Source organism: Lolium rigidum, chromosome 3 (assembly GCF_022539505.1).
Source record: "Lolium rigidum isolate FL_2022 chromosome 3, APGP_CSIRO_Lrig_0.1, whole genome shotgun sequence".
Taxonomy (NCBI): Eukaryota; Viridiplantae; Streptophyta; class Magnoliopsida; order Poales; family Poaceae; genus Lolium; species Lolium rigidum.
In genome coordinates, this window is record NC_061510.1 from 53,439,005 (window position 1) to 53,511,093 (window position 72,089).

The window sequence follows — 72,089 nt, forward strand, 5'->3', positions numbered from 1 at the left end:
TGAGTTGTTGTCCTTCCTGGATGCCTATTCCGGTTTCCATCAGATACCCTTGAAAAAGGAAGATCAAATAAAAACTGCGTTCATTACCCCGCATGGGGCTTATTGCTATGTCACTATGCCTTTTGGTTTGCGCAACGCTGGTGCGACATACCAGCGATGTATGCAAAAATGCTTGTTTGATCAAATTGGAAAAAATGTGCAAGTCTATGTGGATGACGTCGTGATAAAAACTAAGGTAAAGAACACCTTAGTCGATGACATCCGGCAAACATTCGATAACTTAAGACGGTTCCGGATGAAGCTTAATCCGGCAAAATGTACCTTTGGTGTCCCAGACCGGCAAGTTGCTCGGTTTCCGGTATCAAGCCGGGGCATAGAAGTTAATCCGGTAAAAATCCGGGCAATAGAGAGAATGGGTATCCCCCAAGAGTTAAAAGATGTGCAAAAGTTTACCGGAAGCTTGGCATCGCTAAGCCGGTTTGTAAGCAGAGTTGGGAGAAAAAGCCCCGCCACTTTATGCTCGATGAAAAAATCGACACGTTCGTCCGGACCCCCGGCGTACGCAGCGTTTAAAGAGCTAAAAACAATGTTAGCCACAAGCACCTATACCGGCTTCACCTCTAGAGAGAGAGCCCATGCTGTTATACATAGCAGCAACAAACCGGGTTGTGAGTGTAGTAGTTGTAGTTGAAAGAGACGAGGAAGGAAAAACCGTCCAGAGGCCGGTATACTACCTGAGCGAGGTGCTCTCCCTCTCAAAACAGAACTACCCTCACTTCCAGAAAATGACTTATGGTGTGTACATGGCCGCCACCAAACTCAAGCATTACTTTGAGGAACATCCTATGAAGGTGGTGAGTGAGGCACCCATCTCCGACATCATGAGCAACAAAGACGCCAGTGGCAGGATTGCCAAATGGGCAATACAGATATCACCGTATGTTCCGGTGTACGAAAGAAGAGACGCCATCAAATCGCAAGCTTTAGCTGATTTTTTGGTTGATTGGGCGGAGATGCAGTACAAGCCCCCGGATCAGAGACTGGAATACTGGAAGATGCACTTTGATGGATCCAAACTCAAGGAGGGCCTAGGTGCCGGTGTGGTGCTAACCTCACCAAGGGGAGATCATCTCCGGTATGTTCTGCAAGTGCATTTCAGGGCATCAAACAATGTCGCCGAATATGAGGCCTTGATCCATGGGCTTAAGGTCGCAAAAGAAATCGGTGCACACCGGATCATTTGCTATGGAGATTCGGACCTTGTGGTGCAAGCAGGTGTTCGGGATTGGGATGCAAAAGATGCCAACATGGCCTCGTACCGGTTTCACGTGCAAAAGATTGCCGGATTCTTCGAGGGTTGTGAGTTTCACCATGTACCGCGTGCGTAAAATGAAGTCGCGGATGCCTTGTCCAAGATAGGCTCATCTCGACAAGAAATTCCTCCCGGAATAGCTCTGGCACACCCGAGAGTACCATCAATCAAGCCAAGTCCAGAGTCGGAATCAATTTTTGTACCGGAGTCACACATTGTGCCAATGGACATTGACGAAGGAAACCCGGGGACTATTCCGGTAAACTCGGGGACTGTTCCGGTAAGATCGAACGCTGCCGCGTCCGTACCGGAAGAAACAATGCTGGTAGATAGCATGGACATAGATGTACCGGTATTCCTAGTTCGGGAGACTCCGTCCTGGGTTAAACCTATTAAGGAATTCCTGGTCAACGGCACCTTGCCGGCTGACGAAAACGAATCAAGGAGAATCCAAAGAAGGTCCAAGGCCTATACGTTCATTAATGGTGAAGTGTACAAGAGAAGCGTTACCGGTGTCCTTCAAAGATGTGTGGAACCGGAGGAAGGGAAAGAAATGCTTGAGGAAATCCACCAAGGAGAGTGTGGGCATCATGCCTCATCAAGGGCGCTAGTAGCAAAAGTATTCCGGCATGGGTTTTACTGGCCCACTGCTTTGGAAAACGCTGAGGACTTGGTAAGAAAATGCAACGGGTGCCAGAGGTACGCCAAGCAAAATCATACCCCAGCGTCCGGCTTAAAGACAATACCGCTAACATGGCCATTTGCTGTTTGGTGCCTTGACATGGTTGGCCCATTCAAAACTGCAAGGAGCAGCATGACTCACATCTTGGTCATGGTGGATAAGTTCACCAAGTGGCTAGAGGTAAAGCCTATCGCAAAGTGTGATGGGCATACGGCTGTGAAATTCTTAAAAGATGTCATCTTGCGGTATGGATACCCGCACAACATTATTACTGACAATGGAACCAACTTTGCTCAAGGTGAGTTCAAAAGGTTCTGTGAGGATAAGAACATCCGGTTGGATTTGTGCTCGGTGGCACACCCACAAGGCAACGGCCAAGTGGAAAGAATGAATGCTTTGGTACTTTCCGGTATCAAACCTAGACTCATTGACGCAGTGGAAAAATCACCGGGTTGTTGGCTTGATGAGATACCATCAGTGCTATGGAGTATAAGAACAACTCCAAACCGGTCTACCGGATACACTCCGTTCTTCATGGTTTATGGAGCGGAAGCGGTCATACCAACCGACATCATCCATGATTCACCAAGGGTACAGCTCTATAGTGAGCAAGAGGTCAAAGAGGCCGAGAGAAAATGATGTGGACTTGCTAGAAGAAGCAAGAGAGCTGGCTTTGGCAAGAACAGCCATTTACCGACAGAAACCTCAGACGCTATCATGACCGGAAAGTTAATCCAAGAGTTTTCCGGGAAGGAGATCTTGTGCTTCGCCTAGTGCAGCGCACTGAAGGCCGGCATAAACTCTTGCCACCCTGGGAAGGTCCCTTCATTGTAAGCAAGGTGCTTCACAATGACGCATACTATCTAATTGATGCACAGGAGTGGAAAGAAGGAAAGGCGGACAAGTCCGGAGAAGAGAGCAAGCGTCCATGGAACATAGCTCTGTTGCGTCCTTTCTACTCTTAAGTGGTGGTGTAAGAAGTTCCTTTTTTGTACCTTATATGCTATGAATAAAAGATGCCGGAACACTGAATGAATCTCGGGGACTATCCCAATAAGATTGCATGCAACTTGTCTATTTTTTCAGTTCACCGGTTGCTTATTGAACGTTTTTTCTTCCCGGTTTAGTAGTGTGCTAAATCCTACCGGAGTCTTCGACTCTGCTGCTGTCCGAAAACCGGCTTCATGGCAAGCAAGATAAACCGGTAGGAGATAAGCACATGAACTGCGGAGAGAGAGAGCAGGAAAGAACAATCCGGAAAATTTAACTAACCCCGGTTATACCGGTTTTGTGCAAAATTTCAAGGTTATTTCTAAGTTCAAGAAGATGTTTGTTTGGTAAAGGAACCTTGTGCTCATACGCCAAAGAACGCCCAGAGAAGGCAGGCAGAGCCAAGGCAAAAGAACCAAATATGCATCAAATTGGATGCGGAAACAATTGGGAAATCTTTGCAGTGCAGGATAAAAGCAGAACCAAAAGCGAATGTGCTAAAGCAAACTTAAGATAATTAACTACCGGTATAACTTACCGGCAGAAAATGTTGTACCACAACCAAAAGCAAGTTTAAAGTTTTACATCATAGACCCCGGCATTCCGGGGCAGAATTTAACAGACATTGTTTTTAAGGCAAGCAGGGCCAACAGTTAAGTCACAGGCAAACATGTGATGAGGGTAATCAGGCAGCGGGGGCTTCAGGAGGAGCATCGCCGGCATCAGCGTCGTCCAAGAGCTCCTCTTCGGCTTCATCCTCCTCCTCGTCGAGATAGTCCTTGACGCCAGGAGGGGGAGGGATGAAGGTGCGCATATCGGCATACTCCGCAATGCGGTACGCGCGATCCTGCCGCTTGGCGGAGAGGATCGGGTCCAGATCGGTTTCCGCATCTTCACGCACGCCGGTGAGAGCGTCCAGATCGAGCTCTGGGTACCAGGAGCAGGCAACGCGGAGGGCGGAGTCCGCGCCAGCACGAGCAGCGGAGCACTGCCACTCGCGGATCCTCCTGCCACCACCCTTAAGACGATCGCTGATGAGGGAGAAGGTGTCCGGCACCTCTTCGCCAGGCCATAAGGTCCTGAAGAGCTGGGTAGCCACATCAGGGATGTCCGATAAGTTGCGGTCTATGGCGCGCATGTGGGACACCCGCGCGTTAAGCGCGACCAGCATGGTCGTTGGGCGTCCATGGCACGGTAAGATCCGCTCGGCCTTGGTCCTTGCGGCGCACGTCCACCTTCTTGACAGCCGTACCCTCGGGAGTCCGGAAAGAGGCCTGTGTAAAGAAAGAAAAAGGTCAAGGAAAAGAGACCGGAAAGGAAAAAAGTCCGGAAGGAAAGATAACGGGAAGAAAATGAGATCGGAGGAAAAAAGGCTTATATACAGTAGTCAAAGTGTAAAATAAAAGAACTTACGATGGGCGAGGGCGTCGGTCTGCAGGATTAGCTGATCGCATTCCTTATGCTCCTCCTCCAGCCGCGCGGCCTTCTCCTCGGCAGCCTTCCGGGACTTGGCAGCCTCCTCCAGCTCAGCCAGCAGCACCACGTTGGCGTTGCTGGCGTCCTCCAGTGCCTCCTCCATCTTGGCCGCGGCGTCAGCTGCAGCGACTTCCAAGGCCTTGGCATGATCAAGCCCCAGTTGGATGAGCTGGGCCTTGAGCTCCCGGTGGCTGGTCTTGAGGGCGTCCAGCTCCTCCTTGTGCTGCCGGATAAGCTGGTCCTTCTCCCCTGTAACCGGAAAAGAAAGTGTTAACAAGGTTATACTAGTAAAAATGGGAAGAGAAATCCAGTTTAAAGGAAAAAGGAGAGAAGCTCTACGATGGGCGGTGGCCAGCTGCTCCTTCAGAGCATCAATGGAAGCTTCCGGGATCGCCGTCAGCGTAAATTAAGAATGTTAGAAAGGAAAAAGGTTTCCGGTAAAGACGATGCCGGCAAAACAAAAATTTACCTTGGCACTTGTCATGTGCCTCAGCGAGCTCCCGATGCTCCCATAGAAGCTCCTCGAAGAGAGCCTTCCGAGCGTCAGCCGTGAGCTGTTCAAGAAAAAGAGGTTAGTAAAATTTTGCGCTAAGAACAAAGTTCTTAACCCGAAACTCGGGGACTGGCAGTGCCGGTTTCGCGCTAAATTTTTAAGATAAGTTTTGCGCTAAGAACAAAGTTCTTAACCCGAAACTCGGGGACTGGCAGTGCCGGTTTTGCGCTAAATTTTTAAGATAAGTTTTGCGCTAAGAACAAGGTTCTTAACCCGAAACTCGGGGACTGGCAGTGCCGGTTTCGCGCTAAATTTTTAAGATAAGTTTTGCGCTAAGAACAAGGTTCTTAACCCGAAACTCGGGGGCTGGCAGTGCCGGTTTCACGCTAAGTTTTTAAGCTAAGTTTTGCGCTAAGAACAAGGTTCTTAACCCGAAACTCGGGGACTGGCAGTGCCGGTTTCGCGCTAAATTTTTAAGATAAGTTTTGCGCTAAGAACAGGGTTCTTAACCCGAAACTCGGGGACTGGCAATGCCGGTTTTGCGCTAAATTTTTAAGATAAGTTTTGCGCTAAGAACAAGGTTCTTAACCTGAAACTCGGGGACTGGCAGTGCCGGTTTCACGCTAAGTTTTTAAGCTAAGTTTTGCGCTAAGAACAAGGTTCTTAACCCGAAACTCGGGATCGGCGATGCCGGTTTCGCGCTAAATTTTTAAGATAAGTTTTGTGCTAAGAACGAGGTTCTTAACCCGAAACTCGGGGATCAGCGAGCTAGGTTTTGCGCTAAGTTTTTAAGATGAGTTTTGCGCTAAGAACAAAGTTCTTAACCCGAAACTCGGGGACTGGCAGTGCCGGTTTCGCGCTAAATTTTCAAGCTAGATGGTGTGCTAAGAAGAAGTGCCGGTTTCACGCTAAAATTTCAGGTTAAGTTTTGCACTAAGAGCTGCGCTCTCACCACAAAACTCGGGGACTGGGAAGATAGACAGAAAGAAACAGGCATGAAATCAAAGAAAAGATAAACAAAGCCGGAAACGAAGAAACCGTTAAAGGTTGAAACAAGTTAGAGAAACATACCATCAAGTTGGTCGTGGCATCGTACCACGCACTATCAAGCTCTTTCACGGCGTTGCGGAGCCGCATGAAGTGCTCCTCAGACGACCGGTCCCCAGCCGGATCAGGAGCCGGCAGCCGGTCCTTGCCCAAGCCGCGGGTCGCCGGGGTTATGTCCGCGGCGTTCCACTTTTCGGCGTAGGGCAGAAGGTGCCCCAGGTCTCGGCCTTGGCGCTTGAACTCTGTGATGCGACCAAGGAGCCCGGTGGCCTTCGTGGCGGCATCTTTGGCAGCCTTGCCGACGTGCAGCACCAAGGGCTGCTGGCCGCCGGAAGAGGCCGTCGCCTTCCCCTTGATCAGCTTGGAGGTCTTGGGCGGCGCCGTGGTAGAAGCGGTCCCGAGGGGCTTAGCGCGAGGAGCACCTAGCGGCGGCATCAGGAGGGTGCGGGGAGACTGGGGAGCGCTGGGCGCGTCATCCGGTTTGGAGCCTTCCGGCGCGGAAGATTCCGGCACGGAAGTTGTTGTCTTCTCAAGAACGGGAGGAGCTGGAGGCTCCGCCCGTCCGGTAGCTTCTTCTTCTCCGGCGCCGATGTTGCTGGCGCCGGTGTCCTGGTGTTCTGGAGGGAAGGAAGGATCCTCCTCCGTGCGGTGATCTGATGATGAAGGGGCCACACGCCCCGAACTTGTTGTGCCCCCGAAAGGGAGGCGAGAGATGCTGAGCGGCACCAGGTGGTGCCGGGCTTGAGCGAGGAGGAGGAGTTGAAGTCCTTGCGGAATCTTCAGAGCCCGATGGCCTTGGGCCAAGCTTGAGCGCAGGACTAAGAAAAAGAAAGAAAGACAGTTGGAAAAATGCAACCGGAGAAAGAACTTGGTGAAAAAGAGGCAAGCCGGAAAATGAGTAACTTACCCGGAAGAGGTTGGCATCGCCTTGCGCCCGTAGCGACGCATGCCCACCTGCTTCTCCCCCAGGGGCTCGGTCCGGAAGCGCTTGGAGGGAGGGGCCTGGCTGCCACCGGCATCAGATGCCGGCTGCTTCTTCTTTTGGCCCTGGGCCATGAGTTTGTCCACAAACTCAGAGCCCGCCTCGGCACGCAGGGGCGGCACGCGCTCATGGATCTATAGATAAGGTTTGGCTAAGAAGCAGTTCGCAGGAAAGCGATAGCGGAAAGGTAAAAGAAACCGGAAAAGAAAATACCTCGAGCGTGACCAAGTCGTCAGCGGACCCGGTTGGCTTCGGCGGAGACCGGCCAAGACGCGCTGCCGGGGTCTTGCCCATCTTCAAGTCTTTCTAGAAGACGTAAGGATCCGGGTCGAAGGAGTCGAAGGCGCGTTTCCGGCAAGGTCCTCGCCGCTCTGCTTCAATGAGGGGGAAGCGGTCCTTGGCCTGAAACATGGAAAAAGAAAATTAGCAAAAGCAAAAAGCTACCGGCCAAGAACAACCCCAGTCGCATAATCCCTTACTTCTTGGGTCGGAGGATTATCAGTGCTGAGGGGAAGAAGGCCCCATGCCCAATCAGATGGCATAGCAGTTTGGCAAATCTGCTTAGCCTTGCGAACAACATCCCTTTTGCTGAGAGGACGGCCTGTGATCTTGGTAGGATCTCCTGGGCCATACATCTCGCTCATCCTATGTGCGCGGTGTTGCAGAGGAAGCACCCGACGCGAAATAAAAGTGCGGATGATGTCATCCGAGCAGATCTTGGTCTCCTTCCTCAAAGAGGCCAAGAAGCGTACCACCCGGCTGGTTTCAGCGTGATCAGACTTCGGGTTGTAGCTCCAGCTTGGTCCTCGTTGGGGGCCCGGCTTCGTAGGGAGGAAGATCGATGAGATCGGCGCGGCCGCTGTTCTTCACGTAGAAGAAAGTCCCTTGCCACAACCGGCAAGATTCGAGGCCGGAAAACTTAAAAAGGGGCTCCCTTGACGGGAGCCGATAATGCAAGACCCGCACTGAACGGGGGGCTTGGGTTTAGGAATATCCTTGCCCTGAACGGAATTGATCCGGAGAGCAAAGAAGCGGGCAAACGTCTCGCGAGTGGGACGAATGCCGATGTAGGCCTCCATGAAGGTGGCGTAGCAAGAGAGGTAGAAGATGGCGTTGCCAGGAAGGTGGTGAGGTTGGAGTTTGTAAAAATCTAAAAAGGAGCGGAAAAAAGGGGAGGCAGGAAGGCCGAAGCCGCGCTCAAAGTGAGCAAGAAAGACAACATATTCGTCATCTTCAGGATCCGGCTCGATTTCGCCGTCCGGAATCCGGCAAGAAACTCCTTCCGAATCCGTCGAGACCGGTATAGCCAATCGATTTCGAATTCGGAAACACTGGAACCCATCCAGGCTCCGCGGGTAATTGGGGAAGGCTCCTCGCCAGAAGATTGGCTGGAGCTGCTAGAGGTTGCGCTGCCGGAAGCTTGGCTAATGCTACCGGATTCTAGGTGGCCACCGGACTCTTGATGGCTACCGGATCCTCGCTGGTTGCCGAATCGGTTTCCATCGGATCTGAAGCCGTGGATTCACCAGGAGATGGTCTACGGCGTTTGAGAGAAAGGGAAGAAGAAGATGCAGAGGAGGACTCCTCGCCAGACATTGCGAGGGTAGGCGAAGAAACAGAAATCCCAAACTTGAACCCCGCGTGAAGATCTACGAGTAAGAATAAAACCAAAGGAAAAGAGCGAATAAGAACACCAAAGGCTCAAGATCTGGAAAGCAAGCGAACCACGAGTAAAGCAAAATTGGTACCAACCTTGAGCGGCGCGGTCGCTGAGGGGAGCGTTTGCTGGCGGTGAAGCGGGTCTGCGGTCTCCGGGGAGCACCACCGACGGCGAGGCGGAGAAGCTCGCGAAGAAACGCGAATGCGGCGGGCACGACGGAGTTGCTGCCGAAGATCTCCGCACGGCGAAGTCCAACGGGGGCGCAGCATGAGCTCGCCGGGCGCCGGAGCTTGAACGAGCGACGGCGGACGGAGAACGGCGGTGGCGCAAAGGCTTGGAGCTCTGTGCGCGAAGGAGGAGAATGCGAAGAAGATGAAGAGGAACGGGCGGCTGTGTTTATATAAGAGAGAGAAAGTGGGCAGGGAACCGCTGGGCCGTGGCGGTTCGCCTCGCGGCCCACGACGGTTCGCGCCTTGGGCCGCCACGTGGCGAAGGAATACACGCGAAGAAACACGGAGCCACACGGAGGCGCACACGGGATCCCGAAGAAGTAGTGGGATCCGCTGCGTTGCATTAAATGAGCGCGCGGGAGTCGAAGCGATATGACAACTGACACTGGCGCAACCATCACAGTGCGCATGTCTCTGTTAGGCGCGGGGCCCGAGATATTCTCGACTTCGCCGAGGAAGCAGTAAAGGCACATGATACCGGAAAATAGAGATACCGGAACGGGCTTTGCAAGGAGAAGAAAAAGAACAAGGGTAAAGGTGCCGGAGCTAAGCTCAAGGCAAGAGTAATTAAACCGGTACCCTAAGGAAACAAGAACCTGGCATGGCCTGTAGGATAGAATCTTCCAGGCTATACCAGCTTCGGGGACTAATGTTGGGGGGATGACCCCCGGTATGCCAAAGGCATGCCAAACCGGATGGCTTGTGCCATCAAGATACCGGTTTAATGTTCATACCGGAGCCTAAGGATAAGAGTTTAGCTAAGTAGAGCTAAGCCGGTATCCCCAAGAGGGGTATACCGGAACCTGGTAAAGAAGATACCGGAAAGGAGAGCCTGTCGGCAGGACTGGTCAAAGATTCTCTCTGGAGCTAGAGGACAAGGATGAGCTAAGCAAAGTAACTTTTGACGAAGGGCTGACGATAAAGAGAAGACTGACGGTCAAAGAAGCCGGAGGACGTCGGCGCTCCTGATTAAAGAGGACTCCGGTGTCATCTGTGATTAAAGTAGCTTTGTAAAGTAGTTTGTCTAGTCAAAGATGCCATTAGGGTTCCTTCCAGTGTAAGCCTCCCTCTCCCCTATATAAGGAGAGGGGGTACTGCCTCCTACAGGCGCGATCGAGAGCAAGAGCACACAGAGATCATTGTAGGTGAGCTTGTAACCATGTTGAGTTTAATGAAGCAAGCGATCTAGTAAAGAGTTCTTCCTCTTGTCTCTCTTCTTGTATACCGGCCTTTGGTTGTGTTCTTGAGGAAAGCATCCGGAAGTTCTTCCCATCTAATCGCAAACCCTCCCCCGAATCCTCATACGTCCATTCGGCCCCAACTTAAGCCATCCTATGGCATCTGCTCGTTCACCACGACGACAAGCCAACGGTTGCATTCAGGATTTATGGTAATCCTGTTACTATGCAATTGAAGGATTTTTGTCTTGCTTTGGATATTGTCCCTGCAGGTACAGCAAGTAGGATTGATGACAACCCTCGGGACTTGTTGGAGCTCTATCGAGGGATTACCGATGATGATTGTCGCACCATTCAGCGGGGCAAGATAAGGAACATTCAACTCCCCGCCATTAAATATTTTGCATACTACATTGCTACTAGCATTCTTGGTAGGGAGAACACTAGTAATATCTCTAGCTACCATCTTGCTTTCCTGAATATTGCACTTACTCGGTCAAACATCCTATCACCTTGGTGCTCTTATTGCTCGCCGCCTGTCTACCAGGGGGCCTATTTTTGGAGGAACTATTGCATTGCGTGTTTTAACATATCTAAATCTTCCTATTGATCCTAATGATGTGCCATTGGCCCCTAGGAGACTTGATATTGTTGCTATGAAGAGTCATCATTTTGTTACAACTGACTCTACTTTAGATAATATGGTTTATAGAATGTTGTTCTCTGACGGGGAGGAGAAGGAAATCCCTCTTCCCCAACCAGGTTTGCTCAGTATTGACAGGCAATCATGGTCGTGCACTAAGGAGGAGGTGGATGAACATATGAAGATACAAGAGTTCCACCAGCAACATGACTCCGAGGACGTCGGGACCTCCTACGACCACACCGTCACATATCCGGGTGCTTCTTCTAGCACATACCCGGAATACGACCCATCTTCATATTACGGAGATACTACTTCATGGGATCGATGGGATTGAACTCCACTTAGGCCAAAAGCCTAAGCTTGGGGGGAGGTATACCGGCATCACTCATTCTTTGCATATTAGGATTGCTGGATACTTGTATATACTTGTTTAGTCTCTTTGAGTGGTTTTCTAATGAGAGGAAGATGATATTTGGGGAAGTGCTGCCTGAAAAAAGATTCTGGGCTGTTACCGTAAAAATTCGTGCGCACAGCCAGAACGTTATTTTGAGTTGAAAATTTTTGTGCAGGTTCCCCAGGTTGTTATCTAACTTTCATTAGTTGAACACTTTTTGAACTGAGCAACGTAAGATTTTTGTAAAAATCGATTTCTGTACTGCTGTCAGGTTTTGGCAGATTTCTGCCATTTCGTTTTTCTGTGTTTCTTTTAGTTTGCTATTTCTTGTTCTTGATTTGTTTCCTTCCCAAAACACAAAAAGACCAAAAATATTTATGTTGTTTCTCTTCATCATTTGTTTATCTTGGTTTCTTGCATTTGTTTCACTTTATTTGCTATTGCTAGTTTGCTATAAGAAAACCCAAAAAGATTTTGCTTTGTTTGCTTGTTTCCTTTTGTTCTTGTTCTCAAATTCGAAAACACCAAAAATATTTGCTGTTCTTCTTTGGTTTGTAAAGTTCATCATGAGTTCAATGGTCTTCGGTGGCTGGAGCGTGGTTTTCATTTCATATTATCCAAGCTACACAAGTGAAAAGGCAATAATGACGATCTACGACAATCTGATTGTGGTGAGAGGCTGGTATGAACTCTATTTGTTTTCATTTTTGTACATATACTCATCCATGTGAGCATGCTTAGTTGGTTCATGTGAGGTATATGTTATTTAAGAAAGTCTAGTAGTTCATAATCTCTCATGATTAGCTCCAATCTATTAATATGAGTAGCATGTCATGGATGTTTGCTTGCATTGTTTTATTCATAAGTAAGTATGGCATTGTGGTATCCTCCTCTGAATAATTCATTTATATTGACTTGGCACATGCTCACGCATGCATATGACTGAACAAGAGTCAATTAAGCCTCAATGATTTACATTGCTTCAGAGTTCTTGTATCACTTTTATGCCTCAGTTAATTTATTTTGCCGCAAGCATGATTATGACGATTCATCGCTCTCTTGATTTGTCGCTCCCTAGTCTCTTGCTAGCCTTCACTTGTACTCGAGCGGGAACGCTGCTCGTGCCTCCAAACACATGAAAACCAAGTTATTCTAGAGTGTCCACCATAAATACCTATGCATGGCATTTCAAACCATTCCAAGTAAATTCTCATGCGCTACCTTTAAAACCTTCAAAATGCTTCTTAATTTGTGTTTATGTTTCATAGCTCATGAGGAAGTATGTGGTGTTTAGCTTTCAACCTTGTCATTTACTTTTGACGGACTCTCATATGGAATAGTGGCACATCCGCTTATCCAATAATTTTGCAAAAAGAGCCGGCAATGGGATTCCCGATCCCGAATTAATTAACTTAAATAGACACTCCTCCATGGTTTGTGATTGTTGGACGGCACCCGAAGGATTCGGTTAGCCATGGCTTGTGTAAGCAAAGGTTGGGGGGAGTGTCATCATCATAATGAAACTAAACTAAAAAAAAAGCACTCCTTCATGGTATGAGATTGTTGGCAGGCACCCGAGGATTCGGTTAGCCATGGTTTGTGTAAGAAAGGTTGGAAGGAGTGCCACAAAAAAAACATGCAAATAATTCATGGGAGCCGCTCTTGAAAGTCCGGTTGGCGAGGTAGTTGGTGTACCCATTACCATTCGTTGACAACAACAAACACCTCTCAAAATAATTTTACTCTCGCTTTACAAATGAAAAGCTCTAGCGCATGTTAATCCCCTGCTTCCCTCTGCGAAGGGTCAATCTTTTACTTTTATGTTGTGTCTCCACTATTTCTTTGAGCACTTTCTTGAGAGCACAGCTGTCATTCTTAGTATAATATGCTTGTCTCAAAATATGATTGATTGTGGTATAACTTTGATGCTTTTATCTTTGAAAATCACTACTTCTAGTCTTTCTATGAACTCCGAAGGTGCCCGGGCATTTATGTTTTGCCAATCAAATACGAGCAAGCGAGATACCACTTTATCATATTCTCTTATGAACATTGCAATCCTGCTTATATACATGATTCATGATGCTTATTATTAATTGTTGGTACTTCTTCATGATTGACATAGTCGTTAGATGATCTTATTAGCATGTACCTTATTATGAATCGCTCAAGTATTAGCCATATCATGAGAATATATACATCATATGAGCAAATGTGTTCGTGAAAGTTCTTTTATCGCTCAGTTGTTAACCGAATTGCTTGAGGACAAGAAATAAGCTAAGCTTGGGGGAGTTGATACGTCCAAAACGTATCCACTTTCCCGAACACTTTTGCTATTGTTTTGCCTCTAATTTGTGTATTTTGGATGCAACTAACGCGGACTAACGCTGTTTTCAGCGAAGCTGTTCCGGTGTCTCGTTTTTGTGCAGAAATCCAACTTTCAGGAAAAACCTCGGGATTTTGACGAAAGGGCCTATTTTCCCGGAATAATGACGGAGCCAGAAGGACAATTGAAGTGGAGGCCCGAGGGCCCCACACCACAGGGCGGCGCGGCCCAGGGGGGGCCCGCGCGGCCATGTGGTGTGGCCCCTCGGCCGGCCTCCGACGCCCCCTTCGGACTACTTATTCGCCTCGACCTAAAAACGCACGGGGAGAAGTCGAAGTTGCCGGAAACCCTCCGAACGCCGCCACATCGCGAAACTCCGTCGCGGGAGCCGAAGTCTCCGTTCGGCACTCCGCGGGACGGGGAATTGGAGGAGATCATCACCGCCATCACCGCCAACGCCTCTCCATCAACCAGCAATGTTTCCCCCATCCATGTGTGAGTAATTCCCCCGCTGTAGGCCGAAGGGGATGGTAGGGAATGGATGAGATTGGTCATGTAATAGCATAAGATTGTTAGGGCAGAGTGCCTAGTGTCCGTAGATGGTACTTTTATGATATTGTTGCAACTTGTTATGCTTAATGCTTGTCACTAGGGCCCGAGTGCCATGATCTCAGATCTGAACATGTTATTATTTCATCATGATATTCATTGTTTATGGTCTTACCTCGCAAGTTGTATACACATGTCGCCGTCCGGAACCAATGGCCCCGAAGTGACAATAATCGGGACAACCGGAGGGGATGGTAGTGATGTGAGGATCACATGTGTTCACGGAGTGTTAATGCTTTGCTCCGGTACTCTATTAAAAGGAGTACCTTAATATCCAGTAGTTTCCCTTGAGGCCCGACTGCCACCGACTGGTAGGACAAAAGATGTTGTGCAAGTTTCTCATTGCGAGCACGTACGACTATAATTGGAACACATGCCTATTGATTGATTAGTACTTGGATACCGTTTTATTATTATCTCGCAAATGCCCTGCTATGATTGTTACATGAGTTTCTCTCATCCATGCAACGCCCGTCATCCGTCCACGTGCCTACGGGATTTTAATCCTGCTGTTTACTGAAATCACTACCGCTGTCTTTGTTACTCTGCTGATGTTATTTCACTACTGCTATCGCTATAAACCGCATTACTATGATAAACTCTTGCGAGCAAGTCTCGTTTCAGTGTGCAGCTGAATTGACAACTCCACTGTTAAGGCTTTCAAGTGTTCTTTGTCTCCCCTTGTGTCGAATCAATAAATTGGGTAATAGTTCCCTCGAAGACTGTTGCGATCCCCTATACTTGTGGGTCATCAATGGTGTTATGCGAAGATGTGTTCCTGAATATGAACAACAGAAGATATTGAGTAAATGCCATGGTAGTGCTTATGGAGGACATCACGCCGGAGATAGAACCGCACAAAAGGTTCTACAATCAGGTTTTTATTGGCCAACTCTCTTCAAAGATGCAAGGAAGTTTATTTTATCTTGTGATGAATGTCAAAGGGTTGGTAATATCTCCGGACGCAATGAAATGCCTATGAATTATACTCTTGTTATTGAACCATTCGATTGTTGGGGATTCGACTTCATGGGTCCTTTACCTTCTTCGAAGGTAACACTCATATACTTGTCGCTCGTTGATTATGTTACTAAATGGGTAGAAGCTATACCCACAAAAAGTGCTCGATGGTGAAACTTCTTTAAAAATGCTTTTAGATATTATTTTTCCTAGATTTGGAGTACCTAGATATATTATGACTGATGGAGGTTCTCATTTTATTCATGGAGGTTTTAGAAAAACTCTTGCTAAGTATGGTATTAATCATAGAATTGCTTCCGCTTATCAACCTCAAACTAGTGGTCAAGTAGAATTATCAAATAGAGAGATTAAATCTATTTTGGGAAAGACCGTTAATAAATCTAGAAAGAATTGGGCTAGCAAATTGAAGGAAGCACTATGGGCTTATAGAACTGCTTATAAAAATCCTATGGGTATGTCACCGTATAAAATGGTTTATGGAAAAGCTTGTCATTTACGTTTAGAACTAGAGCACAAAGCTTATTGGGCTGTAAGGGAACTTAATAAAGATTTCAAACTTGCCGGTAAGAAGAGATTGCTACAATTGAGTTCTTTAGATGAATGGAGAAGTGAAGCATATGAAAATGCTAAACTCTTTAAGGAGAAAGTTAAGAAATGGCATGATAGAAGAATTATCAAAAGAGAATTTAATGTTGGGGACAAAGTCCTATTGTATCGGTCTCGTCTTAGATTCTTTACAGGGAAATTACTCTCAAAATGGGAAGGACCATATGTCATTGATGAGGTTTATCGATCAGGAGCAATTAAAATTAGCTCTCTTCAAGGTAATGCCACACAAGTAGTGAATGGGCAGAGACTTAAGCATTATATCTCTGGAGATTCTTATAATGAAGATATTGATATTATCCAAGTGGTAACTCCGGAAGCTTACATCAAAGGTCAAGTTGACAGTCCTGCAGAGTTCGACTTTGACTAGGTAACAGTACTGGTAATAAAAAGTCCGTGTTTTACTTTCCGAACAATGTTTTTGCTGTTTTTGGAAAATATGAAAAATTACGAAATCGAAACGGAGTGGAGGAGATGCACGAGGGCGTGCCCCCATAGGCCGGCGCGGGCCCGGCCGGCCGCGCCGCCCTATGAGGACACCGCCTCGTTGTCCCCCTCCGACTCTTGTTCGATCTGGTACTTTCCTTCTGACGTAAAAATTACTGCTATATAATCCCCCGGACCCCTGGAGGTCCCTATATCGTTTTCTCGACGTGTTTTGTTTCGAGTTGTTTCTGCCAGGATCTATTTTTGATCTAGAAGCGCCATGGTCTCCAACAACAAAGACAAGGAGCCTATGGAGGAAAATATTCAAGATCCCGAGTGGAAAGAGGTGGACGAGAGCGTCAAGGAAGAAGATGAAGAAGAAGTGGAGGAAGACTCGCGCGCATACCCGCGTGCTACCATTGCAAGCATCGAGGTGGTGGAGAACCCTTTTAATGCAAAGAAGAGCGCAAGAATTCGCACCGGAGGAAGACTTCCGCGTCACTACCTAGCTCCAAAGACATCTTCTCCAGGCACTCATCACCCCTTCCGCAATCTAATTTACAATAATCAAATTGAAAGGACTCCCAAGGCAGCATTGCCTAGCAATTGGGATATAGACCGTTCTAACACTGCAGGAAGGATGAAGCCTGAAACTGAAGAGTGGGGAAATAACTCCAAGAGTTGGGACTCGCCGCCGGACATACTTCTTAACCGCGTCGAGCATAACTCGGAGATGATCCGCAACCTCATGTACAAGATTGATGAGCTTCAGGAGCTTGTTGAGAAGCTTGTCAAGAATCCACCATCACCACCGAAGGAGTAATTCATCATCGGTATTGGCATCCCCTTGGTTTGTTCTAAGCTTGGGGGAGTGCCGCGGTATCACATCATCACTATCTTTTACCTTTTGCTATCAAGTAGTGTCATATCATGAGTAGGGAAGTTATCATATAAGATGTGTTGCGGTATGGAGGTATCTCTCTTTAGTTGGTTATCTATGTATCCCTTGGTGTGAGTTATCATTATGGAATATTAATGAGAAGTTTTATCATATACATATTGCACATCTTATTTTAGTTTGCAATATCTATTATATGATTGATCTTGTTGTTAAGTATTGGTATCACTTTGGGAGCATCAAGTAAATCTATTTGGTTTTGGCAAACTTAGCAATGGTCAATAGCAACAACACTTTGAGTTTAAGAAGAATAGAGGAAATACATGTGGAAGATGTTATTATCTTTCTTACCAGTTCTTAGCTTAGTATTCTGAAGTTAAGATTGTTTGTGCTTACAAGTAAGATGCATGATTGTTTCTATTATATGTATATTTGTTTGTTTCCCTCAACTCTTATGCTTGCTATTTAACCTTGCTAGCCAAAGACCTGTACTGAGAGGGAATGCTTCTCGTGCATCCAAACCTTTAAAACCAAAACCCATGCCATGTGTGTCCACTATAACTACCTATTATGTGGTATTTCCTGCCACTCCAAGTAAATACTTCATGTGCTACCTTTAAACAATTCAAAACTTTATTACTCCTTATTTGTGTCAATGTTCTATAGCTCATGAGGAATTATGTGGTGTTTTATCTTTCAATCTTGTTGGGCAACTTTCACCAATGGACTAGTGGCTTCATCCACTTATCCAATAACTTTGCAAAAAGAGCTGGCAATGGGATTCCCAGTCCCAAATTAATTAACCAAAATAGACACTCCTCCATGGTATGTGATTGTTGGACGGCACCCGAAGGATTCGGTTAGCCATGGTTTGTGAAAGCAAAGGTTGGAGGGAGTGCCATCCAAAAATAAAGATAAAACGGGAGCCGCTCTTTGAGAGTTTGTCTGGCGAGGGGGTTAGAGTACCCATTACCAGTCGTTGACAACAACAAACACCCCTCAAAATTTTACTTTTATGCTCTCTATATGATTTCAAAACTTGAAAAGCTCTAGCACATGATTTAATCCATGCTTCCCTCTGCGAAGGGCCTGTCTTTTTACTTTATGTTGAGTCAGTAAACCTATTTCCCTCCATTTTAAGCAAGCATTTGAGTTGTTGTGATCCAACCATCTATATTGTGATATATTTAATCATGCCTTTTATTCTTCCTTGTTTAGTACAAGTTTTATCTCGATGAATATAGCTTTGAAGATTATCAATGATTATGAGGAGATTATTATGATTGAGTATGCAAGTTCTGCTATATAAGCTTTAATATAAGAGCTCCGCTCGATAGATAAGTATAATCTATTAACTGTTCTTTGACCAAGAACGAAGTTTGCCATCACCAATTATGATTTTCTATGCACCTTCACTTGTGATTTCCTTTTACTTGTTTCAAGTTGAATTATATGAGGACGTTGTTCACTATTATGTCTTGTGTGAATTAATATGATGCTTCTTGTCCGTATTTTATTGATCGACTCTTCACTCCATAAACATGTGGTCTTGTTTACCGAGTTCGGTTCGCTTGGGGACAAGCGAAGTCTAAGCTTGGGGGGAGTTGATACGTCCATTTTGCATCACTATTTTATATCATAATTTACTGTTATGCATTGATATATTTCATATTTGGAGATGATACTTATGTTATTTCATCTATTTTGTATATTCATGATTATTTGGAGATCGCGCACCGGAGCCGGATTCTCGCTGGAAAAAGCACCATCAGATGCAATATTTCGGAAGATCAGCAATTGACGGGAATTACACGAAAATTGACGAAGAGAGCCAGAAGGGGGAGCCGAGGGGACCCGAGGTGGGCCCACCTCATAGGCCGGCGCGGCCCAAGGCCTGGCCGCGCCGCCCTGTGAGGAGGGGGCCCACAGCCCTCTCTCGCCTCCTTTTCTTCGCGTACGCCTTCATCCCGGAAACCTAAGCTCCAGAGGGTACGTCGCGAAGAGTCACAGCCGCCTCTGCGGGGCGGAGAACACCAGAGAGAAACGAGCTCTCCGGCGGGCAGGAATCCGCCGGGGAAATTCCCTCCCGGAGGGGGAAATCGATGCCATCGTCATCGTCATCGAGATGGACATCATCTCCATCACCACCATCATCATCATCATCATCATCATCACTGCCATCTCCACCGCTGCACCTCGTCACCGCTGTAACAATTTGGGTTTGATCTTGTTTGTTTGATAGGGGAAACTCTCCCGGTGTTGATTTCTACTTGTTATTGATGCTATTGAGTGAAACCGTTGAACCAAGGTTTATGTTCAGATTGTTATTCATCATCATATCACCTCTGATCATGTTCCATATGATGTCTCGTGAGTAGTTCGTTTAGTTCTTGAGGACATGGGTGAAGTCTAAATGTTAGTAGTGAATTATGGTTGAGTAATATTCAATGTTATGATATTTAAGTTGTGGTGTCATTCTTCTAGTGGTGTCGTGTGAACGTCGACTACACGATACTTCACCATTTATGGGCCTAGGGGAATACATCTTGTACTCGTTTGCCAATTGCGGGGTTGCCGGAGTGACATAAACCTGAGCCCCCGTTGGTATATCGATGCAGGAGGGATTGCAGGATCTTAGAGTTTAAGGCTGTGGTTAGATTTATCTTAATTACTTTCTTGTAGTTGCGGATGCTTGCAAGGGGTATAATCACAAGTATGTATTAGTCCTAGGAAGGGCGGTGCATTAGCATAGGTTCACCCACATAACACTTATCAAAACAATGAAGATTATTTAGCCACATGAAGCGAAAGCACTAGACTAAATTCCCGTGTGTCCTCAAGAATGTTTGGTCATTATAAGTAAACAAACCGGCTTGTCCTTTGTGCTAAAAAGGATTGGGCCACTCGCTGCAATTATTTCTTTCGCATTTTACTTACTTGTACTTTATTCATCTGTTACATCAAAACCCCTGAATACTTGTCTGTGAGCATTTACAGTGAATCCTTCATCGAAACTGCTTGTCAACACCTTCTGCTCCTCGTTGGGTTCAACACTCTTATTTATCGAAAGTACTACGATACACCCCCTATACTTGTGGGTCATCAGTGGGGGGAGGGTTGGGTGCGTGGGGAGCAAAAAAAACCTAGAAAGCCTTTAGTCCCGGTTGGTAATTCCGCAACCCATTTAGTCCCGGTTGGTATTACCAACCGGGACTAAAGTTTCCAAACGAACCGGGACTACAGGGTTCCGTGGCCCACGCCGTTCGAACCAGGACTACTGCGGCCCATTAGTCCCGGTTTCTTTTTAAAACGAGACTAAATCTCCCATGGTTTGGACGAAAGCCATGTTTTCTACTAGTGATGTACACAAGAGACTAAGGTGGCTTGATTTGAACCAAAACACGGAACACAAGGTCTAGGTGGAACATCGAAGGGAAAGTGGATTTTGGTCAAAATCAATCAAAGTTCATGATATTTTAAATGGCAGAGAAGAACCGACCACAAATTCAAAATGTGAAAAGAAAATATCTCAAAGAAAATGAAAAATCAAAACATACATGCAAACAATAATGGGATTTGTAGTGCGACGAAATTAATGTGCTTCCAAACAAAAGTTTCTAGCAAAGACTATAGCTCTTACCACACAATACAAATGAATATGCGAGATCGATGGCCCTAACATAAAGAGCAACCGATATGCTCTTGCCAAAAACACACACTCTCTACTCCCGAAGCATGACGCTTTCCTACAAGATAGTACTTTGCACTTCACTTGCACTCTTTCTTTTCTTTTTCCTCCTTCATCTGTGTTTGACTCCTTTTCCTCCTGCTCTTCTTGTGCCAAGATTAATACAAGACTAGCAATAAAAAAATACACGACTTCATTGAAAGTGAGCCAAGTAAACAATGCTCGACAATACTTGATAAGCTAGTATCGATAGGATCAACTTAACGTTAAAGCAAAGTAAGTTTCTCAATAGGGAATGAAAAGGAAGACCTTAGCTTGATGTCCAACTTGATCATGCTTCCAAAATGGTGTCAGTGGATGGTTTGAATTCCGTGGTTTTGTCGTTGGGTTTGTTGCGAGCTTTGATTTAAGACAAAAATCACCATCATCAGAGAGAGAGAGAGAAAGTCAATTATGCGAACAACATGAAATCAAGGGAATCAAAAGAGATAGTTTTGATGTCCATGCGCAGGACATTCCAGCCATGCTATCGCCAGACAGTCTGGCGGTCCAACAAAACTAGATGTTGTCCTTTTCTTCAATATTCTTTCTAAAAAAATCCTCAATTTCATAGGAAATGGTCAAATTGGATAAAGGCAACACAAAGTATGGTAGATCAAGACCTTGGGCATCAGATCCGTGTATCAAAACCAAAAAAAACTAAAATGACATATCAATCTGGAACATGCTCTCTATCTCTTTCACCATTGCCATGTACTTTCTAATGTGCTATTTTTAGGCTTCCCCGAGAGAGAGAGAGAGAGAGAGAGAGAGATCTGGAACATGCTCTCTATCTCTTTCACCATTGCCATGTACTTTCTAATGTGCTATTTTAGGCTTCCCCGAGAGAGAGAGAGAGAGAGAGAGAGAGAGAGAGGGAGAGAGGGAGAGAGGGAGAGAGAGAGGGATAGAGGTAGAGAGAGAGAGAGGTGGGATCTAGAACCCCATCCCTTGAGATCATGCATCGAGAGAGAGAGATAGAGAGAGAGAGAGAGAGAGAGAGAGAGAGACGCGATAATGTATATGGGGAGCATCGATTGACTAATTTGACTTTGGACCCGACTCACGACTACGTCTTCTTCACCACCATGGAGACAACAAAAACAATGCTACAATGTCGTGGTGGTGGACATCCCAACCCACACGTATGTGCTAGTCATATCACTTGTGATCCATATGCAAATGGGGTTTCTCATTAGGGTACAAATTATATATGACTTGCGGATTTTCTCCCTAACGCAAAATATAATTGTACTAAAACCTACCAACTCAAAATCGCAATGCTCATATTCATTTTGTACATTTAACTTTACCAAATCATCGTCTATAACCTTGAAGAAACATGTGTATTTTTTGGATTGGTCTTGCACTTTGAAGGTTTAATGGTCATGTCATCAATACTTGTGTTTTCTTTAGGTCCAGCAAACCTAGCTGACACCACTAACCATATGTGCCCATTGAACGCTAGCTAGCTCTGCCATTGTTGTCACCTCTTCTGCCAACTCCCAGTTGTTCTCTTAAGTTCATCTATGGCTTTAGATGCAAGCACTAGGAGCACACATATATTGCTAGCATGATTTTTTTTGCTTAGGAATTTACCAAAACCAGATATATCACATTTGGCAAAATTATAGTTGGGCCTACATATATGTTATCACTTAGCTCAACCATAAAATTTTCCTAGCTTAAGCCTAACCACTAATAAGGTCTTCTTTTGTGTTTCATGGGAGAAAAGAAGCTCGAAGGATCTCATCCTTGTAGGCATGTCGACAACTAGACTTTAGGGTCCGACAGGGTACTACGTATTTTGGATGGATGCTCAGTAGCCAGGGGTTGAGCATGCATGTATCTTCCTATACCCTTGTGGCCCGACACTTAAAGATTGTAGGTACAACTGAAACGACCTCCATGATGGAGCCAACGGGGGAGGCCGATGTGGAAAAAATGGTGGTCACGAAACACGCACTAGGAGGAAAACATAACAAACATCAAGAACCATTTAGCTTGATTGGATTGGATGAGTTCCTGGTGCATCTCAAGCCTATACATTACAAAGTATGAAAAATAAAGTGTATGGTGTCAAGTGTTTTGTTCTCTATTTGCTTGTGCATGTATTCGCCATGCACATATACACTAATTCATCTCGTGTGGTTATATATATACATGGCTTCCTAGAAACCATTATCATGCAGTCGTTATATGTTTGTAAATCTACAACAACCATCATAAATGGCCATCATGGCTATCTTCACTTGCCTCGTGCTTCTACTAGCTACCAGTAGTATTATGATCGGGAGGAAGCATGTATTAGTGTATTACGTCTTACCGCAAATTCACAAACGAAATTAGTAATCCTTCCGATCCATAAGAATGTCGGGGTTTAAGTTTAAATTAATTCAAACTTAAAGTAAATCACCGATATTTATCATGGATTGGAGGAAGTAGAAAAGGTGTTGCAGATTTTTATTAATGAGAAAAATCATTGAATGGGAAATACTCAAGCCTATCGGTCAAGCGCGCTATTTCAAACACCAGCTGAGATCAAGTAGTTAAATGCAAGCACACATAGCAGAAGGACATTGCTAGCCATATTGATTTCTTCTTAGACATCACAGTTGGCAAATAATATTTGGGCCTACATATACGAAATTACTTAAGCTCGACCATACAATTCTCCTGGCTAAAGCATATGCAGTAACAAGTTCTTCTTATGCGGTTCATGGAAGAAAGAAGCCTGAAACTCTCATGTATCCAGTCCCGACGACACACCGAATCTTGGGGGATGATTGGGTACAACGTATTTCGTATGGTTGTTCAGTAGCTAGGGGGCATCGATCATGCCTGTATTCCTATACCCTCGTGGTTCATCATACAACTTTAACCGACTCCATGAGGTACGCAACGATGGAGGCCACGGTGGCGAGTATGTGTCGTCTTGAAGCAAAAAATGGTAGGAAAACATAACATACATCAAGAACCAGTCAGCTTTATTGGATTGCATGAGTTCCTGGTGCATCCCAAGCCTATACATTACAAATATGACGAAGCAAGTGTATGGTGTCAAGTGTTTTGTTTCTCTATCTGCATGTGCACGTATTCACCATGCTCGTATACAATAGTCCATATCGCGTGGTTATATATATGCATGGCTCCCTAGAAACAACTATCATGCACTCGTTGTATGTTTGTAAATCTAGATAAAACAACCATGGTAAGTGGCCATCATGGCTATCTTTACTCATGTCACTTGCCTAGTGCTTCAACCAACTACCAGGAGTAATTTACCATTGTGATCGGGAGGGAGCATGTATTAGTGTACTATTACATCTTGCATGAAATTCACAAGCGAAATTACGTACTCCTTCCATCCATGAAAGTATCGGGGTTTTGATTTGAATTAGTTTAAACTTATACTAAGTCCCTGGAACTTATTATAGATCGGAGGAAATAGAAAAGGTGTTGCGGATTTTTATTAATGGAAAAAAGTCGTTGAATGGAAAAGACTCAAGTCTGCCGGTCAAGTAGCAGGAAGTAGAACTTTTCGTGTGAAACCAGAAGTGAAACAACATGCGTCGTGCCACTGCCACCGAAAACTCCACTCCACGGAAAGCACTCGCCCAGCACACCTTCAATTCCCCGCAACAATCAGCAGATGCAGATCCAGTTTGTCCTTTCCTTCAATATTCTTTCTAAAAAATCCTCAATTTCACAGGAAATGGTCAAATTGGATAAAGGACATATCAATTTCGAACATGCTCTCTATCTCTTTCACCATTGTCATGTACTTTCTAATGTGCTATTAGTAGGCTTCCCCGGCTGGTGGCTGAGTGCATGGATGTTCGGGAGCAAACATCTAGAACCCCATCCCTGGAGATCATGCTTCGAGAGAGAGGCGACAAGATATATGGGGAGCGTCGATTGACTACTTTGACTTTGGATCCGACTCACGACTACGTCTTCTTCACCACCATGGCGACAACAACAACAATGCTACAATGATGTGGTGGTGAACATCCCAACCCACACGTATGTGCTAGTCATATATTTGTTTGCACTTGTATTTGATCCAGATGCAAAGGTGGTTTCTCCTTAGGGTACAAACTCTGACTTACTGATTTTCTCCCTAATGCAAAATACAACTGTACTAAAACCTACCAACTAAAAACCTCAATGCTCATATTCATTTTATACATTTAATTTTACCAAATCATTGCCTAAAACCTTGAAGAAACATGTTTTTTTAGGATTGGGCTTGCACTTTGAAGGTTGAATGTCCAAGTCATCAATACTTGTGCTTTCTTTAGGTCCAGCAAACTTAGCTGACACCGCTGCCCATATGTTCCCATTGAACCCTAGCTAGCTTTGCCATTGTTTTCACCTGTTCTGCCAACTCCCAGTTGTTCTCTTAAGTTCATCTATGTCTTCAGATGCAAGCACACGGAGCACACGAATATTGCTAGCATGATTTTTTTTTTTGCTTTGGAAGTTACCAAAACCAGATATATCACAGTTGGCAAAATAATAGTCGGTCCTACATATATGTTATCACTTAAGCTCAACCGTACAATTCTCCTAGCTTAAGCCTAAGCACTAACAAGGTCTTATTCTGTGTTCCATGGGAGAAAAGAAGCTCGAAGCTCTCATCCTTGCAGGCATGTCGACAACTAGACCTTGGCGGGACGGTAGTGTATTACAAATTCTAGATGGATGTTCATCAGTAGCCAAGGGTTGAGCATGCACTTATCTTCATGTCCCCTTGTGGCCCGCCACTTCAATATCGTAGGCACAACTTAAACGATCTCCATGATGGATCCAACAGGGGAAGACGATGTGGGAAAAATGGTGGCCATGAAACAAGCACTAGGAGGAAAACATAACAAACATCAAGAACCATTTAGCTTGATTGGAATGGATGAGTTCCTGGTGCATCTCGAGCTCATTATTACCTATTTAAAAGCCAAACCCCTTTGCTGACAGGAGAGCAGCTTGAGCACTACTGCACTATTCATGGTTTCTTTTACACCAATCAGGTATTGCCACGTACCTATTTTTTTACAATGTGTTTTCCTCTCTTTTAAGGCTTTTGGATTGTAGCTTTACAGGCAACAACTTTTCATCTATTATTTCCGGTTGTAACTACCTAAGTCTATCTCTCAAACAAAAAAGTTACATACGCTGCAGCGCCGTTTCTTTCGTCCCTTCTTTAAAATTACTTGGCGATAATTTTTTGACTGTATATTTTTTACCTCCTTTTTCTACAGAAAAATTAACTTTCATGCCATAATCTTTGACTCGATTCGATACATATTTTTGTCCATAACTTTCCGACGTTAGTTAGCCTACGTCTATGGTGGTTTTCCCAACTTCTTTTAATTACACAGTGGTCATTTTTCGGCACAACTTTTCGTTCCAATCAGTCTCCACCACGTATCATATGCTACATTTTAATTTTTTCTCTTTTGAGACTCTTGGATTATAGTTTTAGTTGCAACAATTTTTTAGCAGTAATTTCCCGCCGGCAGGTACCTACGTCTACCTCTCAAACAAAACAAAAACTGCATACGGCTGCAACATCGTTTTTTATGTCCCTTGTGTTAACACTACTTGGCGGTAATTACTTGACACATCTTTATAGCCATAATTTGCAGACCGTATATTTTTATTTCTTTAAAAAGAATTGACAGTAATCTTCTGGCCTTAATCATTGCCGCAACTCGATTCAATAGATATTTTCGGCCGTAACTTCCCGACGGTAGTTAGCCTACATTTACGATGGCATTTTTTCCAACTCATTTTGATTACTCGGTGGTCATTTTCCAGCACAATTCAACCGTAAATTTCAAGCGGTAGTTACCCTACAACAAGTCTTCGAGATGCTAATTTTGTGGCCATAATTTATCGTTGTCTATGAATCGTAAACTTTCTGTTAGACAATAATATCCCGACACAACTTTCCAGTTGTAGTTTTCCTACGTGATTTCCACAGTTTCACTCTTCAACGATGCATATTTTTCCGCTAGCTTATAAATTTCCTATAAATTTCCCGTGTTACTACACGCGTCAGAAAATACAGCTTGGTCGTAATAGATTGTGCAGCTAGTGTATACATATATATTAATACCACGTACCGATGTGAACATATATAACTCACATCGCTCCGCCACATGGGTACTGAAGAGCCATCATTTTGTACCAATCAGCGGGAGCCATGTCGCCCATAGCTGGAAAAATACAAGTTTTCTAACGTTTCTCTCCTTTTATTTTATGACGGTGACTTCTTGGGTAACTTTCTGCCCATAACTTTTTACCGGTATCTACCCCAAGGTACCTCCTTAGCGATGAGAAATTCTCCAACAATACTTCTTCGACCATTTCTGCCATTTCTCTCCTTTTACTCTCCGACGATAACTTTTTGAGATAACTTTCCGGCTGTAATGTCCCACCGGTAGTTGCCTCAAGGTACCTACTTTAAGATGAGTAATTCTCTAGCAATAATTTTTTATTTTTCTATTCTTTGACATATTTTCACAGTCATAATTTCAACATGGTAACTTCGAAGGTGATTTGTATGTTTCTTTGATGGTTACTTCTGCACACAGAGTTTTGACCTCAGCAGTGATTATTTGAGATTAATCCTTTATCGGTGTGTCGGTAGTTATTCGACGTAAATCGTCAGTCCCAAATTGTAATTTCTCTACAGTAATTATTTAACAACGGTTTTTCAACATCGCGTAATTCTTTAGCAGTGGTATTTTCTTAGCAGTAATTTTCAAATGTGCACAAGAAGCATTCTTTCATTGGTAAATTTAAATGTGCACGGGCAGCAATTTGCAATCTTCAGCAATAATTTTCCGATGGTAACTCTCCATATGTAGTTGCCTTCTTCTATAGAACCTTGATGGTTCTGCTATGGTAGCTGCGAGAAACAAAATACTCCGCTATTTGTCACCTCTTCTATTTAAAAATGATATTAATACCTTATGTTAATCGCATCATGATCGCAATACGAGAATACTACTACCTTCTTCCATAACTATTTTGACACAAAAAACTAAATTACCCATCACCTCTTTTATTCAAGTAACAAATGTTACTGTTCTCTATTAATCTCCTCATCATAACCCTACGGGCACGGCGTGCCTCCGTGCCAATACTTCCTAGTACATTACAAAGTAGTAGGAAGAAGCAAGTGTATGGTGTCAAGTGTTTTGTTTCTCTATTTGCATGTGCGTATATTCACCACACTCATATACAATAATTCATCTAGCGTTGTTATATATATATATATATATCGACGCGGATTTTCTACCTAGGGTGATAGGTGTGCATAGCCTACCAACCGTTGGATAGTATGGCTCCAATTCTTCCCAGGTGCAGATGAAAAGTATTCAGCCGTCATATCATGTAACGGCCGTTATAGTGTTTCATGGGTGTTTGAATTTTTTTCCCAACGTAAACAATAGCCGTGTGGTGCCTTACCGATGTTTGCTTGTCGTTTTGGGATTGAAACGACATTTTTTCACCTTGACGGTAGGTGTGTGTAGCTGTCCTTGCAGAATTTTTTCTTACCGATGTTTGGTTGTCGTTTTTCTACCAAAACGACAACCTACATAACGTATGGCTGTCGCACTAGGTAAAGTTTGCCTTTTTTTGTGTTTTTCCCAAACATTGCATACGGTATGGACACTTTTTTTTGCATCTCGTGTGAAATAATGTCAAATTTGTTTCGCTCCACCTTGGGAAAAAAAGTCCTCCACTACAAAATTAACAATTATTCACGAGAGATGCACCGTGCAGTCATTAAGTTGCTGTTTTGGTAGGCATTTGACAAGTTTTTGTCTTTACGGTCATCCATACCGAGAGTTGGTTGTTGTTTTGGTAGGCATTTGACAAGTTTTAGTCTTTACGGTCATCCATACCGAGAGTTGGTTGTTGTTTTGGTTGGATTTTGCATGGTTATAAAACGGCCACGGCTGCTCCTCCGATGTTTGCTTGTCGTTTTGGCACGGCAACGACATTTTTTGTCTGCACGGAACCTATAGGTAGCTCCTTTTGTGAACAACACAAGTGTTGATAGTTTTTTTTTTCCAAATTGACAAATCTCTACGGCATGGAGGCCATGCTGAAGCCAGCTTTGCTGTTTTGGTGTTTTTATGACAGAATGACGTGGGTATGGTACACAAGATCTGCCAGTATTTCCCCGTGCACAAAAATTGCAGCTAGGTCCAACTTCCAACGGGCAGAATCCAAACCGATGCTCACTTGTCATTTTAGAACGGTATTGTATTTTATTTGTATGCAGGGTACATGTAGCGAGGTTCCTTTGAACCCGCGTAACTGGTGTTATTTTTTTCAAATGGATGAAGAACACGAAAATTATGATCAACCATTCAGATGTTGTTCAAATGGATGAAGAACATGAAGATTGCTGAACTCTGCGAAGGTGGACGGCAGGATGCGGCGAGCGACTGTGCCACATGGTGGTTGGACGGGCCGAAGTAGACGAGCCACGCGCCACCCCATCCAACTGCCGGCGCTGAACTATCTCGGCAGCCGCATCAATCCCACAACGGAACCGAGGGCGGTGGTCGGACTCGTAGTTGAGGATGACGTTGGAGGATTTGAGGTCCCGGAACATGACATCCACGGGCGCGGCCATGGTCGCGCGAGGTCTCACTCCCGTCGCTTGACGAGGTTGTCGTGGTGCCTTGGAATCTCTCCTTCTCAACTTATTGATGCCAATCATCTTAACGTTGCCGGCGCCGAGCTTGGCCTGGAGAAGATTTGATGAGCGAACTACAACTACCGGGAGAGGATTTGAGTCCGCTCAGCCCTGCAAGAATCAGTTAGCCAAAACTGATCAACCTCTTGCACGGACGGTGAGGCATGGCTGTGAAGCCTTCTTGAGAACAAAACTCTTCTGTCCTACCTTACAAAATTTCTTGCACCTGCAGTAGCATAAAAAAAAAGAGACGATAATCTATTGTTCTTGCGTTCTTAAAAGAAAGTCTTGTACGAGGATCTTACCGCATGGTAGCCCCTGCTAGGTCGGCCAGCGACCTGACGGATGCAGCCACATCAACAATTATGGAGACCACCATATCATCCAACAGATCGTCCAAACTGAGATGTTGCTCCTCCTTCTCGTCAGCCGGCGGCATGAAAAATTCATAAGGCGCCGCCCGTGTCGAGCCGCAGCAGCTGCTCTACGATACGGGCGTAGGCCGTCTCGTGGCGCTTCTCGTCGGTGCTAATAAAGCACGCCGGGACATCATCGCCGTGATATTTTGGAAAGGTTGGTCCACTACCATGACTAGGTTGTCGTTTTAGCACGGACTGTGACCGTACCTAGGTTGTCGTTTTAGCACGGACCGTGACCGTGAGCAGTTGTTGTTTTGGTTCATAATTGGAGTGGAAAATTTTCATGGGTTAGACCGTTGCGGACCGTGAACATAAAAAAACCAAAACGACAATTGCTCTCGGCTATGGTTGTTTCCATCCAGCACATAATTTAGAAAATGGGTAAATGGCTATTGAATTGCACAAATCATGTGTGTGTTTTGGGGGCCGACTCCTTTTTTCTTCTTACCATTCAAAACCTCGGCCTAATGGGCAACCATGGATTTTCTCACTTTGCTAGCTGGACGCTGAATAATAAAAACCGACCATACCATGACAAGCTTGTTGTTTTGTAACGGACCGTACCGTTCCTCCGTTGTTAAATTGGTTGGGAATGTGTGTCTCATTTTGGTGTCATTTTGGTACAAAATGTGGTAGAAACGTTCCATGGTCAGGTGCGTACGTGTTTTCCTTCCAGCGCATATGGCTTGTTGTTTTGGTATCAAAATGTGGTAGAAACGTTTCATGGATGTACTTATTTTATTAGGTTTCTTTACAAATGGCTTGTTGTTTTGGTATCAAAAGGGAAGTGAAATTGCCGTTGGCAGCCTATGCCAGCTATGGGATGGTCTCAATAAAAAATAATATTGCAATCATGAATCAAATGGATGGAAGTGATTTGAATATAACGGAGGAGAATGCCATGCATGTGTAATGGACTAACACCGTGTGCTCTCTTTGTGCTCCCTATAGATGATCTAACGGTTGGATTGGTATGCATAGCTATGCACCATGGTAGCCCACTATTTCCATATATACATGGCTTCCTAGAAACCATTATCATGCACTCGTTATATGTTTGTAAATCTACAACAACCATCATAAATAGCCATCATGGCTATCTTCACTTGCCTCGTGCTTCAACTAGCTACCAGTAGTATTATGGTCGGGAGGAAGCATGTATTAGTGTATTACGTCTTACAGGAAATTCGCAAACGAAATTAGTAATCCTTCTGATCCGTAAGACTGTCGGGGTTTTAGTTTAAATTAATTCAAACTTAAAGTAAATCACCGATATTTATCATGGATTGGAGGAAGTAGAAAAGGTGTTGCAGATTTCTATTAATGAGAAAAATCATTGAATGGAAATACTCAAGTCTATCGGTCAAGCTCGCTATTTAAAACACCAGCTGAGATCAAGTAGTTAAATGCAAGCACACATAGCAGAAGGACATTGCTAGCCAGAATGTTTTCTTCTTAGATATCACAGTTGGCAAATAATATTTGGGCCTAGATGTACGTAATTACTTAAGCTCGACCATACAATTCTCATGGCTAAAGTATATGCAGTAACAAGTTCTTCTTATGCGGTTTATGGGAGAAAGAAGCCTGAAACTCTCATGCATCCAGTCCCGACGACACACCGAATCTTGGGGGATGATGGGGTACAACGTATTTTGTATGGTTGTTCAGTAGCTAGGGGGCATCGATCATGCCTGTATTCCTATACTCTCGTGGTTCATCACTTGGTCAATGTAGGTACAACTTTAACCGACTCCATGAGGTACGCAACAATGGAGGCCACGGTGGCGAGTATGGGTCGTCCTGAAGCAAAAAATGGGAGGAAAACATAACATACATCAAGAACCAGTCAGCTTTATTGGATTGCATGAGTTCCTGGTGCATCCCAAGCCTATACATTACAAAGTATGAAGAAGCAAGTGTATGGTGTCAAGTTTTTTTGTTTCTCTATTTGCATGTGCACGCATTCGCCATGCTCCTATACAATAGTCCATCTCGCGTGGTTATATATATACGTGGCTCCCTAGAAACCACTATCATGCACTCGTTGTATGTTTGTAAATCTACAACAACCATCGTCACTGGCCATCATGGCTATCTTTACTCATGTCACTTGCCTAGTGCTTCAACCAACTACCACTAGTATTGTGGTCGGGAGGAAGCATGTATTAGTGTATTATTACATCTTGCATGAAATTCGGAAGCGAAATTACGTGCTCCTTCCATCGATGAAACTGTCCGGGGGTTTAGTTTGAACTAGTTTAAACTTATACTGAATCCATAAGATTGTGGGGGTTTTAGTTTGAACTAGTTTAAACTTATACTAAATCCCCGGTACTTATTATAGTTCGGAGGAAATAGAAGAGGTGTTGCAGTTTTTTATAATGAAAAAAAAAGTCGTTGAATGGAAAAGACTCAAGTCTGCGGGTCAAGTAGCAGGGAGTAGAACTTTTGGTGTGAAACCACAAGTGAAACAACATGCGTCGTGTCACTGCCACCACAAACTCCACTCCACGGAAAGCTCTCGCCCAGCACACCGTAAATTCCCCGCAACAATCAGCAGATCCACTTTTTGGAACCCCCGGCTGAGACGCAGACATGCAGCGATCATCGGCAAACCCCCAAAGACCCGGTCCGTTTGACCCCTAGGTTTGTGGTCAGTGCATATCAAAGGAAGGAGGAGGCCCGCTTAATTCCCTTCCCTCCCGTTGCCCCTCTTCCTCTTCCTCCCGACCCCGGATCCGTCCATCCTGCCTAAAATACTCGCCACCTTCCATGAAATCAGGCACCCACCCTCCCCACACAATACTACTCTTTCCATGAAACTATCGAGGTAGCACCGGAGTCGGACCCCACGTCCCCACGACGCGTCAACGCCGGTCCTTCCCCTACCATACCTTCCCTCCCCACGCGCTTCTTCCAGGAAAATGCCGGCGTGAGGAGCCCTCCCCGTCCCCGTCCGTCCGTCCGCGTGCTATATAGACCAGAGTTGGTGGGTGGGGGAAAGCGGAGACAATTTTCTTGGTTGGTTGACGGAGAAGGAGGGCGCCCGCCATGGAGAACTACCTCAACGAGAACTTCGGGGGCGTCATGCCCAAGCACTCCTCCGACGAGGCGCTCGGCCGATGGCGCAAGGTCGTCGGCGTCGTCAAGAACCCCAAGCGCAGGTTCCGCTTCACCGCTAACCTCGGCAAGCGATCCGAGGCTGCCGCCATGAAGCGGACCAACCAGGTACACATGCCCTGCCCCGATTTTCCTCTCAAGTTCTTCTTCGCGAAATTTCTCGGTCCACCGCTACTGATTGGCCGGAAAGAAGAACCGGAACGGAGAAATTAGAGGCCCACACGCGCAACGAATTCATCTTTTCCCACCTTTGCATCTAGCATCGTTTATTATGCCCTGTATCGTCGTCGTGCTCGCCAATGTCGCCTTTTCCCCTCGCTTTTGCTGGCACGAATAGAAAGCGCAGGTTGCACATACCATATTTTTATTTAGTGGAGCGATACAAGGCCACAGCATATGAAATTGGGAACGATGTTTACATTATCATTGGCCCATTGGGGATATCAGGACTTCCTCCTAATCTGTTTATCTATAGTACTACATAAAATCGGCCATTGGGCTATGACATGTCATAGCAAACCAACAAAAAAAGCAGAGGTGGTTTATCTGTGATGTACTAGTGTGAACGAGTCTTCACGTCTTTCATAGCAATTGCTAGGCAGTTTCTTTGGAGTACTGCAGCGACATTATGTCACTCTTGAGTAATTCACGCACGTGATAGTGGTTGAAACCAACAGTGACATTGTTTGTGACCTATCGTTAACCAAGTTGCCTTATTTAATTTTTCCATTTGCTAGAGTAGCTAGTCCAAATGAACGCACTAGAGGCCAGAGCCTTTCAGCAATTTCTTGACACTGACACTTGTCAAAACGCAGTATTATGTCGTGTAGATGCTCACACAACATCTTTATCTAAAAAGAGATGAATTATCGACTACTTTATTTGAGAAGAACTCACTCCCTTTAGCTTTTCAGTTCTAGTCTTTTTAAAATATATGGTAAACCAACGAAATTATCCTTCAGTAAACTGGCTGGTTTAATTTTTATAAACCATCAACGGATAGCAATTTCAACCATTGGTTTTTCACCGGAGCTTTTTTACTACACCTTTGGGCAATTTTCATCAGTAAACAATCTGATAACAGTTAGTGTTGCTGAGACTGACGGTCACAAAATGCTAACTATTTCAGGAGAAGCTGCGTGTTGCCGTGCTTGTTTCGAAGGCTGCACTTCAGTTCATCCACGGTATGATACCAGAGCGTACCAGAATTAGTCAGCATCAATTTTCCATGTTCTTCTCGATATCAATCTTACCGTGGACACAATTCCGCAGGTCTTGCCCCCCAGACTGAGTACACAGTCCCTGCGGACGTCAAGGCAGCAGGCTATGGCATCTGCGCCGAGGAACTGAGCTCGGTTGTCGAGAGCCACGACCTCAAGAAGCTTAAAGCACATGGTGGCACCGAGGGCCTCTTATCGAAGGTGTCTACCTCAGAATCTGATGGCGTCAGCACGTCCAAGGGCAAGCTTGCGTCCCGGCAGGAGATCTTTGGCATCAACAAGTTTGCCGAGACAGAGTCCCGAAGCTTCTGGGTCTTCGTCTGGGAGGCCCTCCAGGATATGACGCTTATGATCCTTGCTGCATGCGCGTTCTTCTCGCTCCTCGTTGGCATTGCCACTGAGGGGTGGCCCAAGGGCGCACATGATGGCCTTGGCATTGTGGCCAGTATTCTTCTGGTTGTGTTTGTCACTGCGACAAGCGACTACCGGCAGTCCCTGCAGTTCAAGGACCTTGACAAGGAGAAGAAGAAGATCACTGTGCAGGTCACCCGGAGTGGGTACCGGCAGAAGCTCTCGATATACGATCTTCTTGTCGGTGACATTGTGCACCTTTCTATTGGTGATCAAGTACCAGCTGACGGTTTGTTTGTATCTGGGTTCTCATTGCTGATTAATGAATCAAGCCTGACTGGGGAGAGTGAGCCAGTTGCTGTCAATGCCGAGAACCCATTCCTTCTGTCAGGCACGAAAGTGCAAGATGGTTCTTGCAAGATGCTCGTCACCACAGTCGGCATGAGGACCCAATGGGGTAAACTCATGGCCACCCTAACTGAAGGTGGGGATGATGAGACGCCATTACAGGTCAAGCTGAACGGCGTTGCCACCATCATTGGCAAAATAGGCCTTGTCTTTGCAGTCGTCACATTTGCAGTGCTCACAGAAAGCCTGTTCCGGCGCAAGATCATGGATGGCTCGTACTTGAGTTGGACTGGTGATGATGCACTGGAGCTGCTTGAGTTCTTTGCTATTGCTGTTACTATTGTCGTCGTAGCAGTTCCTGAAGGCTTACCGCTCGCTGTGACCTTGAGCCTTGCATTTGCCATGAAGAAGATGATGAATGATAAGGCACTTGTCAGACACCTTGCAGCTTGTGAGACCATGGGCTCAGCAACCTCCATTTGCAGTGACAAGACTGGCACACTCACAACTAATCACATGACTGTTGTCAAGGCTTGCATCTGTGGCAAAATTAAAGAAGTAGATAATTCTTCTGAGACCAAGAGCCTATTCTCTGAGTTACCAGATTCTGTCATGACAATGCTCTTGCAGGCCATATTTAACAACACCGGTGGTGACGTTGTCGTAAACAAGGATGGCAAACGCGAAATACTGGGCACACCAACTGAGACAGCAATTCTAGAGCTTGGCCTGTCACTCGATGGAGATTTCCAGGAGGTGCGAAAAGCAAGCACCCTTGTCAAAGTCGAGCCATTTAACTCAGCGAAGAAGAGAATGGGAGTGGTCATCCAGCTGCCCGGGGGTGCATTCCGTGCCCACTGCAAAGGCGCATCAGAGATCATATTGGCATCTTGCAGCAAGTACCTGAATGATCAAGGAGTTGTTGTCCCCCTTGATAGTGCAACTGTTGCTCACTTGAATGCTACGATTGATAGCTTTGCAAACGAGGCACTTCGTACTCTGTGCCTTGCCTACATAGAAGTCGGTGATGGGTTCTCAGCTAATGATCCGATTCCCGAGGATGGGTACACATGCATTGGCATTGTGGGGATTAAAGATCCAGTGCGTCCGGGTGTGAAGGAATCCGTCGCAATCTGCAGGTCAGCTGGTATTACTGTCAGGATGGTCACAGGTGACAACATCAACACAGCAAAGGCAATTGCCCGGGAATGCGGCATTTTGACTGAAGGTGGTCTTGCCATTGAAGGCCCAGATTTTAGAACTAGGAGTGCAGAAGAACTGAATGAATTGATACCAAAGATACAGGTATGTTTAATGCTTTTACCACTTAATAACTTGCCTATCGTTTCTTGATTTCATTTGTCAATGTAATGTGATTGCATGTATCAGGTAATGGCTAGATCTTCACCACTTGACAAGCACACCTTGGTGAAGCAACTTCGGACTACATTTGATGAAGTTGTTGCAGTAACGGGTGATGGAACAAACGATGCCCCTGCACTTCATGAGGCTGATATTGGACTTGCAATGGGCATTGCTGGAACTGAGGTAATTTCACACAAGAATAATTCCCTTGCATGGGAAAATAGTCATGTTACTCTAACATACAAGATACTAGAACATTAATGACATATAACTCATATTAAGTGTCTCCCATTATAATTACTCCACGATTTGCAGTCAATTACATGTCCTAGCAATTTTTAAACATCACTGCAGCGTAGTTTTTGCTTATCATTTTTAAGTGTCACTTCAGCATCTTTAAGGTTTTTCACTCCAAGATTTGCAGTCAATTACATGCCCTAGTAATGGCATACGGTAATTAGTTCCAGCATAACTCATTTTTATCTGTTTTGGTTGCAGGTTGCAAAAGAGAGTGCCGATGTCATTATTCTTGATGACAACTTCTCAACTATAGTCACCGTTGCTAAATGGGGTCGGTCAGTGTACATCAATATTCAGAAGTTTGTGCAGTTTCAACTGACAGTCAATGTGGTTGCTCTTGTTGTGAACTTCTCATCAGCTTGCTTGACAGGTAATATCTCAAACTTTGATGCGTTCACTGAAGCTGACTTAAATCTGTAAAGAAAAAGGATAGGCTGAATCTGTGAAAAATTAAAAAACCTTCAACAGTTCAAATCTAAATTTGTTCATTTTAAAGTAAACCTTTAACTAGTGAGCTCTAAATCAGTTCGTTCCAGATGTTACCTAAAGTGTTGTTTCTCCGTTTATGCTCATATGACTTATCATCATAAACTGATTACCGGCTGGAATTAATGCTATGTTATTTCAACCATATTACTCTAACTTGTTATCCAAATATTCCTTTCATAACTTCACTTGGAACTTATACTATATTAACGTAGAGAATTTCATTTCCTGGTTTATTTTATGACATGTATTTCACTGCTCATCTACTTCTACTTGTCGTTCAGGGAGTGCTCCCCTTACTGCTGTCCAGTTGCTCTGGGTCAACATGATCATGGACACACTAGGAGCATTGGCATTGGCCACAGAACCTCCAAACGATGAACTGATGAAACGGACTCCTGTTGGAAGGAAAGGAAACTTTATCAGCAACATTATGTGGAGGAACATCATGGGACAGGCAATCTACCAGTTCATTGTTATTTGGTATCTGCAGACAGAAGGAAAGTCGTTGTTTGGACTCAAGGGTGATGACTCTGATCTAGTCTTGAACACTCTCATCTTCAATTGCTTTGTGTTCTGCCAGGTAATTTAGAAGTTCCTATTGCATCCATTCGATTTCTAACAAATTATTTCGGATACAGTATGTTCTCTGTTTCCTGCTGCACTGATGCCATTTGTTTATCAACTGGACCCTGGTTTCAGCAAACATGCGGGAATATAGCTGTTACTATGTAAATATAGATATTTTGGTAAATTAGGATCCTTACTAACAGAACTATAATGTACTACTATCACCAGCAAATCTTGCAGTGTTATGAACATTTGACAAGCAAAACTATAATGCACTAGGAGCACCAAATAATTCTGAATGAGAGGAGAAAGTAATCTGTTGCTATGATAGTGCACGAAAATCCACTTAATATTTCCGTTCTTTTTGCAGGTGTTCAATGAGGTGAGCTCTAGGGAGATGGAGAGGATAAATGTATTCAAAGGCATTCTAGACAACAACGTGTTCGTGGCCGTGCTTGGCAGCACTGTCATATTCCAGATCATAATCGTGCAATTCCTTGGTGATTTCGCGAACACTACCCCGCTCTCATTCAAGCAGTGGTTCTCCTGCATCGTCATCGGCTTCATAGGCATGCCTATCGCTGCGATTGTCAAGCTAATCCCTGTCGGTTCAAATTAGGATACCATAACTAATTTCAGTCAGAAACTGAAGTCAGGTAGTAGGACTACAGTTTGATGATGCCAATGCAGTTCGGGCACTGTCATGAGCATAAGAAACTGCTCTTGCTGTGGATCTATGCCCTTTTTTCTTTTGCATTTGATCTAGGGGATGAGCCCAGATTGTGGGCTTGATTCTTCAGAAGTGTTGAATAGACTCTTGTAGTTATTTTTTCTATGTTATTTTCTTCATATTCTTTTCCATTTCCATGGAATGTTCTAGCTTGGAATTGTGTATGGATCTCTATGATAAGTTTGCAACAACCTAAGATACTGGAAACAACTGTTTGGTACTATGCTTCTGAGATAATGTTTTGATTCACTTGTGTAAGGTTTCCTTGTTGCAAATCTTTGTTTTTTAAGTGGCCATTCAGGAAATTTAGCCAATAATTGATAAAATTCCAAGTACTGTGATTCTTCGGAAGTTACCACAGAAAACCACCCTCTTTACTTTGACCATGGATCTGTTGCGATCCAAGTGCCAGCATCAGCAGATACACCGCAGAACAGTGTATGCCGCAGCCTAGGCTTGGCAGTTAGCTTCTTTTGGCGCCCAGGCTTATCTCCACATCACAGCTGATTGACACACAAGCAGCTTGCTTCCATCACGACTGTCACCTGATGCCAGTACAAATGTTTTTGACCAGTCAAGGTGAGCATAGTTAGAGCATCTTCACCGGCGTCCCCATAACGACCCCCATAGCGATTTGGAGCTAAAAGCGAAAATGGGCTCACACCGGCGCGGTACAAATGGCACCGGCGCTTTCCTGAGCCCAATAGAAGAGCCGGCAACCCCGTGTCGGCCCCTTCGCCAAGGGCGCGAATCGGGCACTCCGGCGCCTCGCGAGGCGAAATTTTTTGGGCGTGGGAGCCGCCTGTCAGTGACGCTAGGGCGTCGCGCGGGATATTTTACCGCATGATGTCGGGCCGGAAACTCTAGCGGCAACCATAGATGCCTATGTCGCGGATGAGCGGCGGGGCCAGGAGGCGGAGCGGTGGGAGCGCGAGGAGGCGCGGTGGCTGTGGGAGGCGCGGCGGGAGGCGGAGCGGCAATGCCAGGAGGCGGAGCGGCGGCAGCGGGAGGAGGAGAACGGCTGGCACTCGAGGAGGCGGAGCGGCTGGAGTTCCAGGAGGCGCGGCGGCGGCGGGAGGCGCTGAGCCAGCGCCGGTGGGAGGCGCGCCAGCAGAAGGGTGGGAGGAGCTTGCGCTGCAGCGGTTGCAGCGGGAGGATACGCAGCATCAGGATGAAGTCTACGAGGGGCGGTGTTTGGCGGAGATGCAGCTCCGACTACAGAGGCGGGAGTTGGATCACCGTTGGCGGCGGGAGGAGCTGGAGCAGCAGCTGCGTCAGGAGGCGGTGGCCGCGGATAGAGCCGCCTACTTGACGTTCGTGGCGGAGAGAGCAGCGGGGGATCGACGACGGAGGAGCAGCGGAGAAACCAGGGGAGAGAGCATGGGAGAGAGCTCCGATCGATCTTCCACCTCCACAGAGCCAGGTAGCCAGTAGGTAGTAGGCTGGAGATAAGCAGGTTTTACTCGGATTTGTCCGAAAATATTATTCATTCTTCGATCCTGAATGACATTAAAATGAAACTCTAAGTATAAATATGTAGTTTATGTAAAAAAAAAATTATATCGGGGCCGCCTGTTTAGGGTGCCGGTGTGGGAACAGCTCCCCAAATAGAGGATGCGGTGCCGGTGCTTTCCATACGGAAACGCCGATGCCTCTACCTGCGACTATTTTGAAAGCGCCGGAGGAGATGCTCTTATTTCTACTATAACAAATCCTACTGCAGAGGCACACCACTTCTCCTAGCTGGCAAGAAGCAGCCACTTGGGATAAAAATTCCAACAGCATCAGCCAGCAGGTGTCCCTGACCTGTGAACTATTTTTAACCTGTGCTACCAGCCAGGCACAAGACAGCACAGCAAAGGCAGGCAGTACACCCAAAAATTTCAACCATGTCATGTCTCCCTGCTGCTTTTGACTGCGTGGGAGCAAGGCCAAAAGAAATGCAGTGCAAGGTCACAGGAGCCATCTGATCATGCAAGGGGAGTGGTTTCTTTGGTCAAGATCCTGACACACACGGCTCCTGTACTTCAATTTTCGCAGGAACACACACTACAGTTCCCCTTCTTGAAGGCAGTGAAAAGGAGAGAGGGACAAGGCAGAGATACATGCACTCCTCACGTGCTCCCACATATCACAATCACCTTAGGGCATCTTCAGCTGCGCGAATGGTCGCTCAGCGACCGTTTTCGTCCACCGTAATCGAAAATGCGTCTGAGGTCTGCTCCATGACCGAGTCATCCGCGGAGACGCAAATCTGGCCCAAATATGCGTTAGATTGCGCCGCGCCGAGCGTCCTCCATTTCTTACCCGGTCCCGCAAGTCAGGGACGGCGAAATCGACCGCTTCGATTTGCTTCTTTTTCCCCTTCTTTGCTGCCCTAGTGCGACGCCACCACCCAGCCCCACCCGCCGCCATCTCGCCGCAGCGCCGCAGTACTCGCCGGCTCTGTTATCGCCGCGCGGGAGAGCAGGATCGTACTCGGGCATGGCTCTGCCGCGTACCTGCCGGCTGTTTTGGGGCCAAACGTTGCCGGTTGCGCCGTCCGGCCTCGCCGCCCACGACCTGTTCGGTCAATTGCGTCGGTAGGTTTCTTACTCGTGTTTTCGACGCTATTGTGCGCGGCCATTGATCTGCAGTTCGTACCCACGCAGATGGACATGTGGCAGATGTTGGACAAGTTCCGCGCGGAGGTCGTTGACTCCTCTTCCGACGAGGAGTCCGATCAGTCGACGCAGACATTGGCAACTATTGCGGCCTCCATGATCCACGAGTTCACCTCAAACCCGGGGCCGGAGCACCGGGGCTCTGTGAAGGGGCGCTCCAAAAACCTACCGCGCAACAGAGTGGAAGGGCATGCCCGCCTCCACAAGGACTACTTCCACCTCACCAATCTGGTGTTCCCGGAAAAACTCTTCCGGCGCCGGTACAGGATGTCAAGGGACTTGTTCTTGGTCATTCTACGTGAGGTCAGAAACTATGACCCCTACTTCCAATGCAGGCCCGATGCAACATGTGCGCTAGGCTTCACCTTGTACCAAAAATGCTCCGCGGCTATTCGCATGCTCTCATATGGAATGACTGCGGATATATTCGATGAGTATCTTCGAATGGGTGAGAGCACATGCCTTGAGGCCATGTACAGGTTTTGCCGAGCCGTGATTGCCGTGTTCGGAGAGTATTATCGTAGGGAGCCAAGCTGTTGAGGATACAAGGCGGCTCCTGTCTATCAACGAGTCTAGAGGGTTCCCAGGAATGATTGGCAGCATAGATTGCATGCACTAGGAGTGGAAAAACTGTCCATTTGGATGGCAGGGTGCGTACAGCGGGCATGAGGAGGGACGGATCTGATTGAGCATCAGTGGACATTGGCTGGCCATGAAGATCATGCCTAGAGAAATACTATCTTATTTTCATGTAGACTTTTAAAAAATTTAATGTAATAAGTATGACTTCGTTGAATTCCTGATTTTGTTGTTTGGAAACTTCATAATTGATGCAATAGCGGAAATGCGTTGGGCCGCTGGAGCCACCCCTAGGTGCAAACGGACGCGCGGACAAAAACAGTCTGTCTCGCGTCCGCCGCGCGACGCAAACGGACATTTCGGACGCCCGAAATGTGTCGCGCCGCTGGAGATGCCCTTAGGGAATCTCGAGGGGCCGACCCGTCCGGGCGACCCGTCTGTTGGGATCCATCGGCACACTAAATTTGAGAAATTGGTGCATCGACACAAACAACATGCGTCTCGTCCCATGTCCGCCCGCGTGGACCGATGGCCCGCATGGCAGCGGTCTAACGACCTTTTTCCTCTGACCATCAATGGAAGTAGGTTGACTTTGACGCTCCTGCTCTAGCCACGCCGCCCGACGTCTGCACTCCTTCTCTGGCCCGCTGCCAACCGTTCATCAATGTCGTTGTTTCGTTCTACGTGTCGGCATCCAATGATCTGACTCTTTATAAGCAGGCCAGTGATGGTGCTCCGGTGATGGCGTCACACAATCTTGTTGAGCATTGTTGTTGAAGCGGTTGGGAAACCCCATGAGGAAGATGTGATGAGCACAGTAACAAGTTTTCCTTTAGTACGAAACCAAGGTTTAATCGACCAGTAGGAGAAAGGCGTGACTTCTGAAGGTGTTGCTAGCTGACTAGTGGCAGGGCGCACTACCGGCGTCAGCAACAACGTGGGACCTGCACATAACACAACCAAAGTACTTTGTCCAACTTGCAGTGAGGTTGTCAATCTCACTGGTTTGCCGAACACAAAGAATTAGACGTATCGAGTGGAAGAAGATTTTTGCATAAAGTAAACAAAACATGATTGCAGTAGATGAATTTATCAGTGTAAAAGAAACGGACCGGGGTCCATAGTTCACTAGAGGTGTCTCTCCATAAATATAAATAGCATGTTGGATGAACAAATTACAGCTGAGCAATTGATAGAATATCGACCATACATGACAAGATGATTACTATGAGATTTGATTAGGTATTACAACATAATACATAGACCGTAATCCAACTGCATCTATGACTAATAATCCACCTTCCGGTTATCGTCTGAACCCCTCCTTTCAGTATTAAGTTGCAAGCAACAGATTATCGCATCAAGCAATGTGTGTAAAGTAAACAACAGAATTACACTTGGATAAAATATTGTTGTTTTCACCCTAGTAGCAACAGCACATCTATAATCTTAGAAGTTATTGTCACTCTCCCAAAAAACTAGAGGCATGAACCTACTATCGAGCATAAATACACCTTCTTGGAGTCACAACCATCTACTCTGCCAGAGTATCCACTAGCATCAGAGAGCATGCAAGATCACAAATAACATATGACATGAATATATAATCGAACTCAACATAGTATACAATATTCATCGGATCCTAGCAAACACATCATGTAGGATTACATAAGGATGATCTTGATCATGTAGGGAAGCTCACAAGACTTATACATGAAGCACAAATTGGAGAAGACAACCATCTAGCTACTGCTATGGACCCATAGTATAGGGATGAACTACTCACGCATCACTTCGGAGGCGGGCATGGCGATGTAGATGCCTCCGGCGACGATTTCCCCCTCCGGCAGGGTGCTAGGAAGGGCTTCAGAACCCCCGAGATGGGTTCTGCGATGGCGTCCGTGACGGTACTTTTCATGGATGCTCGGGTATCCAGGGTTTTCCTGAGAAGATGTATAAATAGGCTGAGGATTTAGGTCGGTGGGGTTCCTGGTGGGCCCACACCACCCCTTGGCGCGGGCCCAGGCCAGGCCGCGCCAAGGTGTGGTCTAGCCGCCGTGTGGCACTTCTTCGACCCCCTCTGGACTTCTTCTTTGTTTCGGTAAAATATTGACTTCGGATTTTGTTTCGTCCAATTCCGAGAATATTTCCTGTACAACTTTTCTAAAATACAAAAACAGCAGAAAACAGGGAACTGGCACTGTGACATCTTGTTAATAGCTTAGTGCCGGAAATCATATAAAAGTGCAATGAAGTGTAAGGAAAATATATATGAATTGGTGTAAAACAAGCATGGAGCATCAAAAATTATAGATACGTTTGAGACGTATCAAGCATCCCCAAGCTTAACTCATGCTCGTCCTCGAGTAGGTAAGTGGTAACAAAATAACTTTTGAGGTGACATGAAGCCAACACAATCTGGATCAAGCATGTAAAGGAATTGTGAGCCGGGATCTAAGTACTCTAACATATACATGATAGATATAATTCAATCGAACTTAGCAACTATGTTATAACATCAAGAGTAACTCAAAAAGAGGATCATGAATAATAGTGCATTGAAAGCAACTGTTTATTTATGAGCATAGAGTAAACATAACAAAGTGGTACTCAACATGTTCTTTATGGGGTAACAAAACATCAATGCTAGGACACCTTTAAAGTTCAGAGGGTGACTAGATACAAGTAATTTAAGAACAAGCAATAATCACAATCATGAATCAGTCAATAATAATTTTGGTACTATGCACATTGCACTAAGAATGACAACTATGATCTCTTAATTGGTGCATAAAGTAGAAGATGAAGACTCAACATAATAGTAAAAGAGAGACTCTTTGCAGAGTAAGCAAGATAAACAAGTTTTATAAACCTTCCAAAAAGTATGGTACTTATTAGCTTTGAGCTCTCATTGCCCCTATCATAAGCATCTTGAATGGTTAAAGTTAATGTGAGTCAAAAATAAGCTATATGCTTGCAAATCACAAGTTGAAAATCTCATGCCCCTTAAATGCGAGTACCTAAACCTCATGCTACTCAACTTAGGTCCCAAATAAGTTCTTGTCATTGTAAGTATACATGTATCACTGAGAACCGCCAACGGGTCACCTCTTGCCCGATGATATGGAAGTACTCTTGTAGAAGCAATCCCATGTCAAAATGACAAAACAAACAGACAATGAGCATCTCGGCAATTTTTTATTTACTATGGATATAGCTTTTTATTGCAAATACTTCATAGAATGTTCACTATGGATTAGCTATAAATTTCCACCATGAATGATGCATGGCTTAGATTACTGGCCCAGGGGTTTCTCTAACTCATATACAAACTCCATGAACTTACAAGTTTCCATTTTATTTTGCACTGCTAGGCATCCATAAACAAAAGAACATGACATCAACTAAATATAAGTTCAATGTCGAAAGTGTTCCCCATGAAAGCATGGTTATACTAACTCCCAACTTGAAATTTGCAAACATATAAACTTCATAAGATAGGCACAATGATCAATTTTATTAAGTGCAAGAAAGTAAATGTGCCATCAAGTTCGTGAGAGCTATACTGACTAATTTTCTCATGCCAAAATTTAATTTTGAAGATAAATAAAAACATGATGAATTACTTGGAATAGTAATAATGCTACTATGTTGATATGGTGGACACAATTGGCAAACTTTGTTTAATGGTGGTTGGATGCACGAGTAGAGTTCATACTCACTACAGGCGAAGGCTAGCAAAAGTCTGGGAGGAACCAACTAAGAGAGCAATAATGGCCATAATCATGCATAGCGACAAAACATTATCAATCAAAGCATAAAGTGATATTACAAGTCAAAAGATAAATGATCATAGAGGCTTTAGTTGACTGGTTATAATCATAACATAGTTTAAGCATGCGCCAAGTCAACCCAATAAAAAGGAGAATACCACAATATTATGGTTTTATGATGGAAACAACACATGATTGTTTCAATAGAACATTATGCATTCTCAGCCATTTGAGACAAGTCATGCTACAACAATAAATACTAAGCATATGACAAGAATAACATGACATGTCAAAGTCTATGCCACAATCTAGACAAGCTTCCTTTTGCATCACTATTGTCATGAAATATTTCACTCGTATCCAACACCAATCAACTTATTTGAAATAGCTCTCAGATATGAAATACATTATGGAACAGAGAGCTAATCATACATAAATAAATAATACTAACAAGCTCTGAACAAAATTAGAATCGAAAACCAAGAGCTAAACGCAGTACCAAAAAACTAGAACACTCGCAGAACAATAACAGCGAAAACTATAACGTTCTTTGCAATTAAAATGGAGCGGATCTTTCTCCAAAAAAAATGTGCCGTGATCCAACATATGCTACAACAAACAAAACTAAACTAAACAAAAAACAAAAATAAAGACGCTCCAAAAACAACGCATAGCGTATGAAGCAATAAAAATATAGCGCATAGAGAGATGACCTGTTCTTTTGTTGATGAAGAGGGTATGCCTTGGGCATCCCCAAGCTTTGACGCTTGTACCTCTTGAATATGTCTTGGGGTGCAGGGTAATCCCCAATCTTGATATTTTGTCCATTCTTCATCTCATCACATCATTCTTCTCTCCCTACACTTGAAAACTTCATACAAAACTTCACACAATTCTCTATTAGCAGCATTAGTACAATCAAAATAAACAAATCCAATTAGGGTCAGTACTAACATATACCAAACATCTATTAAAGAATTATCTACTGTAGCAACTCTTCAAAAAGCTCTTTGATCAAAAGAACTCAAAAAAAGAGATTTAAGAGGTAAATGCAAATAGTGCAGAAATCTGTCAAAACAGAACAGAAGATAAAGATCGTTTTTTCCGAAACTCTTCTGTTGCTCATCTCGAAAAGTAGTCAAATAACGAAAGTTAGATAATAACCTGGGGCATATACATAAAAAATGACAGCTCAAAACTCCGCACTGGCTATTTTTACGAATTTTTATGGTAACAGCACAAAATCTGTTTTCAGGACAACAACTTCCTCAAATCTTACTTTCTTCCTATTAGATATTCTTGGCACAAAAAAGAAATAAAAATGATAAGGATATGTTATTACGGAGGTAATAAATTCCAAGACTCAACAAAAAGAAAAATTACAGTAAATAAAACATGGGTTATCTCCTAAGAGTGCTTTTTTAATGCCTTTCAGCTAGGCGCAGAAAAAGAGCGAGCATCAAGTATTATCAAGTGAAGAAGCATCAACATCGTATTTTTTTCTAATAATAGTTTCATAAGGTGACTTCTTTCTCTTTCTAGGGAAGTGTTCCATACCTTTCTTGAGCGGTAATTGATATTTAATAATCCAATCTCTCATATCAATAGCAGCACCAACAGTTCTAAGAAACGGTCTTCCCAATATAATTGGACAAGAAGCATTGCATTCAATATCCAAAACAACAGAATCAACGGGGACAATGTTATTATTAACCATAATAAGGACATTATCAGCTCTCCCCAAAGGTTTCTTTGCAGCAATATCAACAAGATGAACATCCAAATAACATTGTTCCAACGGTGGCAATTCATAGATTTTTCTAGGCATAACAGAAATACTTGCACCAAGATCACATAAAGTATTGCAATCAAAACCATCTATTTTCATCTTAATGATGGGACCCCAGCCATCTTCTAACTTTTTAGAAATAGAAGCTTCACGTTTTAATTTCTCTTATCTAATTTGCATAAGAGCATTTGTAATGTGCTTTGTAAAAGTCATATTTATAGCACTAGCATTAGGACTTCTAGAAAGCTTTTGTAAGAAATTAATTACTTCAGAGATATTTTAATCATCAAAATCCAACTAATTTTTATCAAAGGTGAAAGGACTCTTGTCTCCCATACTCCGAAAATTTCAGCACACTTATCAGGAGCAATTTCAGGTGTTCTGGGCAATTTTGAAGAAGGGGTGTGGAGACTTTTCCTACACCAATTATTTTACCATTAATAGTAGGAGAGTGGCTAGAATTTCAAACTTCATTACTACTGGTGGTGGTGATGGTACAAATTTTAGTCAAATTATTGTTTCTAGTAATTTCATCTTCTCTTTCCCACCTAGCATGCAATTCCGACAACATCCTAACATTTTCATCAATTCTAACTTGAATGGCATTCAAAGTTTTACTTTCCTTAACATCATGAGGCAACACATTTAATTTAAGAAAATCAACATCATGAGCAAGGCTATCAACTTTAGAAGCAAGAATATCAATTTTGCCAAGCTTTTCCTCAACAGTTTTGTTGAAAGCAGTTTGTTTACTAATAAAATCCTTAAGCATGACTTCAAGATCAGAGGGTGCACTTTTATTGTTGTTGTACGAATTACTGATACGTCTCAAACGTATCTATAATTTCTTATGTTCGATGCTAGTTTTATGACAATACTCACATGTTTTGTATACACTTTATATCATTTTGATGCATTTTCTGGCACTAACATATTAACAAGATGCCGAAGCGCCGGTTCTCGTTTTGCTGTTTTTGGTTTCGAAATCCTACACAGGAAATATTCTCGGAATTGGACGAAACAAAAGCCCACGGTCTTATTTTCCACGGAGCCTTCCGGAAGTCCGAAGAGGAGACGAAGAGGGGCGACGAGGCGGCCACACCATAGGGGCGCGGCCCCACCCCCGGCCGCGCCGCCTTATGGGGTGGGCCCCTCGAGCGTCCCCGACTCGCCCCTTCGCCTATATAATCTCTCCGTCGCGAAAACCCTAGTGCCGAGAGCCACGATACGAGAAAACATGCCGAGACGCCGCCGCCGTCAACCTCATCTCGGGAGGTTCCGAAGATCGCCTCCGGCACCCTGCCGGAGAGGGGAATCATCACCGGAGGGCTCTACATCACCATGCCCGCCTCCGGACTGATGCGTGAGTAGTTCATCCTTGGACTATGGGTCCATAGCAGTAGCTAGATGGTTGTCTTCTCCTCTTGTGCTAACATGTTTAGATCTTGTGAGCTGCCTATCATGATCAAGATCATCTATTTGTAATGCTACATGTTGTGTTTGTTGGGATCCGATGAATATGGAATACTATGTCAAGTTGATTATCAATCTGTCATATATGTGTTGTTTATGATCTTGCATGCTCTCCGTTGCTACTAGAGGCTCTGGCCAAGTTGATACTTGTAATTCCAAGAGGGAGTATTTATGCTCGATAGTGGGTTCATGCCTCCGTTGAATCTGTTTATGCTCGATGTTGTACCGGTTCATACTTGTGTTTGCTTCAAACAACCTTGCTAGCCAAAAGCCTTGTACTGAGAGGGAATGCTTCTCGTGCATCCAAAACCTTGAGCCAAAACTTATGCCATTTGTGTCCACCATAACTACCTACTATGTGGTATTTTTCTGCCATTCCAAGTAAATTGCTTGCGTGCTACCTTTAAAAATTTCATTCTCTGTCTTTGCAATATATAGCTCATGGGAAAGTAGCTTAAAAACTATTGTGGTAATGAATATGTCGCTTATGTATCTTATTTCTTATAAGTTGCTTGTTGAGCGGTAACCATGTTTCTGGGGACGCCATCAACCTATTACACCTATGTTGAATATCATGTGAGTTGCTATGCATGTTCGTCTTGTCTGAAGTAAGGGAGATTTGTCATGATTAAATGGTTTGAGTATGCATATTGTTAGAGAAGAACATTGGGCCGCCAACCAAAGCCATGTATCATGGTGGAAGTTTCAGCTTGGACATTAATCCTCAAATCTCTTATGAGAATATTATCTGTTGTTGAATGCTTAAAGCATTAAAGAGGAGTCCATTATCTGTTTTCTATGTTGTCCCGGTATGGATGTCCTCAAGTTGAGATCTATCAAAATCGAGAAATCAAATGCGATCTATCTCCTTGGACCTTTGTACAGGTGGCATAGAGGTACCCCTTTGTGACACTTGGTTGAAACATATGTAATGCAATGATGATCCATGGAAATCCGAGCTAATTAGGACAAGGTGCGAGCACTATTGGTATTCGATGCACGAGGCTTGCAACTTATAGGAGGTTTTATGCATAACACATATGTATTATTACTACCGTTGACAAAATTGTTTCCATGTTTTCAAAATAAAATCTCTAGCACATGAGTAATCCCTGCTTCCCTCTACGAAGGGCCTTTCTTCTACTTTATGTTGAGTCAGTTTACCTACTTCTTTCCATCTTAGAAGCAAACACTTGTGTCAACTGTGTGCATTGATTATTACATACTTGCTTATTTGCACTCATCATATTACTTTGTGTTGACAATTATCCATGAGATATACATGTTGAAAGTTGAAAGCAAGTCTGCTGAAACTTAAATCTTCCTTTGTGTTGCTTCAAAACCTTCTATTAAGAATCTATTGATTTATGAGTTAACTCTTATGCAAGACTTGTTGATGCTTGTCTTGAAAGTACTATTCATGAAAAGTCTTTGCTATATGATTCGAGTTGTTTAGTCATTATATTTACCATTGCTTTGAATCACTTCATTCATCTCATATGCTTTACAATAGTATTGATCAAGATTATGATAGTAGCATGTCACTTCAGAAATTATCCTTGTTATCGTTTAACTACTCGAGGGCGAGTAGGAACTAAGCTTGGAGATGCTTGATACGTCTGATGGCGTGTATTTCACACGTTCGTTGGGCAACCCCAAGAGGAAGGTATGATGCGCACAGCAGCAAGTTTTCCCTCAGAAAGAAACCAAGGTTTATCGAACCAGGAGGAGCCAAGAAGCACGTTGAAGGTTGATGGCGGCGGGATGTAGTGCGGCGCAACACCGGAGATTCCGGCGCCAACGTGGAACCTGCACAACACAACCAAAGTACTTTGCCCCAACGAAACGGTGAGGTTGTCAATCTCACCGGCTTGTCTGTAACAAAGGATTAACCGTATTGTGTAGAAGATGATTGTTTGCGAGAGAAAATAGTAAAAACAAGTATTGCAGCAGATTTGTATTTCAGTATTAAAGAATGGACCGGGGTCCACAGTTCACTAGAGGTGTCTCTCCCATAAGATAAAAGCATGTTGGGTGAACAAATTACGGTCGGGCAATTGACAAATAGAGAGAGCATAACAATGCACATACATGACATGATAAGTATAGTGAGATTTAATTGGGCATTACGACAAAGTACATAGACCGCCATCCAACCGCATCTATGCCTAAAAATTCCACCTTCGAGGTTATCATCCGAACCCCCTCCGGTATTAAGTTGCTAACAACGGACAATTGCATTAAGTATGGTGCGTAATGTAATCAACAACTACATCCTCGGACATAGCGCCAATGTTTTATCCCTAGTGGCAACAAGCACAACACAACCTTAGAACTTTTCATCACTTGTCCCGAGTGTCAATGCGAGCATGAACCCACTATCGAGCATAAGTACTCCCTCTTGGAGTTAAGAGTAAAAACTTGGCCGAGCCTCTACTAATAACGGAGAGCATGCAAGATCATAAACAACACATATGTAATAACTTGATAATTAACATGACATGGTATTCTCTATCCATCGGATCCCGACAAACACAACATATAGAATTACGGATAGATGATCTTGATCATGTTAGGCAGCTCACAAGATCCAACAATGAAGCACAATGAGGAGAAGACAACCATCTAGCTACTGCTATGGACCCATAGTCCAGGGGTGAACTACTCACTCATCACTCCGGAGGCGACCATGGCGGTGTAGAGTCCTCCGGGAGATGAATCCCCTCTCCGGCAGGGTGCCGGAGGAGATCTCCGGAATCCCCCGAGATGGGATCGGCGGCGGCGGCGTCTCGGTGAAGGTTTTCCGTATCGTGGTTTTTCGCCTCGGGGGTTTCGCGACGGAGGCTTTAAGTAGGCGGAAGGGCGAGTCGGGGGCCGGACGAGGGGGCCACACCATAGGGCGGCGCGGGCCCCCGGGCCGCGCCGCCTTGTGGTGTCGCCACCTCGTGGCCCCACTTCGTATGTTCTTCGGTCTTCCGGAAGCTCCGTGGAAAAATAGGCCCCTGGGTCTTTGTTTCGTCCAATTCCGAGAATATTTCGTTACTAGGATTTCTGAAACCAAAAACAGCAGAAAACGAGAGCCGGCACTTCGGCATCTTGTTAATAGGTTAGTTCCAGAAAATGCACGAATATGTCATAAAGTGTGCATAAAACATGTAGGTATCATCAATAATATGGCATAGAACATTAGAAATTATCGATACGTCGGAGACGTATCAAGCATCCCCAAGCTTAGTTCTGCTCGTCCCGAGCAGGTAAAACGATAACAAAGATAATTTCTGAAGTGATATGCCATCATAACCTTGATCATACTATTTGTAAACATATGTAGTGGATGCAGCGATCAAAACAATGGTGATGACATGAATAAACAAGTGAATCATAAAGCAAAGACTTTTCATGAATAGTACTTCAAGACAAGTATTAATAAGTCTTGCATAAGAGTTAACTCATAAAGCAATAAATCAAAGTAAAGGTATTGAAGCAACACAAAGGAAGATTAAGTTTCAGCGGTTGCTTTCAACTTGTAACATGTATATCTCATGGATAATAGTCAACATAGAGTAATATAACAAGTACAATATGCAAATATGTAGGAATCAATGCACAGTTCACACAAGTGTTTGCTTCTTGAGGTGGAGAGAGATAGGTGAACTGACTCAACATAAAAGTAAAAAGAATGGTCCTTCAAAGAGGAAAGCATCGATTGCTATATTTGTGCTAGAGCTTTTATTTTGAAAACATGAAACAATTTTGTCAACGGTAGTAATAAAGCATATGAGTTATGTACATTATATCTTACAAGTTGCAAGTCTCATGCATAGTATACTAATAGTGCCCGCACCTTGTCCTAATTAACTTGGACTACCGGATCTTTGCAATGCACATGTTTTGACCAAGTGTCACAATGGGGTACCTCCATGTCGCCTGTACAAAGGTCTAAGGAGAAAGCTCGCATTTTGGATTTCTCGCTTTTGATTATTCTCAACTTAGACATCCATACCGGGACAACATGGACAACAGATAATGGACTCCTCTTTAATGCATAAGCATGTGGCAACAATTATTATTCTCCTATGAGATTGAGGATATATGTCCAAACTGAAACTTCCACCATGAATCATGGCTTTAGTTAGCGGCCCAAAGTTCTTCTCTAACAATATGCATGCTCCAACCATGAAGGTGGTAGATCTCTCTTGCTTCAGACAAGACGGACATGCATAGCAACTCACATGATATCCAACAAAGAATAGTTGATGGCGTCCCCGAAACATGGTTATCGCTCAACAAGCAACTTAATAAGAGGTAAAGTGCATAAGTACATATTCAATACCACAATAGTTTTTAAGCTATTTGTCCCATGAGCTATATATTGCAAAGGTGAATGATGTAATTTTAAAGGTAGCACTCAAGCAATTACTTTGGAATGGCGGATAAATACCATGTAGTAGGTAGGTATGGTGGACACAAATGGCATAGTGGTTGGCTCAAGTATTTTGGATGCATGAGAAGTATTCCCTCTCGATACAAGGTTTAGGCTAGCAAGGTTATTTGAAACAAACACAAGGATGAACGGTACAGCAAAACTCACATAAAAGACATATGGTAAACATTATAAGACTCCATACCGTCTTCCTTGTTGTTCAAAACTCAATACTAGATGTTATCTAGACTCTAGAGAAACCGAATATGCAAACCAAATTAACAAGCTATAAGTATTTCTTCATTAATGGGTGCAAAGTATATGATGCAAGAGCTTAAACATGAGCACAACAATTGCCAAGTATCAAATTATCCAAGACATTATAGCAATTTACTACATGTATCATTTTCCAATTCCAACCATATAACAATTTAGCGAAGAAGAAACTTCGCCATGAATACTATGAGTAGAGCCTAAGGACATATTTGTCCATATGCTACAGCGGAGCGTGTCTCTCTCCCATAAAGTGAATGCTAGGATCCATTTTATTCAAACAAAACAAAAAACAAAAACAAACCGACGCTCCAAGCAAAGTGCATAATATGTGACGGAATAAAAATATAGTTTCAGGGGAGGAACCTGATAATGTTGTCGATGAAGAAGGGGATGCTTTGGGCATCCCCAAGCTTAGACGCTTGAGTCTTCTTAGAATATGCAGGGTGAACCACCGGGGCATCCCCAAGCTTAGAGCTTTCACTCTCCTTGATCATATTGCATCATACTCCTCTCTTGATCCTTGAAAACTTCCTCCACACCAAACTCGAAACAACTCATTAGAGGGTTAGTGCATAATAAAAATTCACATGTTCAGAGGTGACACAATCATTCTTAACACTTCTGGACATTGCATAAAGCTACTGGACATTAGTGGATCAAAGAAATTCATCCAACATAGCAAAAAAGGCAATGTGAAATAAAAGACAGAATCTGTCAAAACAGAACAGTTCGTAAAGATGGATTTTATTAGGCCACCAGACTTGCTCAAACGAAAATGCTCAAATTGAATGAAAGTTGCGTACATATCTGAGGATCATGCTCGTAAATTGGCGTAATTTTCTGAGCTACCTACAGGGAGATAGACCCAGATTCGTGACAGCAAAGAAATCTGGAACTGCGCAGTAATCCAAATCTAGTACTTACTTTTCTATCAAAGACTTTACTTGGCACAACAAAACTCAAAACTAAGATAAGGAGAGGTTGCTACAGTAGTAAACAACTTCCAAGACACAAATATAAAACAAAAATACTGGAGTAAAAACATGGGTTGTCTCCCATAAGCGCTTTTCTTTAACGCCTTTCAGCTAGGCGCAGAAAGTGTATCTCAAGTAACATCGAGAGATGAAGCATCAACATCATAATTTGTTCTAATAATAGAATCATAAGGTACCTTCATTCTCTTTCTAGGGAAGTGTTCCATACCTTTCTTGAGAGGAAATTGATATTTAATATTACCTTCCTTCATATCAATAGTAGCACCAACGGTTCGGAGAAAAGGTCTTCCCAATATAATGGGGCGAGATGCATTGCATTCAATATCCAAGACAACAAAATCAACGGGGACAAGGTTATTGTTAACCATAATATGAATATTATCAACTTTCCCCAAAGGTTTCTTTTTAGCATTATCAGCGAGATTAACATCCAAATAACAATTCTTCAATGGTGGCAAGTCAAGCATATCATAGACTTTTTTAGGCATAACAGAAATACTTGCACCAAGATCACACAAGGCATTACAATCAAAGTCTTTGACTCTCATTTTAATGATGGGCTCCCAACCATCCTCTAGCTTTCTAGGAATAGAAGTTTCAAGTTTTAGTTTCTCTTCTCTAGCTTTTATGAGAGCATTTGTAATATGTTTTGTGAAAGCCAAATTTATAGCACTAGCATTGGGACTTTTAGCAAGTTTTTGTAAGAACTTTATAACTTCAGAGATATGGCAATCATCAAAATCTAAATCATTACAATCTAAAGCAATGGGATTATCATCCCCAAGGTTGGAAAAAATTTCAGCGGTTTTATCACAAGCGGTTTCGATGAGTTTTAGCAGTTTCGGGTAATTTTGCGCGCTTTGCACTAGGAGTAGAAGCATTGCTAACACCAATTATTTTAGCATTGATAGTAGGAGGTGCAGCAACATATGAATCATTAGCATTGCTAGTGGTGGTAATAGTCCAAACTTTAGCTACATTTTCCTTTTTAGCTAGTTTTTCATTTTCTTCTCTATCCCACCTAGCACGCAGTTCAGCCATTAATCTTATATTCTCATTAATTCTAACTTGGATGGCATTTGCTGTAGTAACAATTTTATTTTCAATATCCCTATTAGGCATAACTTTCGATTTCAAAAGATCAACATCGGAGGCAAGACTATCAACTCTAGAAACAAGAATATCAATTTTATTGAGCTTTTCCTCAACAGATTTGTTAAAGGCAGTTTGTGTACTAATAAATTCTTTAAGCATGGCTTCAAGTCCAGGGGGTGTATTCCTATTATTGATGTAAGAATTCCCATAAGAATTAGCATAACCGTTACCATTATTATAAGGATATGGCCTATAGTTATTACTAGAATTGTTCCGATAAGCATTGTTGTTGAAATTATTATTTTTAATGAAGTTTACATCAACATGTTCTTCTTGGGCAACCAATGAAGCTAATGGAACATTATTAGGATCAACATTAGTCCTATCATTCGCAATCATAGACATAATAGCATCAACCTTATCATTCAAGGAAGAGGATTCTTCAACAGAATTTACCTTCTTACCTTGTGGAGCTCTTTCCGTGCGCCATTCAGAGTAATTTACCATCATATTATCAAGAAGTTTTGTTGCTTCACCAAGAGTGATGGACATAAAGGTACCTCCAGCAGCTGAATCCAATAAGTTCCGCGAAGAAAAATTTAGTCCTGCATAGAAGGTTTGGATGATCATCCAAGTAGTCGGTCCATGGGTTGGGCAATTTTTAACCGAGAGATTTCATTCTTTCCCAAGCTTGAGCAACATGTTCATTATCCAATTGTTTAAAATTCATTATGCTACTCCTCAAAGATATAATTTTAGCAGGGGGATAATATCTACCAATAAAAGCATCCTTGCATTTAGTCCATGAATCAATACTATTCTTAGGCGAGAGATAGCAACCAATCTTTAGCTCTTCCTCTTAGTGAGAAAGGAAACAATTTTAATTTTATAATGTCACCATCTACATCTTTATACTTTTGCATTTCACATAGTTCAACAAAATTATTGAGATGGGCAGCAGCATCATCGGAACTAACACCGAGAAAATTGCTCTCGCATAACAAGATTAAGTAAAGCAGGTTTAATTTCAAAGAATTCCGCTTGTAGTAGCAGGTGGAGCAATAGGTGTGCATAAGAAATCATTATTATTTGTGCTAGTGAAGTCACACAACTTAGTATTTTCAGGGTTGGCCATTTTAGCAGTAGTAAATAAAGCAAACTAGATAACGTAAATGCAAGTAACTAATTTTTTTTTGTGTTTTTGATATAGCAAACAAGACAGTAAATAAAGTAAAGCTAGCAACTAATTTTTTTGTGTTTTGATATAATGCAGCAAACAAAGTAGTAAATAAAATAAAGCAAGACAAAAACAAAGTAAAGAGATTGAGAAGTGGAGACTCCCCTTGCAGCGTGTCTTGATCTCCCCGGCAACGGCGCCGGAAAAAGAGCTTGATGGCGTGTATTTCACACGTTCGTTGGGCAACCCCAAGAGGAAGGTATGATGCGCACAGCAGCAAGTTTTCCCTCGAGAAAGAAACCAAGGTTTATCGAACCAGGAGGAGCCAAGAAGCACGTTGAAGGTTGATGGCGGCGGGATGTAGTGCGGCGCAACACCGGAGATTCCGGCGCCAACGTGGAACCTGCACAACACAACCAAAGTACTTTGCCCCAACGAAACAGTGAGGTTGTCAATCTCACTCGGCTTGCTGTAACAAAGGATTAACCGTATTGTGTAGAAGATGATTGTTTGCGAGAGAAAATAGTAAAAACAAGTATTGCAGCAGATTTGTATTTCGGTATTAAAGAATGGACCGGGGTCCACAGTTCACTAGAGGTGTCTCTCCCATAAGATAAAAGCATGTTGGGTGAACAAATTACGGTCGGGCAATTGACAAATAGAGAGAGCATAACAATGCACATACATGACATGATAAGTATAGTGAGATTTAATTGGGCATTACGACAAAGTACATAGACCGCCATCCAACTGCATCTATGCCTAAAAAGTCCACCTTCAGGTTATCATCCGAACCCCCTCCAGTATTAAGTTGCTAACAACAGACAATTGCATTAAGTATGGTGCGTAATGTAATCAACAACAACATCCTCGGACATAGCGCCAATGTTTTATCCCTAGTGGCAACAGCACAACACAACCTTAGAACTTTACATCACTTGTCCCGGGTGTCAATGCGAGGCATGAACCCACTATCGAGCATAAGTACTCCCTCTTGGAGTTAAGAGTAAAAACTTGGCCAGAGCCTCTACTAATAACGGAGAGCATGCAAGATCATAAACAACACATATGTAATAACTTGATAATTAACATGACATGGTATTCTCTATCCATCGGATCCCGACAAACACAACATATAGAATTACGGATAGATGATCTTGATCATGTTAGGCAGCTCACAAGATCCAACAATGAAGCACAATGAGGAGAAGACAACCATCTAGCTACTGCTATTGACCCATAGTCCGGGGTGAACTACTCACTCATCACTCCGGAGGCGACCATGGCGGTGTAGAGTTCTCCGGGAGATGAATCCCCTCTCCGGCAGGGTGCGGGAGGAGATCTCCGAGAATCCCCCGAGATGGGATCGGCGGCGGCGGCGTCTCGGTAAGGTTTTCCGTATCGTGGTTTTTCGCCTCAGGGGTTTCGCGACGGAGGCTTTAAGTAGGCGGAAGGGCAGAGTCGGGGGCCAGACGAGGGGGCCACACCATAGGGCGGCGCGGGCCCCCGTGGGCCGCGCCGCCTTGTGGTGTCGCCACCTCGTGGCCCCACTTCGTATGTTCTTCGGTCTTCCGGAAGCTCCGTGGAAAAATAGGCCCTCGGGTCTTTGTTTCGTCCAATTCCGAGAATATTTCGTTACTAGGATTTTCGAAACCAAAAACAGCGAGAAAACGAGAAGCGGCACTTCGGCATCTTGTTAATAGGTTAGTTCCAGAAAATGCACGAATATGTCATAAAGTGTGCATAAAACATGTAGGTATCATCAATAATATGGCATAGAACATAAGAAATTATCGATACGTCGGAGACGTATCAACGTCTCAAACGTATCTATAATTTCTTATGTTCCATGCTATTTTTATGACAATAATCACATGTTTTATATACGCTTTATATCATTTTGATGCATTTTCCGGCACTAACCTATTAACAAGATGCCGAAGCGCCAGTTCCTATTTTCTGCTGTTTTTGGTTTCGAAAATCCTACACGGAAATATTCTCGGAATTGGACGAAACAAAAGCCCACGGTCTTATTTTCCATGGAGCCTTCCGAGAAGTCCGAAGAGGAGACGAAGAGGGGCGACGAGGCGGCCACACCATAGGGGGGCACGGCCCCACCCCTGGTCGCGCCGCCTTATGGGGTGGGCCCCTCGAGCGTCCCCCGACTCTGCCCCTTCGCCTATATAATCTCTGCATCGCGAAAACCCTAGTACCGAGAGCCACGATACGAGAAAACATACTGAGACGCAGCCGCCGTCAACCTCATCTCGGGAGGTTCTGAAGATCGCCTCCGGCACCCTGCCGGAGAGGTGAATCATCACCGGGGGGCTCTACATCACCATGCCCGCCTCCGGACTGATGCGTGAGTAGTTCATCCTTGGACTATGGGTCCATAGCAGTAGCTAGATGGTTGTCTTCTCCTCTTGTGCTAACATGTTTAGATCTTGTGAGCTGCCTATCATGATCAAGATCATCTATTTGTAATGCTACATGTTGTGTTTGTTGGGATCCGATGAATATGGAATACTATGTCAAGTTGATTATCAATCTGTCATATATGTGTTGTTTATGATCTTGCATGCTCTCCGTTGCTACTAGAGGCTCGGCCAAGTTGATACTTGTAATTCCAAGAGGGAGTATTTATGCTCGATAGTGGGTTCATGCCTCCGTTGAATCTGAGACAGTGACAGAAAGTTCTAAGGTTATGGATGTGCTGTTGCCACTAGGGATAAAACATCAATGCTTTGTCTAAGGATATTTGTATTGTTTACATTACGCACGTACTTAATGCAATTGTCCGTTGTTTGCAACTTAATACTGGAAGGGTGCGGATGCTAACCCGAAGGTGGACTTTTTAGGCATAGATGCATGTTGGATAGCGGTCTATGTTCTTTGTCGTAATGCCCTAAGTAAATCTCATAGTAGTCATCATGATATGTATGTGCATTGCTATGCCCTCTCTATTTGTCAATTGCCCAACTGTAATTTGTTCACCCAACATGCTATTTATCTTATTGGAGAGACACCACTAGTGAACTGTGGACCCCGGTCCATTCTTTTACATCCGAAATACAATCTACTGCAATCATCTGTTCTCTGTTGTTCTTTGCAAACAAACATCATTCTCCACACCATACGTTTAATCCTTTGTTTACAGACAAGCCGGTGAGATTTACAACCTCACCTGTTAAGTTGGGAGCAAAGTATTTTGATTGTGCTTGTGCAGGTTCCACATTGGCGCCGGAATCCCTGGTGTTGCGCCGCACTACACTCCTTCACCAACAACCTTCACGTGGCCTTCATCTCCTACTGGTTCGATAAACCTTGGTTTCTTACTAAGGGAAACTTGCTGCTGTACACATCACACCTTCCTCTTGGGGTTCCCAACGGACGTGTGCTTCACGCGTCATCAATTACCATAAGAATTTCAATAAGCATTACCATTATTAGAAGGATACGGCCTATAATTGTTGCTACCAAAATTATTCTTGTAAGCATTGTTGTTGAAATTGTTGTTTTTAATGAAATTCACATCAACATGATCTTGTTGAGCAACCAAAGAAGCTAACGGAATATTATTTGGATCAACATGTGCTTTACGCATAACAAGCATAGACATAATAGTATCAATTTTATCACTCAAGGAGGATGATTCTTAGACATAATTTACCTTCTTACCTTGTGGAGCTCTCTCGGTGTGCCATTCAGAATAATTTATCATCATATCATCAAACAATTTAGTTGTAGGCCCCAAAGTAATGGACATAAAGATACCTCCAAGAATTGAATCCAGGAGATTTCTTGAAGAAAAATTTAGTCCTGCATTGAAAGATTGGATGATCATCCAAGTAGTCAGTCCATGAGTGGGAGAATTCTTTACCAAAGATTGCATTCTTTCCCAAGCTTGAGAAATAGGTTCATTATCAAATTGTCTAAATTTTATTATGTCGCTTCTTAAAGATACAATCTTAGAAGGAGGATAATATTTTCCAATAAAAGCATCTTTGCATTTATCCCAAGAATCAATAAAATTTCTAGGCAAAGATAGCAACCAATATTTAGCTCTCCCTCTCAAAGAGAAAGGAAACAATTCCAGTTTAATAATGTCACCATCTATATCCTTATACTTTTGCATCTCACAAAGTTCAACAAAATTATTAAGGTGAGAAGCGGCATCTTCAGTACTAACACAAGAAAATTGCTCTTTCATAACAAGATTTAGTAAAGCGAGGTTTAATTTCATAGAAGGCTGCTTCGGGAGCAGAGTGGAGCAATAGGTGTACAAATAAAATCATTATTGTTGGTGCTAGTAAAGTCACACAACTTAGTATTTTCAGGGGAACCCATTTTAGCAAAAGTAAAACTAAGCGACAGAAATAACATCTATAATATTAGCTTTTTTTGCGTTTTTTATATAAAGACAACTATCAGAGAAAATTAATTTTTTGTGTTTTTGATATAAATAAGCAAACAAGACAAAGTAAAGTAAACTAAGCAAAAAATAACAAAGTAAAGAGATTGGAGATGAGAGACTCCCCTTGCAGAAATCCTCTTTGCTCCGGTGATAGCGTCAGACAATTCTGCTGAGCGTTGTTTTGGAAGCGGTTGGGAAACACCAACAGGAAGGTGTGATGAGCACAGCAGAAAGTTTTCGCTCAGTACGAAACCAAGGTTTAATCGAACAGTAGGAGAAAGGCGTGATTTTTGAAGGTGTTGCTAGCTGACTAGTGGCAGGGCGCACTACCAGCGTCAGCAACAACGTGGAACCTGCAGATTACACAACCAAAGTACTTTGCCCCAACTTGCACTGGTTTGCTAAACACAAAGGATTGGACGTATCAAGTAGAAGAAGATGTTTGCAGAAAATAAACGAATAGGATTGCGGTAGATGAATTTATCGGTGTAAAAGAAACGGACCGGGGTCCATAGTTCGATAGAGGTGTCTCTCCATAAAGATAAATAGCATGTTGGGTGAACAAATTACAGCTAGGCAATTGATAGAATATCGACCATGCATGACAAGATGATTACTAGGAGATTGGACTGGGCATTACGACCGTAATCCAACTGCGTCTATGACTAATAATCCACCTTCCGGTTATCGTCTGAACCCCTTTCAGTATTAAGTTGCAAGCAACAGATTATCGCATTAAGCAATGTGTGTAAAGTAAACAATAGAATTGCCCTTCGATAAAACATTGTTGTTTTCTCCCTAGTAGCAACAGCACATCTACAATCTTAGAAGTTATTGTCACTCTCCCAGAAATCTAGGGGCATGAACCTACTATCGAGCATAAATACTCCCTCTTGGAGTCACAAGTATCTACTTGGCCGGAGTATCCACTAGGAACGGAGAGCCTGCAAGATCACAAATAACATATGACATGAATATATAATCGACCTCAACATAGTATATAATATTCATCGGATCCAACAAACACAACATGTAGGATTACATAAGGATGATCTAGATCATGTAGGGAAGCTCACAAGATCTATACATGAAGCACAAATTGGAGAAGACAACCATCTAGCTACTGCTATGGACCCATAGTCTAGGGATGAACTTCTCACGCATCACTTCGGAGGCGGGCATGGCGATATAGATGCCTCCGGCGATGATTTCCCCCTCGGCAGGGTGCCGGGAAGAGCTTCAGAACCCCCTGAGATGGGTTCTGCGATGGCGTCCGCGATGGAAATTTTCGTGGATGGAGGCTCGGGTATCCATGGTTTTCCCGAGAAGATGTATAAATAGGCGGAGGATTTAGGTCGGTGGTGTGCTTGGGGGGTCCACACCACCACTTGGCGCGGGCCCAAGCTAGGCAGCGCCAAGGTGTGGTTTGGCCGCCCTGTGGCACTTCTTCGACCCTCTCTGGACTTCATCTTCGTTTTAGTAAACTATTGACTTCGGCTTTTGCGTGAGTAGTTCATCCTTGGACTATGGGTCCATAGCAGTAGCTAGATGGTTGTCTTCTCCTCTTGTGCTAACATGTTTAGATCTTGTGAGCTGCCTATCATGATCAAGATCATCTATTTGTAATGCTACATGTTGTGTTTGTTGGGATCCGATGAATATGGAATACTATGTCAAGTTGATTATCGATCTATCATATATGTGTTGTTTATGATCTTGCATGCTCTCCGTTGCTAGTAGAGGCTCTGGCCAAGTTGATACTTGTAACTCCAAGAGGGAGTATTTATGCTCGATAGTGGGTTCATGCCTCCATTGAATCTGAGACAATGACAGAAAGTTCTAAGGTTATGGATGTGCTGTTGCCACTAGGGATAAAACATCAATGCTTTGTCTAAGGATATTTGTATTGTTTACATTACGCACGGTACTTAATGCAATTGTCTGTTGTTTGCAACTTAATACTGGAAGGGGTGCGGATGCTAACCCGAAGGTGGACTTTTAGGCATAGATGCATGATGGATAGCGGTCTATGTTCTTTGTCGTAATGCCCTAAGTAAATTTCATAGTAGTCATCATGATATGTATGTGCATTGTTATGCCCTCTCTATTTGTCAATTGCCCAAGCTGTAATTTGTTCACCCAACATGCTATTTATCTTATTGGGGAGACACCACTAGTGAACTGTGGACCCCGGTCCATTCTTTTACATCTGAAATACAATCTACTGCAATCACTGTTCTCTGTTGTTCTTTGCAAACAAACATCATTCTCCACACCATACGTTTAATCCTTTGTTTACAACAAGCCGGTGAGGTTGACAACATCACTGTTAAGTTGGGGCAAAGTATTTTGATTGTATTGTGCAGGTTCCACATTGGCGCCGGAATCCCTAGTGTTGCGCCGCACTACACTCCTTCACCAACAACCTTCACGTGGCCTTCATCTCCTAGTGGTTCGATAAACCTTGGTTTCTTACTGAGGGAAACTTGCTGCTGTGCGCATCACACCTTCCTCTTGGGGTTCCCAACGGACATGTGCTTCACACGTCATCAAGCTAATTTCTGGCGCCGTTGTCGGGGAGATCAAGACACGCTGCAAGGGGAGCCTCTCACATCCAATCTCTTTACTTTGTTTATTGTCTTGCTTTACTTTATTTTATTTTATTTTCTGTCTTGTTTGCTTTCCTTATATCAAAAACACACAAAAATTAGTTACTTGCATTTAATTTATTTTGTTATCATGACTAGTCTTGTACTTGTTACTCTGTCACCTGAGGAATTGATCTTTACTTTTAAACAAGGGGATGAGGAGAGTTTTAAGGAAGCTTGGTCTAGAATTTTTGATTCTTATGGTAAAACTGAACCTAAAATGACTCTAAGCCTGCTTCTTAGTAACTTTTATTTTGGGTTTATTCTTCGCTATAGATATGCCTTGGATGCTGTAGTGGGAGGAGATTTCCTTCACTGCGATGGGGATCAAGCTTTTAATGCCATAAAAAAATTGGTTACATCATCTAGCTCCGCTAATAATTTTGATTCATCTCTTGCTAGTATTTATAATAGATTAAACACTCTCGAGACAAATATATCTTGTTTAAAAGAAGGGTATAGTCAGATTCGTGAGCATTTAGATTATGTGCCAGTAAACTTTGAACCTTCAATGTGGGAACCTACTATTAAAGTTGCTATTTGTGGTGAAACTTTTTATGCCCGTTGTGATATTATGTCTCCAAGGTAGAAAAAGCAAGATTTGTGCATTAGTGACATGAATTGATACCGGAATTGCCACCTGGAGCTGTACCAACCAAAGCTGGAAAAGGAAGAAAGGAGTTTTGCCTTATGCCTAAAAGTATTTATGAATCTTTGACACTTTGGGGACTTACTGAAGTAGGAGAAGGAATAACTCTTACTGATAACTCTGTTATGATTCCTAAGGGAATAGCTGAAGGTGTGTTCACAACCTTTCTTGGAAGAACGGTATCCACTGATTATCTCGTTATTGAATGTGTAGGGACAGGACAAATCACACTTGGAAGATCCCTGCTGAAACTCTTGGGAGCAACCGTAGATGTGGGGAAAGGCACTCTAAATTTTACCTCTACACCCAGATGCGGTCATGTATTCCCTAAACCAAAGAGTAAGAAGGGTAGACGCAAAGCCCCTGGTAATAATGTTGATGTTTCTTCTCTTGATGTTACTTGATTTACACTTTCTGTGCCTACCTGAAAGGCGTTAAAGAAAAGCGCTTATGGGAGACAACCCATTATTTTATTTCTGAAATTTTTGTATATTATTTGAGGCAAGGTGCTTGTTATTACTGTAGCAATACCTTTGTATCTTTATTTTATTGCATTTTTGTGCCAAGTAAAGTCTTTGATAGTAAGGTTGATACTAGATTTGGATTTCTGCGCAGAAACAGATTTCTAGCTGTCACGAATTTGAGTAGATCTCCCTGTAGGAAACTCTAAAAAATCTTAAAATATTCATGAGTGATCCACAGATATGTACGCAACTTTCATTCAATTTGAGCTTCTTCATCTGAGCATGTTAAGTGCCTCGAAAAAATTCGTCTTTACGGACTGTTCAGTTTTGACAGATTCTGCCTTTTATTTCGTATTGCCTCTTTTACTGTGTTTGAGTGGATTTCTTTGCTCCATTAAATTTTAGTAGCCTTGGGTAATGTCCAGAAGTGTTGGGAATGATTGTGTCCTATCTGAACATGTGAATTTTTGATTATGCACTAACCCTCTAATGAGATTGTTTTGAGTTTGGTGTGGAGGAAGTTTTCAAGGGTCAAGAGAGGAGGAGGATATAATATGATCAAGAAGAGTGAAAGTTCTAAGCTTGGGGATGCCCCCGTGGTTCATCCCTGCATATTTCAAGAAGACTCAAGCATCTAAGCTTGGGGATGCCCAAGGCATCCCCTTCTTCATCAACAACTTATCAGGTCACCTCTAGTGAAACTATATTTTTATTCCGTCACATCTTATGTGCTTTACTTGGAGCGTCTGTGTGTTTTTATTTTTGTTTTTGTTTGAATAAATTTGGATCCTAGCATTCCTTGTGTGGGAGAAAGACACGCTCCGCTTTTTCATACTGAACACTGGTGTTCTTAGCTTTACTTTTAATGTTCATGGCGAAGGTTGAAAGCCGCTTCATTCATTGCTATTTGGTTGGAAACAGAAAATGCTTCATGTGGTAATTGGTATATTATCTTGAATAATTTGATACTTGGCAATTGTTTTGAGCTCTCAAATAGATCATGTTTAAGCTCTTGCTTCATGTAGTTTGAACCTATTAGTGGAGAATTACTGTAGAGCTTGTTAAAATTTAGTTTGCATGATTGGTCTCTCTAAAGTCTAGATATTTTCTGTTAAAAGTGTTTGAACAACAAGGAAGACAGTGTAGAGTCTTATAATGCTTGCAATATGTTCTTATGTAAGTTTTGTTGTACCGGTTCATACTTGTGTTTGCTTCAAACAACCTTGCTAGCCAAAAGCCTTGTACTGAGAGGGAATGCTTCTCGTGCATCCAAAACCTTGAGCCAAAACTTATGCCATTTGTGTCCACCATAACTACCTACTATGTGGTATTTTTCTGCCATTCCAAGTAAATTGCTTGCGTGCTACCTTTAAAAATTTCATTCTCTGTCTTTGCAATATATAGCTCATGGGAAAGTAGCTTAAAAACTATTGTGGTAATGAATATGTCGCTTATGTATCTTATTTCTTATAAGTTGCTTGTTGAGCGGTAACCATGTTTCTGGGGACGCCATCAACCTATTACACCTATGTTGAATATCATGTGAGTTGCTATGCATGTTCGTCTTGTCTGAAGTAAGGGAGATTTGTCATGATTAAATGGTTTGAGTATGCATATTGTTAGAGAAGAACATTGGGCCGCCAACCAAAGCCATGTATCATGGTGGAAGTTTCAGCTTGGACATTAATCCTCAAATCTCTTATGAGAATATTATCTCGTTGTTGAATGCTTAAAGCATTAAAGAGGAGTCCATTATCTGTTTTCTATGTTGTCCCGGTATGGATGTCCTCAAGTTGAGATCTATCAAAATCGAGAAATCAAATGCGATCTATCTCCTTGGACCTTTGTACGAGTGGCATAGAGGTACCCCTTTGTGACACTTGGTTGAAACATATGTAATGCAATGATGATCCATGGAAATCCGAGCTAATTAGGACAAGGTGCGAGCACTATTGGTATTCGATGCACGAGGCTTGCAACTTATAGGAGGTTTTATGCATAACACATATGTATTATTACTACCGTTGACAAAATTGTTTCCATGTTTTCAAAATAAAAGCTCTAGCACATGAGTAATCCCTGCTTCCCTCTACGAAGGGCCTTTCTTCTACTTTATGTTGAGTCAGTTTACCTACTTCTTTCCATCTTAGAAGCAAACACTTGTGTCAACTGTGTGCATTGATTATTACATACTTGCTTATTTGCACTCATCATATTACTTTGTGTTGACAATTATCCATGAGATATACATGTTGAAAGTTGAAAGCAACTGCTGAAACTTAAATCTTCCTTTGTGTTGCTTCAAAACCTTCTATTAAGAATCTATTGATTTATGAGTTAACTCTTATGCAAGACTTGTTGATGCTTGTCTTGAAAGTACTATTCATGAAAAGTCTTTGCTATATGATTCAGTTGTTTAGTCATTATATTTACCATTGCTTTGAATCACTTCATTCATCTCATATGCTTTACAATAGTATTGATCAAGATTATGATAGTAGCATGTCACTTCAGAAATTATCCTTGTTATCGTTTAACTACTCGAGGGCGAGTAGGAACTAAGCTTGGAGATGCTTGATACGTCTCAAACGTATCTATAATTTCTTATGTTCCATGCTATTTTTATGACAATAATCACATGTTTTATATACACTTTATATCATTTTGATGCATTTTCCGGCACTAACCTATTAACAAGATGCCGAAGCGCCAGTTCCTATTTTATCGCTGTTTTGGTTTCGAGAAATCCTACACAGGAAATATTCTCGGAATTGGACGAAACAAAAGCCCACGGTCTTATTTTCCATGGAGCCTTCCAGAAGTCCGAAGAGGAGACGAAGAGGGGCGACGAGGCGGCCACACCATAGGGGGGCACGGCCCCACCCCTGGTCGCGCCGCCTTATGGGGTGGGCCCCTCGAGCGTCCCCCGACTCTGCCCCTTCGCCTATATAATCTCTGCGTCGCGAAAACCCTAGTACCGAGAGCCACGATACGAGAAAACATACTGAGACGCCGCCGCCGTCAACCTCATCTCGGGAGGTTCTGAAGGTCGCCTCCGGCACCCTGCCGGAGAGGTGAATCATCACCGGGGGGCTCTACATCACCATGCCCGCCTCCGGACTGATGCGTGAGTAGTTCATCCTTGGACTATGGGTCCATAGCAGTAGCTAGATGGTTGTCTTCTCCTCTTGTGCTAACATGTTTAGATCTTGTGAGCTGCCTATCATGATCAAGATCATCTATTTGTAATGCTACATGTTGTGTTTGTTGGGATCCGATGAATATGGAATACTATGTCAAGTTGATTATCAATCTGTCATATATGTGTTGTTTATGATCTTGCATGCTCTCCGTTGCTACTAGAGGCTCTGGCCAAGTTGATACTTGTAATTCCAAGAGGGAGTATTTATGCTCGATAGTGGGTTCATGCCTCCGTTGAATCTGAGACAGTGACAGAAAGTTCTAAGGTTATGGATGTGTTGTTGCCACTAGGGATAAAACATCAATGCTTTGTCTAAGGATATTTGTATTGTTTACATTACGCACAGTACTTAATGCAATTGTCTGTTGTTTGCAACTTAATACTGGAAGGGGTGCGGATGCTAACCCGAAGGTGGACTTTTTAGGCATAGATGCATGCTCGGATAGCGGTCTATGTTCTTTGTCGTAATGCCCTAAGTAAATCTCATAGTAGTCATCATGATATGTATGTGCATTGTTATGCCCTCTCTATTTGTCAATTGCCCAACTGTAATTTGTTCACCCAACATGCTATTTATCTTATTGGAGAGACACCACTAGTGAACTGTGGACCCCGGTCCATTCTTTTACATCTGAAATACAATCTACTGCAATCACTGTTCTCTGCTGTTCTTTGCAAACAAACATCATTCTCCACACCATACGTTTAATCCTTTGTTTACAGCAAGCCGGTGAGATTTACAACCTCACTGTTAAGTTGGGGCAAAGTATTTTGATTGTGCTGTGTAGGTTCCACATTGGCGCCGGAATCCCTGGTGTTGCGCCGCACTACACTCCTTCACCAACAACCTTCACGTGGCCTTCATCTCCTACTGGTTCGATAAACCTTGGTTTCTTACTGAGGGAAACTTGCTGTTGTACACATCACACCTTCCTCTTGGGGTTCCCAACGGACGTGTGCTTCACGCGTCATCAATTACCATAAGAATTTCAATAAGCATTACCATTATTAGAAGGATACGGCCTATAATTGTTGCTACCAAAATTATTCTTGTAAGCATTGTTGTTGAAATTGTTGTTTTTAATGAAATTCACATCAACATGATCTTGTTGAGCAACCAAAGAAGCTAACGGAATATTATTTGGATCAACATGTGCTTTACCCATAACAAGCATAGACATAATAGTATCAATTTTATCACTCAAGGAGGATGATTCTTAGACATAATTTACCTTCTTACCTTGTGGAGCTCTCTCGGTGTGCCATTCAGAATAATTTATCATCATATCATCAAATAATTTAGTTGTAGGCCCCAAAGTAATGGACATAAAGATACCTCCAGCAGCTGAATCCAGGAGATTTCTTGAAGAAAAATTTAGTCCTGCATTGAAAGATTGGATGATCATCCAAGTAGTCAGTCCATGAGTGGGAGAATTCTTTACCAAAGATTGCATTCTTTCCCAAGCTTGAGAAATAGGTTCATTATCAAATTGTCTAAATTTTATTATGTCGCTTCTTAAAGATACAATCTTAGAAGGAGGATAATATTTTCCAATAAAAGCATCTTTGCATTTAACCCAAGAATTAATAAAATTTCTAGGCAAAGATAGCAACCAATATTTAGCTCTCCCTCTCAAAGAGAAAGGAAACAATTCCAGTTTAATAATGTCACCATCTATATCCTTATACTTTTGCATCTCACAAAGTTCAACAAAATTATTAAGGTGAGAAGCGGCATCTTCAGTACTAACACAAGAAAATTGCTCTTTCATAACAAGATTTAGTAAAGCAGGTTTAATTTCATAGAAGGCTGCTTCGGGAGCAGGTGGAGCAATAGGTGTACAAATAAAATCATTATTGTTGGTGCTAGTAAAGTCACACAACTTAGTATTTTCAGGGGAACCCATTTTAGCAAAAGTAAAACTAAGCGACAGAAATAACATCTATAATATTAGCTTTTTTTGCGTTTTTTATATAAAGACAACTATCAGAGAAAATTAATTTTTTGTGTTTTTGATATAAATAAGCAAACAAGACAAAGTAAAGTAAACTAAGCAAACAATAACAAAGTAAAGAGATTGGAGATGAGAGACTCCCCTTGCAGAAATCCTCTTTGCTCCGGTGATAGCGTCAGACAATTCTGCTGAGCGTTGTTTTGGAAGCGGTTGGGAAACACCAACAGGAAGGTGTGATGAGCACAGCAGAAAGTTTTCGCTCAGTACGAAACCAAGGTTTAATCGAACAGTAGGAGAAAGGCGTGACTTTTGAAGGTGTTGCTAGCTGACTAGTGGCAGGGCGCACTACCAGCGTCAGCAACAACGTGGAACCTGCAGATTACACAACCAAAGTACTTTGCCCCAACTTGCACTGGTTTGCTAAACACAAAGGATTGGACGTATCAAGTAGAAGAAGATGTTTGCAGAAAATAAACAGAATAGGATTGCAGTAGATGAATTTATCAGTGTAAAAGAAACGGACCGGGGTCCATAGTTCAGTAGAGGTGTCTCTCCATAAAGATAAATAGCATGTTGGGTGAACAAATTACAGCTAGGCAATTGATAGAATATCGACCATGCATGACAAGATGATTACTAGGAGATTGGACTGGGCATTACGACCGTAATCCAACTGCGTCTATGACTAATAATCCACCTTCCGGTTATCGTCTGAACCCCTTTCAGTATTAAGTTGCAAGCAACAGATTATCGCATTAAGCAATGTGTGTAAAGTAAACAATAGAATTGCCCACTGTAATATCCCAGGTATTGGGGTTACAAAATAGAGGAAACAGATGTGTGCATTGCATTCATGCATAGAAAATCTGGGGAATTTTCGCGCTTTAAAGTAAAACAATCCACGATGAATCGAAGTTTCACTTGACCTTGGTGGAATTGAAGTAGCTCATCAAGTCAAGCGCTATAAACCTCAATGTGACTTTACTAAAACTTTGTTTTGGGTAGAGATGATTTGATCTAAGGGGTTAGATCAAATGGAATTAAAACCAACACAAGAACATATGAATCAAGGAACAATTACTGGATCTTATTAAAGATCATAACATTGAATTCCTTGCCATAACCTAAGAACATCAATCTATTTTGAAATCAAGTAACAATAATTGGAGAAACTATCCTTCACTTATCTTCTCCATGTACAAAACTAAACCTTGATCTTACCATGAACCTCATGGTATTCATTCTACCTTAATCTTAGAAACAAGACAAGGAGATCAACTTTCAAAATATATATCCTCATCTAATCTATATTATTATACACCAAACCTAGAGAGGTGAGAGTTCTATAATGATTGTTAGAGAGGTAATAACCAACCTTAAGCTAAACCTTGGATATATATCCAAGTATTCAAACCTCATCTCAAGAACACAACCTTGGAATATTATTCAAGACATTCCCAATTGAGAGAGACCATTCATATCAATTCTAGCTTTACCTATTAATGAATAAAGGACAACCTTTGAAATTAAAGTATTAGGTTGAAAACCATTTCCCCTTGGAGTGGTGGGATAACCTAATATCCCATGGAATGTTATCATATCCCTGAATTGATAAGCTGAGGAACAGACTAACCCAATTAAGCTAGACAAATGAAACCTTAGCATAGATACCTAAGGAGATATTAGGAGTACACCATAAACCCTAGAATAACCATTCTTAAATGACAAAGCTCAACCTATGGTGTTATACTCAAGATAATTGAGACAACCATAACCATGCCCATTCAAGAAACTATAAAAGAAAGTATATATTTAATTGATCAAGACAACACTTGATCTTGGGTGTGAGAAACCCATTCAAGGAGAGATACCTTAGGAAGTCCAACCTTGATCATTATAAATTGTGTAATGATCATGAACCCTAAGAATTTGAGGTAGAGTTATTAAGAACAAGTTGATCATGCTTAATCCATGATCATGCTCTTGAGATATGTGAGGATAAGTTAAATCTTAAATAGATAAGTAGATATCTTTCACCACATGAAATCATAGGGAGATAACTAGTAAGAAACCCTAAGCTTATATCCCAACCTTAACTTGTGAACCACTTGGTGTTCATAAGTAGAATCCTACTACATTTACATACCACTTATTCTTCACTTAAGAAACATAAGAAAACTTTAGAGTTAAACTTTATACTTTATATGTTGAGAAACC

The 72,089-nt window shown here is 43.1% G+C and overlaps 1 protein-coding gene across 1 annotated transcript; it reads left to right on the plus strand.

Annotated features, from left to right (window-relative positions):
- The first annotated feature begins 32,766 nt into the window (after positions 1-32,766).
- Positions 32,767-38,555, plus strand: LOC124701613 (calcium-transporting ATPase 2, plasma membrane-type-like). The gene is made up of 7 exons (XM_047233706.1): positions 32,767-33,035; positions 34,057-34,111; positions 34,200-36,151; positions 36,236-36,394; positions 36,710-36,881; positions 37,282-37,580; positions 37,938-38,555. Exons 1-7 carry the CDS (start codon positions 32,859-32,861, stop codon positions 38,184-38,186), a joined length of 3,063 nt encoding a protein of 1,020 aa, XP_047089662.1. The 5' UTR covers positions 32,767-32,858; the 3' UTR covers positions 38,187-38,555.
- The last annotated feature ends 33,534 nt before the right edge of the window (positions 38,556-72,089 follow it).

Coding starts and splice junctions, on each gene's coding strand:
- LOC124701613 (XM_047233706.1), top strand. CDS start 32,859: ATGGAGAACTACCTCAACGAGAACTTCGGGGGCGTCATGCCCAAGCAC. Junction 36,882..37,281: donor CTCATCAGCTTGCTTGACAG/GTAATATCTCAA, acceptor CTTGTCGTTCAG/GGAGTGCTCCCCTTACTGCT. Junction 37,581..37,937: donor ATTGCTTTGTGTTCTGCCAG/GTAATTTAGAAG, acceptor TTCTTTTTGCAG/GTGTTCAATGAGGTGAGCTC.